The sequence below is a fragment of the Euphorbia lathyris genome, chromosome 3 (assembly GCF_963576675.1).
Source record: "Euphorbia lathyris chromosome 3, ddEupLath1.1, whole genome shotgun sequence".
NCBI lineage: Eukaryota > Viridiplantae > Streptophyta > Magnoliopsida > Malpighiales > Euphorbiaceae > Euphorbia > Euphorbia lathyris.
This window is the reverse complement of record NC_088912.1, coordinates 30,273,298-30,334,245: the sequence shown is the minus strand read 5'-3', so window position 1 is coordinate 30,334,245 and position 60,948 is coordinate 30,273,298. Positions and strand designations below refer to the sequence as shown.

At 31.5% G+C, this 60,948-nt stretch overlaps 1 protein-coding gene and 1 long non-coding RNA gene across 3 annotated transcripts; both read right to left on the bottom strand.

Annotated features, from left to right (window-relative positions):
• Positions 1–22,754: 22,754 nt before the first annotated feature.
• Positions 22,755–24,703, bottom strand: LOC136223728 (uncharacterized). Its single transcript, XR_010686082.1, has 2 exons — positions 24,598–24,703; positions 22,755–23,027 (listed from the first exon to the last, which is right to left on the bottom strand). It is a non-coding gene; the product is annotated as an uncharacterized lncRNA (long non-coding RNA).
• Positions 24,704–52,980: 28,277 nt separating this feature from the next.
• On the bottom strand, positions 52,981–56,377 carry LOC136224891 (transcription factor bHLH153-like). 2 transcript variants are annotated; one of them, XM_066013317.1, is made up of 6 exons: positions 55,888–56,377; positions 54,578–54,702; positions 54,279–54,344; positions 53,843–53,908; positions 53,471–53,518; positions 52,981–53,371 (listed from the first exon to the last, which is right to left on the bottom strand). In XM_066013317.1, the coding sequence occupies exons 2-6, from the start codon at positions 54,674–54,676 to the stop codon at positions 53,222–53,224; spliced, it is 429 nt and encodes a 142-aa protein (XP_065869389.1). In that variant the 5' UTR covers positions 54,677–54,702; positions 55,888–56,377; the 3' UTR covers positions 52,981–53,221. The 2 variants fall into 2 exon arrangements, with proteins under 2 accessions (XP_065869389.1, XP_065869390.1); XM_066013318.1 differs by lacking the exon at positions 55,888–56,377 and adding an exon at positions 54,970–55,792.
• Between the last annotated feature and the right edge of the window lie 4,571 nt (positions 56,378–60,948).

Sequence of the window (60,948 nt, the reverse complement as noted above, 5' to 3'; positions counted from 1 at the left end):
GATTCAAATTTTTCTTTTGTTGAGGTACGCAGTGTTTGTTATCAATTAGTTCCACTAAACTTTAGTTCCAACATCTAGTCATTTTTGTATTTATAAGGCCAGAAACACTTCACAAAAAATAGGGACATGAAAAGAGACGACTTAGTATATAAATACACACTTGAGCTTGTAATGTGTTGATTTTTTGCATTTTTCACTTATATTTTGACTTACATCACACTTGAACTTGTAAATTTAGACCTATTACACACATGCACATGTCGTACACTTGAACTTGATATACCATTCTCTGTATTTTACATTTATTTTCTTCTTCTAGTAAATCACATGCCAATGTTGTATTAATTACGAAGTTTTGTCTTTTCATCATTTCGACATTCATAGTCATTTATCGGAACCCAACCCCGCACTATAATTTTTGAGCAAACTTTCATTTTTACATGAATCATTTACTTGTCAATAAATATGTAAATTTAGCAAAAACGTTTTGAGATTTTGATATAAAATTCTTTAGCACTCTTGCAAAATTTCCTTTCTTTCCAAAAAAATGTAGAAACACTTTTATTATACCCTCTTTGGTTTAATTTAAGGTATATTATTGCTATTATTGTGTGAGCTCAATCAGAGTTCTATAATTCTTTTTTCCTACATTACACATGTTTTGTTAGTTTTAAATCGGCGTAGGAAGAAATTCATACTTGTTCCATTCAATTCAATGCATCTAGTAGCTAGGATCACATTTATGTAAATTGTTTTCATAAATAAACAAAACTTTCTAATTACAACTATACAAAACTTTAACTTTTATTCTAGGCTTGATACATTAGGCCCCCTAAACATAGCCATAAAAATCTAGTGGTCAAATGAACTTTATGAGTGTCTCATTAACCCCATGAATTAGCTCAAAACGTTTCATCAAACCACCTAGTCCACGTGGAAGAACAAGGAGAGGTTTAGACAAGGTAAAATGTATATCAATTTTACAGAAGTTCTGGGGGCAATTGATCATGTCAACCACTTCAAAATGTCAATATGACAATTAAAGAAAATTTAGGTGGTCAATATATCATTTTAAGCAAGTTCGGAGGGTTGGCGAGAGACTCTTAAAGTTAGAGGGGCCAATCTGTTTCTCTGGCCATGTTCAGAAGCCCTGTATTCATCATTTATTCTAATTAAGAGATTATATATATAATAAATTACATGATATCAAACCCTAATTACTTATTTTAAAATTTAAATTTGATCAAAAGTTATAAGAATAATTCATTATACTATTTGTAATAGTAATATCAAAATTATGCTACGTATAAAAAATAATACCTATAAAAAGAGAAAATTAAGATTGAGAATATTGGTCTTTGAAAGAAAAGATTGTGAACATTGGACATTGAGAACAAGAATATAAGTTTGCAAACTAACATATAAAATGATAATTTTCGAAAGAAATGAAACTACGTCATCTTCTATTACATCAAACTAATTACAAAAAGAATAATGTTATTTTTTTTTAGAGAAAAAGAATAATGTTATAATCATATCGAAATGTCATTGATTGTTTAATTTCAAATATTTCTATAAAATACAAAAGGAAAACATAAACTTTAAATTTTCTTCGAACATGATAATTAATACGAAATACGAGAAATAATGAATTTTAGTGTCAATATTAATTCAACATTATTTTAACAATAATGTAGGACTTGTAATTTTGTTCTACATCAGTTTCAATGTTCTCTGATTATTATTTTGGTGAGAAAAAGAATTAATGTTCTCAAAGTATTTGAGAGATAATTATAGATTTAAATTTTGGTTTTATTGAAGTGAAAGGTTTATATTGTCATTTAGTTGCACCTATCCTTTGTTCCAGCATATACCCATTAAAGTGAAAAAAACTATCACCTAAAATTTGGGGACATGGATTTTACAATAATGCTTTGTTGTACATTTTTTTTGTTATGTTAATCCCTCATCACAAATTGGATATTTTTTTAATGAAGAAAATAGTAATTGTGTTGTGTTTAAACCAGATATTAATTTCGTAACAGAAAATTTATTTTGCAAACGGTGTTCTACTTAATGTAGGTATTCAATTGTGTCTGTTGGAGATTAAATCCTAATTTAATGCAATATTAAAGTCATTATGAATTGTCTAATTAATGTTAGAATACATTTTATTGCAATTAATATGGTTGAATAGGAAATAAAAGTATGATGTTAATTTTATACTAATAAAATAAGGCATCGATGAAGCTAAATTCGAATATAAATAATACGGAGGAATCAGAGAAAAATCACATATTCATATTTTTGTTGTTTACGATAGAGAATGAAAATGATGAAGGGATTATGCATAGTAGTATTGATAGCAATGATGGTGGTGTGCGGAAATAGTAGTAAGATAATGGGACGTGGAATATCAATTGATAAATCTTTATGCTGCAATGATCATGAAGAAGTAGGATGCACACCAAGACAAGATCAAAAATGCATTGACCATTGCCCAGGTTGTAATAGAGGTGGCGGTTTTTGCAAGAAACCCAAGAATCAGAAACCTCGATGTCATTGTTATTGCTAAAGAACATCTTGTCACACCCGACCTTAGACGACCTCAATCGGCATCGAGCGTGAAATCGAAAGATTGTAATCAACACTTAGGAGTCTCCAATTTATCCCAATATCATAATATCATATTTTATTACAATTGAAATACCAAAGTTCTAACCATAATTCTAATAATAAGCAACAACTTCTGATTCTCGACTAATTGGTCGGTAACCTTCTCTCTATCTTGTACTTTCTCACCTAAAAACATTAAAACATTTAAAAACGTGAGACAAAAATCTCAGTAAGAAACTATCAGCTATAAAAATCAGTTTTTCTTAACATAACTACATATATACCTTTAGAAAGGGATTTAATCAAAACGTTATAAAATATACTCAAAAACTAAAGTTCATAATAGGATCAAGGTGTTAAACCAAAAACCAAAAATATATAATCTTGTATCGATTCTTGAGTTCAAAACCTTATAAAATATTATAATCAAATAAGCGTTTTATCAAACCAAATCGTAATCAATCAAACGTGATATCCTTATATCAAAATCAATCATAACGTAAAACATAATCCAAATGAACTTAAAACATTGTATCCATCCTCGAGTTTCTCCCCTTAAGTATCAATCCATAACCACATATATAATCGAGACGTCTCTTAACATTGCCTATCCCATATGGTCTTACCCGACACTTCTTTGCCATACCCAATAGGTCTTTCAAACTGTGTACACAGGCCATGTCCCTCACTGAACATGGTCTTCAAATATGGAACCACCGATCCGGATAGCTCTCGATGGATATAAAATCATAAAATCATAAAATCATAACGTGCCCAAATATCCTTTCACAATCAAATTCCAAACTATTTCATAACCAAAAATCATTTGGCTACAATTAGCCATTTTGTATCATAAAAATCATATTTGGACTTCAACCCAAAATAATAACCGTAATAGATTTCTCAATCCAAAACAATTCGTAAGAAATCATCAACTTCATTTTGTTCAATATAGATACATATTGAAACCAAAAACATATACGTATATCTGTAAATCAATCAAATCAAGCCTTAAATCAACATAATCAAGTAAAATCCGAAATTCACATAGAAGCATAATCATTAGCTTCATTTGAACCGTAATATCACAATAAAAAGCAAAATCGTGGAAAACCCCAAGTTTACAAAATACCCGTATAAACCCTGAAATATCAATTTCTGTAAATCCTTTGATTATATATATATATTTATATATTTATCAAACTCAAAATATAGTTGATAGTTACTTACCTTGGCTATTAATTGAAAACCACAAACCCGTTCAATTCGCCTCTAAACTCTGTCTAAGCCATTTCCCTCCAAACATTGTCGAAACTCAAAAACTCTTCGACTAGGACTTAGATCTATATATAAGGATGCTATGTTTCTAATTTCGAGTGATTCGAACGGTCGAATATCCGTAAATCAAAGAAACGCTGAAGAAACGGTTCAGAGAAAATTGATGAATCAGAAAATGAATATAAAAAAAAACAAAAAACATGGATAATTCTTGCGTCTTCGCCAGATATCCATTTATATATATAAAATCTGGTGAATATCCAGTTTGATCCTCTATCTTTATATAATCTTTCAAAAATTATCTTAAATGTTTAATTTACACTTAAAACCATCGAATTAACTCCAAACTTATCCTATAGCACCAAATAAAAATCACACACCTAATAATGATCATATATACTAATATCAAAATATAAATTCTAGAAATTTAGTCACGGACGTGACACATCTTTTGTATATCTAATAATTATCACAAAAATAAATAAAACTCTACTTTTATTTCTATGTAAATTCGATTCTCACACTCTTTCCTTGTTTTATTTTTACTATATTATTACGCTTAATGTGTGACTTCAATCTGAATTTCATAGTTATTTTATGCTATTAGGTACACCTAAAATTTTGTTAGTTTTTATTTAAATCGGCATAAGAAGTATTGCACACTTCTTCCATTATGTTTAGACGATTTACTAGGCTCACATGTGTAGATACTTTTCATGATTTTTTTTTTTAGTTACAGTTATTCCAAACTTTAAAAGTTTTATTATAATGATATAAAAATGTTAATATGATATCATATAAAACTGTAATTACTTAATTAAAAAATTTGAAGTGACAGAAGTTATACAATTAATTAATTCTATTATTTGTAATAGTCAGATTCATATTATGATATGAATAAAAGGTAATATATATGAAAATTTTGAAATTTAAAAGATTAGACATTGGGAATGATAATGAAATTTTCAAAAAGCAACATTTATAAGGATACAAAAAACGATGCAATAAACAAATTGGAATTGCAACGTTTCAAGTTCAAATGCATGTATGACGTACAAAACAATATCTATAAATATGGTATATTTCTTTTACTAAAAGGTGGGAAAGAGTTAGCATCAGACATCCCAACCAACTTAGCACCCCGAACATCAAACTCCAACAACCAACCCGAATAATATGAATAGAAAAAAGAGAGGAGAGTGATACAACGATAAAAGAAAAAAAAACTAAGAAAATCTAAAAATTTTCAAGCGAACAAAACTCATCATAGATGTAATTATTCCCGAAGTCTGGAGTCGAGTCCCATTAAAACCTGACGGAATGATTGAACTTGTTCTTTGTTAGGCTATCAGGCATGCGATTGCCGTCATAAAAAATACAAGAAATTACCGTGTGCATCGAAGCCAAATGATTAAGACAGCTAATCCAGCTTGGTCGAACCTCACCAGAAATAATTTTAACATGACACTTGAGAAGGTTGACGACATACATCGAGTCATATCGATCTAGAGAATGTGGAATCCTTTGACCCAAGCTAAATTAATAACATGAATTACTGTTTTGAGCTACTCCAATAAAGCGGAGGAGGAGTCAATATGAAAAAAGAGAATCCCCTGAGGGTAACCACGAGAAGTTCGGAAAATATACAATATCTACACCAGCAACACTCGATGAGTTAATAGTCCAGCCATCGATGTTATCTTTCATCCAACCAACCGAGGGAGGCTGCCAAAAAATAATAATAACCTAGTGAGCTCTATAAGGACGAGCATAAACCAATAAGGTCTATAAGGCTTCCACGGATGAAAACTCTGGAACCAAACATATTCATAACAACTTTCTGTAGAACACCAGCAAAATCACAACTAACTAAAACATGATTAAGAGTTTCAGTCTCCATTAAACAAAGAATGCAGGGAAAAGCCAAATTGTAACCACGCTTACAAAGCATGTCTATAATGCGGAGATACGCAAGGAAAACATGCCAATAAATCATTGAGCGAGAAGGAGGCATAACCGATTTTCGAAGGAAGAGAGCCCAAGGAAGATTTGGAAAACCACAGTATTTTAGTGAAACCTCATTAAACTCAGAGGTGTAATATGGTGAAACTATTCCAAATTTTGGTAATACTTTATAGTTAATATGCAATAAGAGAAATAATTAATATTGATGTCAATATAATTTCAATACTATTTTCAACAATAGTGTTAAGCATGTAAGTTTATTCTTCATCAAGGTTAATGTTCTCTATTTTTATTTGGCAAGAAAAAGAATAACGTTCTCGAAGTATTTCGTAACGAATTGTAGATTCAAATTTTTATTTTGCTGAGGTACGCAGTGTTTGCTATCATTTAGTTCCACTAAACTTTATTTCCAACATATAGTTATTTTTGTATTTGTAAGGCCAGAAACACTTCGAAAAAAATAAGGACATGAAAAGAGACGACTTAATATATAAATACTCACTTGAGCTTGTAGTGTGTTGATTTTTTGCATTTTTCACTTATATTTTGACTTACATCACACTTGAACTTGTAAATTTAGACCTATCACACACATGCACATATCACACACGTGAACTTGATATACCATTCTTTGTCTTTTACATTTATTTTGTTCTTCTAGTAAATCACATGCCAATGTTGTATTAATAACGAAGTTTTGTCATTTTCAAAATTATTCTACGTATAAAAAATAATATCTATAAAAGGAGAAAATTAGAATCGAGAATATTGGTGTTTCAAAGAAAAGATTGAGAACATTGGACATTGAGAACAAGAATATAAGTTTGAAAACTAACATATAAAATGATCATTTTTGTAAGAAATGAAACTATGTCATCTTCTATTACATCAAACTAATTACAAAAAGAATAATGTTTTAGAGAAAAAGAATAATGTTATAATCATATCAGAATGCCATTGATTGTTTAATTTCAAATATTTCTATAAAATACAAAAAAAAAAACATATATAAACTTGTAAATTTTCTTCGAACTTGATAATTAATACGAAATACGAGAAATAATGAATATTAGTGTCAATATTAATTCAACATTATTTTAACAATAATGTTAGACTTGTAATTTTGTTCTATATTCACTACAAGAAAATAACAGTTTATCTACGACATTTTACAGACAACACATTTGTCGTTGTTATTACCAACAACATACAAACACCTTACCTACAAAATAGTTCAACCAACCCTATAAATAAAGATAACCATAAAATAAAGACGACTTACCGACAACTTACCGAGGACAATAATTACAAACGACTTATGTCGTATGCAATTGTAACTACAATATGTATCCATGCAATGTCGTCGTAATTAGAGACAACATAACATATATAAACTTGTAAAGTTTATTCGAACTTGATAATTAATACGAAATACGAGAAATAATGAATATTAGTGTCAATATTAATTCAACATTATTTTAACGATAATGTTAGACTTGTAATTTTGTTCTACATTAGTGACAATGTTCTGTGATTATTATTTTAGTGAGAAAAAGAATTAATTTCTCAAAGTATTTGGGAGATAATTATAGATTTAAATTTTAATTTTATTGAAGTGAAAGGTTTATATTCTCATTTAGTTGCACTTATCCTTTGGTCCAACATATACTCATTAAAGTGCAAAAAACTATCACCTGAAATTTGGGGATATGGATTTTACAATAATGGTTTGTTGTACATTTTTTTTATTATGTTAATCCCTCATTACACATTGGATATTGTTTTTAATGAAGAAAATAGCAATTGTGTTGTGTTTAAACCATATATTAATTTAGTGACAGAAAATTTATTTTGATAACGGTGTTCTACTTAATGTAGGTATTCAATTGTGTCTGTTGGAGATTAAATCCTAATTTAATACAATATTAAAGTCATTATGAATTTTCTAATTAATACTGGAATACATTTTGTTGCAATTAATATGGTTGAATAGGAAATAAAAGTATGATGTTAATTTTATTATTGGGTTTAATTTAATATTTTTAAGTGTAAATTAAAAAAATTTGGGTAAATTTAATCAAAAATTATAAATAAAGGGGTTAAATTATAATAATAGAATTGAGTGGAATGAGTTATGATTTATTCCAACTCACATAAAACTCAAATAAAATTCATGACCTTATTATTATGTAATATTATGATAAAAAAATATAATAAAAAAATAAATAAATTTATATCAAACATGTAGTGGACGCATTTGTGCTACATGTCAATCTTTCATCAATCTAGATTACATGTGTTAATTTCTTAATTATATAAATGTGGCAAGTGGCATAATATTATAAAATTAAAAATATTTTGATAATTCTCTAATATATATATATATATAGGAGAGATCAGGTGTGACACATCTCTTATGGTATGACAAGTTTTATTATGTGATAAGGACCAATTTTATAATTAAACAAATTTATATATAAAAGAAAATAAAAAATTGTTTTATTTCTTTTCTTTAAAATGCATTTTTTCAACTTTTTCAATCTTCTTTTTCAAAAAATTTTATACTGTTGGACTCGTCTTAATTAGACGGTCATTTTAAGATCCCAGAAGCTCGGGTAAAAAAAATTTCGGTGAATGGAATCCGGCGATCTGTTTTTCTGTGAGAAAAAAATATCCAGAAAATTCTCAAAAAATTCCAGAAAATGTAAAACATTATTATGAGAAACTTTAATTCTTTACTCAAAATAAGATTCCTTACAGTTTAGTCCCAAATCAACGGAATCTGACGGTTAGATAGACGTTTTCCGATAAAAAATCCGAAAGTACCCAAAAAATTCTCAAACAATTCCAAAAAATGTAAAACATTATTTGGAGAAACTTTAATTCTTGAGTCGAAGTAGGATTTCTTACGGTCTAGTCCCAATAAAACTTTTTCCTTAATTTTATCTATTTTACATCCTTCAACAATTTATTGGGTCAAAACCGTAAGAAATCTAGCTTCAGCCCAAGAATTAAAGTTTCTTAGAATAATGTTTTACATTTTCTGAAATTTTTTGAGAATTTTCTGGGCACTTTGTTTTTCACCAGAAAACGCCCTCCCGGATTCTGTTCACCGGAATTTTTTTTACTTGAGCTTCAGGGATCTTTAAAATGACCGTCTAATTTAGACGAGTTTAATAGTATAAAATTTTGCGAAAAACGAGGTTAGAAATGTCGGGAAAATATATTTTAAAGAAAAGAAATAAAACATTTTTCTGTTGGAACAATATAAGTATTATGTTGGAACAAATGGTACACTGATTTGGAACAATATAAGTAGGACAAAAAATGTGTCCAAAAAATTATCAAAAAATTCCAAAACATTTAAAACATCATTTTAAGAAACTTTAATTCTTGGCTCAAAGCGAGATTCCTTACAGTTTTGACCCAACAAATTATTGAAGCATGTAAAATTAATAAAATTAAGGAAAAAGTTTTATTGGGACTAAACCGTAAGAAATCCCGCTTCGACCCAAGAATTAAAATTTCTTAGAATAATGTTTTACATTTTTTTGAATTTTTTGAGAATTTTATGGGCACTTTAATTCTCGCTAGAAAACGCCCACCCGGATTCCGTTCACCGGAATTTTTTTTACTTGAACTTCAGGGATCTTAAAATGACCGTCTAATTTAGACGAGTCTAATAGTATAAAATTTTTTGAAAAACGAGGTTAGAAATATCGGAAAAATGTACTTTAAAGAAATAAAACAATTTTCTGTTGGAACAATATAAGTATTATGTTGGAACAAATGGTACACTGATTTGGAACAATGTAAGTAGGACAAAAAAACGTATCCATAAAATTATCAAAAAATTCCAAAACATTTAAAACATCATTTTAAGAAACTTTAATTCTTGGCTCAAAGCGAGATTCCTTACAGTTTTGACCCAACAAATTATTGAAGCATGTAAAATTAATAAAATTAAGGAAAAAGTTTTATTGAGACTAAACCGTAAGAAATCAAACTTCGACTCAAGAATTAAAGTTTCTTAGAATAATGTTTTACATTTTTTGGATTGTTTTGAGAAATTTCTGGGCACTTTGTTTCTCGCCGGAAAACGTCCACCCGGATTCCGTTCACCAAAATTTTTTTTACTTGAGTTTCAGGGATCTTAAAATGACCGCCTAATTTAGACGAGTCTAATAGTATAAAAAATTTCGGAAAATGATGTTAGAGATGTCGGGAAAATATATTTTAAAAAAAAGAAATAAAACAATTTTCTCTATCCTCTCTTTCATTTTATTTATAAATTTGACACTTTGCCCTTTTTAATTATCATAAAAACTACGTAGTTTTGTTATGTCATACAATAAGCTCTTTGTCACACCCTAACCTATTGTCACACTGGATCTCATTCATATATATATATATAAACATATGTTGTGAAACTTGTGTAGATGAAAAACAAAAAAGGGGAATGATTACAAGGGGATACGTTAAAAGAGATTGTTGGGGAGAGAGAAGAGAAAAGAAAAGAAAAATGAGAAGACAGAGATGAATCAAATTTGAAAGAGAGTTGGTTTGTGAGGGATAAATAAAAAGAAGAGGGAGGATGTGATAACAAATAAAAAATGAAAATAAAAGCTACTTGTTCCATTATTATATTTGAAAGTGTACGGTTCAACGGTTCGATGTCATATATCGACAACATTTCAGTGACGAATTTTCGGCGATTGATGACGATATTCGGTAACTGTATTTTCGGTGATCGATGACGACATTCGATAACTGTATTCTAGATTCCAATTATTGTCAAAAATGTTTTAGGTATGGTTTTGTGTAAGTTTAGTTCCGGTAGTTTTGAATTTTAACAAGGTTAAAATTAGTAATTTATCAAGCCTATAAGTTACTAATAAAAATATGAAATTTAGACAATTGTCCTTTAGATTTATTGATGTGAAATTCGGTATTAAGACATTTTAGCTGCATAACGAGTTTAATCAGAATATAAAATTAGCACAACAGTTTGGAATATAAAATTACTACGGATAGACTCGTAGTAGTGTCACGTGTCACACCTGACCCAAAACGACATCGCATATGAACGGAAAATAGGGCAATGAACTTCTAACAGTCTCAAACCCAAACGTATTTCCTTCATAGTTAAAAATTTATTGGAACTATCTAAAGTTTTATTTATGAAGGAAATACGTTTGGGTTTGAGACTGTTAGAAGTTCATTGCCCTATTTTCCGTTCATACCCGATGCCGTTTTGGGTCGGGTGTGACATTTTGGTATCAGAGCTCTAGGTTAAATTCTTCGGACCTAGAATGTATTGTGATTTAGAAATATGAATATTTGAGGATAGAAATTCTGAGGGTTATATAGTTTGATAGTGAGTTAAAAAAAATCGTAATTAAAAACAAATTGTAACGATTAATGGTACTAAGTAAAAATATCGATATGAATTTCGGGGACGAAATTCTTTAAGGTGGAATTGTCACAACCGTGTCCAAAAGTGTCAATCTTTATATCCCGTATAGATTATAATATATAGAGTATTAATTAATTGGGTAGTATAAATATATTATTAGGTTTAGTTTAATATTTTTAAGTGTAAATTAAACGGTTTGGGTAAATTTTATAAGGAAAAAATAAACTAGAAGACCAAAATCAATATTTCCTATACACTAGTACTCTCCCTTGTATGTTACAATTAAATATCATTTTATTTTATTTTAAAAAAATATATAGAAATAAGAAAAATTCGTGGCATGTTAGTAAAATATTAGTAAGACACTTGTTGGAACACAAATTAAATTATACTCCCTCCGTTTCATATTACATGACTTTTTAGAGAATTGTATAGAAATTAAGGATATTGTAAAAAAGACATTGTTGCCCCTTATTTATTGATTCTAATATTTATTTATTTTATAATAAGTCTATTATTCTAATTAATTTTCGTAAAACCGCGCTTTATAGCAGAAAAAAAGATGACTTAACGTGTGCTGATCATACAAAGTGTCATGTAATATGAAACAAAAAAAATATCTCTAGAAAGTCATGTAATATGAAACGGAGATAGTATCATTTAAATAATTAAGTATAGATGTATATATATGTGTTGGACTAAATGGAGAACAAATCATTCATGTAATTTTATTTAAAGGCAACATGCATTAGGACACTTGTCCTATTACGTGTCCTTATAATAATCTATATAAAGTTCTATTTGTCTATTACATGTGGAGAAGATAGTAAATAAAAAAGACCATAAAAAAAAGGAAATAAAATGGGAGGGATACTTACAAAAAAAAAAAAAAAAAAGGGAATTTGGGCAAACTTATAATTAAGAAAACGTTTTACACTATAAAAACAAGAGAGGGAGAGAAATGAGTTCTATAAAGAAATGAAGGAAACTAGTTTTGCATATATAAAAAATATATGCAACTTCAACAGTGGTGACATCTTGGCGACATTTCGATGCCAGTGGTATCTCGGCTGTGGTATCTCGGCGACCATACCATCGATATTTCGATGTTCGTAACATCTTGGTGACGAGAAACGACATTTCGGTAACAAAATTTTATACTTAAATTGTTGTTAAAATATTATAGGTATGATTTTAAGTACGTTTAATTTCGATACGAACATAAATAGTCTAATAGAAACGTTTGATTTAAAATTTAATTTTATATAATGATTAAGTGACATTAATTTATCGAATTAAAATACCTTGAAAATAGAAGGACTAATACTGATATTTATCCAGTAGAGTCGGTATAAAGTCGAATATAAAATTAGTATAAGAAATTGAATTTAAAACTAGTTCAAATAAACTTATGAGAATATAACGAGCCTAACGGTGTTTTCGGTCTAAATTAATGTTATACGTAACTATTTCAATGACAGATAAAAATAAGTTTCGGTTTTAAATGATTTACGTGGTTTTGAATATATTTTATTAAATCGTTTAAGATATATTGTTTAAAATATTTATACTTTTGATTTTGATTATGTGAAGAATAATTATTTATTATCGTGGTATTTTGGATTTTTGGTCGAGAAAATGGATTTGATGATCTTATACGAATTGTTTTTGGATTGAGAAAGTTATTGCGGTTGTTATTATTTTGGATGATTTTCATGAGTTGTGATAGTTTGAAAGATAAATAAAATGTTTTGTCCATCTAGGATTGCCCGGGGTAGGGTTAGTAGTTGTAAGACCATACCTAAGGGCGGTATGGCCAAAGTGCACGGCTGGTAGTCCTAACGTTAGGCAAGGCGAGATATGAATGAGATATCTCGATTATTGATATGATTGATGTCATGATAAGCTACACGGGTGGAATTCGAGGATGGACACACAAGTATTACGTTTTGATAATGTTTGATGATTTGAATTATAATGTTTTACGTTTGTTTGATTACGAGTTGGTTTGTAAGCGATTTATTTGATTATGAGTTGGTTTGTTAAAGCGGTTTATTCGATTTGATTCGTTTTGATAAAACGTTGTTCGATTTGATTCGTTTTGATAAAACGTTGTTCGATTTGATTCGTTTTGATAAAGTGATTTATATATATTAAATTATATAGTAATAAAGTGAAATATACAATTAAGTTATTAGCGAATCAATCAACGTGTAAATAAGTTAAAATGAGTTCATAAGTTAAGAGAACTACCTAATTAAGAGAACTACCTAAAATAGGTAGAACTACGTGGCTTTGATTCCCGATTTAAAAGATTAAAAGACGTTCGGGATACGTAGGAAGCTTGATAGAATTATCAAGTCCAAGCCAAATAATTAAATAAACTTTAGGTAGTCCAAATAAATTTTTATGTAATAGAAAACAGGTTCGTGTTTCAGACTATTAGGCGTTCGTGTTATCCTATTTTCCTTTCATATCCGATGCCGTTTAGGGTCGGGTGTGATATCACGAGTCTAATTGAACCTTCGATCGTAGTTAACGCTATTAGTTTAGTTTACACATTACAATTCCGATAGTCCGATAAAAGTGTATGAAAATAGTCTAGTAAAAGTGTTTGATTAACATTTTAGAGACTTTAAATTGTCGAGTTAAATAAGTTATAAATTAGAAGGACTAATACCAATATTTGTTTAATAGAGTCTATATCAATTTGAATATAAAAGTTCAAATATAATTTGAATATAAAATTAGGGCAAATATATTCTTAGTAGTTTAACGTGGTTTAACGAGTCTAAGAGTATTCATAGTTCAAATTAATTATTCAGTTTAGAATTTTTGTTTCAGTGACCGGAATTAGTTCGATAAAAATATTTACTTTTAAACGATATAATATTTTGAGCTATTTAACTCTTGAAGTTGAATTAAATTATGAATCGGTTATTTTATACGAGTTTTTAATAATTTTATTTATATTAAAAGAATATTTAATTTTAAAGGATTTTGGTATTTTGTTTATAAACTATTTTGAATAATTGTGATTGTTTGCGAAATAGTTAATTTGAAAGCAAATGATTTGGTTTTGTAGTTATGGAATTATTTGGAAATTTGATTTTGGAAAGAGATTTGAGGACATCATGATCTTATGAGTTTTATATATCCATCTAGAGTAATCCGGACGGTTGGTTTTGATATTTGAAAACCATGTTCAGTGAGAAACGTGGTCTGTGTACACAGTGTAAAGACCTAGTCGGGTATTGGCAGCGAAGTGTGGGGTAAGACCAATACGGGATTAGGCAAGGTTAAAGAGACGTCTCGACTATATATGGTTTATGAGGTTTGTGGATTGATACATAAAGGGAGAAACTCTAGAATGGATATGAGGTTTTTGATATAAGGTTCTATGTTTCGATTATGAGTTGATTTTGATATAAGGTTCTACGTTTTCGATTATGAGTTGATTTTAATATAAGGATATAAGGTTTTATGTTTTCGGATATGAATTGATTATGACATAAGGATTTACGTTTGATTAATTACGAATTTGATTGACTACGAATTTGATTGATTACGAATTTGGTTTAATAAAGCGTTTATTTGATTACGGATTTGGTTTGATAAAACGTTTGATTGATTACGAATTGGTTTGATAAAACATTTGATTAGTTACGAGTTATTTTGATAAAATGCCGATATAACGATATCGATATTTATCTGTGATTTGATTTGATTGGATAACGTGATTTTAAGGTTTTTAAGTTTAAGTTTTATGTTGTCGAATCGATAAAGTATTCGCGTATATATAATAAATAAATTACTATGGTCTGAATAAGCGTTTTGGTCTATTTCGAAATTAAGTTAAGCTATTAGGAAATTAAATTAAGCTTTTAACGGGTTAATCGACGAGTTGAAATTGTAGATCAGGATATTAAATATATGGCGAATAGTAGTAGCGATAAAACGAAATTATATAGCTATAAATCGTACATTAGGATATTAAATATATGGTGAATAGTAGTAACGATAAAACAAAATTATATAGCTATAAAGTGAAGTCTATTGAATTCATCAATGTGTCAATAAGTTGAGAGAACTACCCAAAATAGGTAGAACTATGTGGCTTTGATTCCCAATTTCAAAGATTAAAAGATGTTCGGAATACGTAGGAAGCTCGATAGAATTATCGAGTCCAAGCCAAATAATAAATAAAATTTTAGGGAGTCCGAATAAATTTTTATATATTAGAATATAGGTTCGGGTTTCAGGCTGTCTGAAGTTCGTTATCTTATATTCCGTTCATACCCGATGCCGTTTAGGGTCAGGTCTGACACCAACCAACTTGGCACCATGAACAGCAATATCCAACAATCAACCCGAATAATATGAATAGAAAAAAGAGAGGAGGGTGATACAACGATAAAAGAAAAAAAACTAAGAAAATCTAAATTTTTTCAAGCGAACAAAACTCATCATAAATGTAATTATTCCCGAAGTCTGGAGTCGAGTCCCATTAAAACCTGGCGGAATGATTTTGTCACACCCGACCCAAACCGGCATCGGGTATGAATGGAAAATAGGATAACGAACGCCTATCGGTCTGAAACACGAATCTATTTTCTAATAGATAAAAATTTATTTAGACTACCTAAAGTTTTATTAATTATTTGGCTTGGATTCGATAATTCTATCAAGCTTCCTACGTATCCCGAACATCTTTTAATATTTAAACCGGGAATCAAAGCCACGTAGTTCTACCTATCTTAGGTAGTTCTCTTTAACTTATTTGCACTCTGATGAAATTAATAGACTTCATTTTATCGCTACTACTATTCATAATATATTTACTATCCCGATCTACGAATTCGACTCATCAATTTTTAACATGTTAAAAACTTAATTAATTTCCTAATAACGTAACTTAATTTCGGAATAGACCAAAGACGCTTATTCAGACCGTCTAAAATATATTTATTATTTATTTAATATACGCGAATACTTTATCGATTCGACAATATAAAACTTATATCGGCATTTTATCAAAACAACTCGTAACCAATCAAATGTTTTATCAAACCAATTTGTAATCAATCAAACGTTTTATCAAACCTTATATCCTTATATCCATCCTAGAGTTTCTCCCCACACATATCAATCCATAGCCACACATATCAATTCAATAACCACATAGTCGAGACGTCTCTTTAACCTTGCCTAATCCCGTATTGGTCTTACCCCACACTTCGCTGCCAATACCTGACTAGGTCTTTACACTGTGTACACAGACCATGTCCCTCACTGAACATGGTCTTCAAATATCAAAACCACCCGTTCGGATTACTCTAGATGGATATATATAAAATCATAAATCACAATATGCTCAAATCTCTTTTCACAGTCAGACTTCCAATTAATTCCATAACCGTAAAACCATTTGGCATCAATTGACTATTTTCGCAAAAATAATCACAATCATTAAAATCAAATAATCTTTTAATATAACTAAAATTGTTAAAAATTCGTATAAAATCATCGATTCATAATTTAATCGAACTCCAAGAATTAAATAGCTCAAAATATTGTATCGATAAAATTTAATATCGTTAAAAGTAAATATTCTTATCGGACTACTTTCGATCACCGAAACTTCTAAACCGAATTACTATTAGACTCGTTAACTACTAAGTGTATATTCGTCCTAATTTTATATTCAAATTATTGTACTACTTTTATATTCAAATTATTGTACCAATTTTTATATTCAAATTTTAACAAATATCGGTGTTAATCCTTTTAATTTATAACGTATTTTAACTCGACAATTTAAAGTCTCTAAAATCTTAATCAAACACTTTTACCAGACTACTTTCGTACACTTTTATCGGACTATCGGAATTGTAACGTGTAAACTTAACTGCTATCATTAACTACGACCGAAAGTTCAGTTAGACTCGTGACACTGCTACGAGTCTATTCGTACTAATTTTATATCCCTAACTCTTATGCTAATTTTATATTCCGATTATACATTTAAACTCGTTATGCGGCTAAAGGTCTTAATACTGAATTTCACATCGATAAATCTAAAGGACAATTGTCTAAAATTTGTATTTTATTTGTAATTCATAGACGTTAAATTATTATTCATAAATCTATTAAAATTTGACGAAACTACCGGAATCAAACTTACTCAAAATTATAACTGAAACATTTAAAAAGTAATTTGAGTCTAAAATAAAGTTACCGAAATGTCGTTGTAGGTTACCGAAAATTAATCGGTGTGATCCGTTAACAGCTACTAGTTCACGTCGTCTGAAATGCAATAATGTTGTTTTGTACCGTATTTCTTCACGATTTGATATATCGACATCTAAATACCCAATATCCATAACCTCAAAACAAGCTAATATTTATCATCATGAAAACACTTAAAATCATATTATATATATATATATAAATTGTTTAATAAGAAAAACATTTCTTTTTAAAATAAAACCTCCTTTTTTAATGGTTACAAAATAATTATGTAGAGAAATATAGGGATCTCCGAAACTTATGCCACATATGTGTTATAAATGAATAAAAGCATGCAATAGGACATTTGTCCTTTTTGTTATCACAATATGATTTATTTATTTATTTTTAAACTTGTATAAATGACACATGTATCTTTAATTGTTTATTGATGCAACACTTGTTAATCCACTACACAAATCTTATAAATTGTATTATTATTATTATTATAAATTAATATGAAAATTATCAAACAATTTCTTACATACGTATATGTATATCTAGGATTTGGTAAATTGAAAAATATTCATTTTGATCCTTACAGTTATAACTGTTTATAAAACTTACCCAAAACTTTTAATTTACACCTAAAAACATTAAATTGAACCCTATAATATATTTAAATTTATAAACAATTAACACTATCTATTTCGAAAAATAAAATTTTAAACACGGATGTTACAGATTTAACTTGTGCTTTGTTAGGCTATCAGGCATACGATTGTCGTTATAAAAAATACAAGAAATTACCATGTGCATCGAAGCCAAATGATTAAGACAGCTAATCCAGCTTGGTCGAACCTCACCAGAAATAATTTTAACATGACACTTGAGAAGGTTGACGACATACAACGAGTCATATCGATCTAGAGAATACGGAAACCTTTGACCCCAAGCTAAATTGATAACATGAATTGCTGTTTTGAGCTACTCCAATAAAACGAAGGAGGAGTCAGTATGAAAAGAGAGAATCCCCCGAGGGTAACCATGAGAAGTTCGGAAAATATACAACATCTACACCAGCAACACTCGATGAGTTAATAGTCCAGCCATCGATGTTATCTTTCATCCAACCAACCGAGGGAGGCTGCCAAAAAATAATAATAACCTAGTGAGCTCTATAAGGACGAACATAAACCAATAAAGTCTACAAGGCTGCCATGGATGAAAACTCTAGAACCAAACATATTCATAATAACTTTTCGTAGAGCACCAGCAAAATCACAACTAACTAAAATGTGATTAAGAGTTTCAGTCTCCTTTAAACAAAGAATGCAGGGAGAAGCCAAGTTATAACCAGACTTACAAAGCATGTCTGTGATGGGGAGATACTCAAGGAAAACATGCCAATGAGCAAGAAGGAGGCATAACCGATTTTCGAAGGAAGAGAGCCCAAGGAAGATTTGGAAAACCATGGTATTTTAGTGAAACCTCATTAAACTCAGATGTGTATTATGGTGAAACTATTCAAAATTTTGATAATATTGATAGTTAATATGTAATAAGAGAAATAATTAATATTGATGTCAATATAATTTCAATACTATTTTCAACAATAGTGTTAGGCATGTAAGTTTATTCTACATCAAGGTTAAGGTTCTCTATTTTTATTTGGCAAGAAAAAGAATAATGTTCTCGAAGTATTTCGTAACGAATTGTAGATTCAAATTTTTCTTTTGTTAAGGCACGCAGTGTTTGTTATCAATTAGTTCCACTAAATTTTGGTTCCAACATCTAGTCATTTTTATATTTGTAAGGCCAGAAACACTTCACAAAAAATAGGGACATAAAAAGAGACGACTTAATATATAAATACACACTTGAGCTTGTAGTGTGTTGTTTTTTGCATTTTTCACTTATATTTTGACTTACATCACACTTGAACTTATAAATTTAGACCTATTACACATATGCACATGTCGCACACTTGAACTTGATATACCATTCTTTGTCTTTTACATTTATTTTCATCTTCTAGTAAATCACATGCCAATGTCGTATTAATTACGAAGTTTTGTCTTTTCATCATTTCGACATTCATAGTCATTTTATTGGAACTCAACCCCGCACTACAATTTTTGAGCAAACTTTCATTTTTTACATGAATCATTTACTTGTCCATAAATATGTAAATTTAGCAAAAACGTTTTGAGATTTTGATATAAAATTCTTTAGCACTCTTGAAAATTCTTTAGCACTCTTGCAAAATTTTCTTTCTTTCCAAAAAAATGCAGAAACACTTTTATTACACCCTCTTTGGTTTAATTTCAGGCATATTATTGTTCTTATTGTTTGAGCTCAATCAGAGTTCTATAATTCTTTTCTCCTACATTACACAGGTTTTGTTAGTTTTAAATCGACGTAGGAAGAAATTCATACTTGTTCCATTTAATTCAATGCATCTAGTAGCTAGGATCACATTTATGTAAATTGTTTTCATAAATAAACAAAACTTTCTAATTACAACTATGCAAAACTTTAACTTTTATTCTAGGATTGAGGCCCCCTAAACATAGCCATAAAAATCTAGTGGTCAAATGAACTTTATGAGTATCTCGTTAACTCCATGAACTAGCTCAAAACATCTCATTAAACCACCTAGTCCACGTGGAAGAACAAGGAGAGGTTTAGACAAGGTAAAATGTATATCAATTTTACAGAAGTTCTGGGGGTAATTGATCATGTCAACCACTTCAAGATGTCAATATGACAATTAAAGAAAATTTAGGTGGTCAATATATTATTTTAAGCAAGTTCGGAGGGTTGGTGAGACACTCTTAAAGTTAGAGGGGCCAATCTGTTTCCCTGGCCATGTTCAGAAGCCCTGTATTCATCCTTTATTCTAATTAAGAGATTATATATATATATATAAATAAATTACATGATAACAATTTTAAAATTTAAATTTGATCAAAAGTTATAAGATTAATTCATTATACTATTTGTAATAGTAATATCAAAATTATGTTACATATAAAAAATAAAAAATAATACCTATAAAAGGAGAAAATTAAGATTGAGAATATAGGTGTTTGAAAGAAAAGATTGAGAACATTGGACATTGAGAACAAGAATATAAGTTTGCAAACTAACATATAAAATGATAATTTTCGAAAGAAATGAAACTACGTCATCTTCTATTACATCAAACTAATTACAAAAAGAATAATGTTATTTTTTTTAGAGAAAAAGAATAATGTTATAATCATATCGAAATGTCATTGATTGTTTAATTTTAAATATTTCTATAAAATACAAAAAGAAAACATAAACTTTAAATTTTCTTCGAACTTGATAATTAATACGAAATACGAGAAATAATAAATTTTAATGTCAATATTAATTCAACATTATTTTAACAATAATGTTAGACTTGTAATTTTGTTCTACATCAGTTTCAATGTTCTCTGATTATTATTTTGGTGAGAAAAAGAATTAATGTTCTCAAAGTATTTGGGAGATAATTATAAATTTAAATTTTGGTTTTATTGAAGTGAAAGGTTTATATTGTGATTTAGTTGCACCTATCCTTTGTTCCAGCATATACTCATTAAAGTGAAAAAAACTATCACCTAAAATTTGGGGACATGGATTTTACAATAATGCTTTGTTGTACATTTTTTTTTGTTATGTTAATCCCTCATTACACATTGGATATTGTTTTTAATGAAGAAAATAGTAATTATGTTGTGTTTAAACCAGATATTAATTTCGTGACAGAAAATTTATTTTACAAACGGTGTTCTACTTAATGTAGGTATTCAATTGTGTCTGTTGGATTAAATCCTAATTTAATGCAATATTAAAGTCATTATGAATTTTCTAATTAATATTGGAATACATTTTATTGCAATTAATATGGTTGAATAGGAAATAAAAGTATGATGTTAATTTTATACCAATAAAATAAGGCATCGATGAACCTAAATTCGAATATAAATAATACAGAGGAATTAGAGAAAAATCACATATTCATATTTTTGTTGTTTACGATAGAGAATGAAAATGATGAAGGGATTATGCATAGTAGTATTAATAGCAATGATGGTGGTGTGCGGAAATAATAGTAAGATAATGGGACGTGGAATATCAATTGATAAATCTCTATGCTGCAATGATCATGAAGAAGTAGGATGCACATCAGGATAAGATCAAAAATGCATTGACCATTGCCCAGGTTGTAATAGAGGTGGCGGTTTTTGCAAAAAAAACCCAAGAATCAGAAACCTCGATGCCATTGTTATTGCTAAATCACATCTTTTGTATATCTAATAATTATCACAAAATTAAATAAAACTCTACTTTTATTTCTATGTAAATTCGATTCTCACACTCTCTCCTTGTTTTATTTTTACTATATTATTACGCTTAATGTGTGACTTCAATCTGAATTTCATAGTTATTTTCTGCTATTAGGTACATCTAAAATTTTGTTAGTGTTTATTTAAATCGGCATAAGAAGAATTGCATACTTCTTCCATTATGTTTAATCGATTTACTAGGCTCACATTTGTAGATACTTTTCATGATTTGTTTTTAAGTTACAGTTATTCCAAATTTTAAAAGTTTTATTCTGATGATATAAAAAATGTTTATATGATATCTTATAAAACTGTAATTACTTAATTAAAAAATTTGAAGTGACAGAAGTTATACGATTAATTAATTTTATAATTTGTAATAGTCAGATTCATATTATGATATGAATAAAAGGTAATCTCACACCCGACCCGAAACAACATCGGATATGAACGGAAGACAAGATAACGAGCGTTATCCAGTCTAAAAGGCGAAACCGATTTCCTACGAATAAAAATTTATTTGGACTACCTAAAGTTTTATTAATTATTTGGCTTGGACTTGATAATTCTATCAAGCTTCCTACGTATCCCGACCATCTTTTAATCTTTAAACCGGGAATCAAAGCCACGTAGTTCTACCTATTTTAGGTAGTTCTCTTAACTTAGGTAGTTCTCTTAACTTATGAACTCATTTTAACTTATTGACACGTTGATTGATTCGCTAATAACTTAATTGTATATTTCACTTTATTATTATATAATTTAATATACATAAATCACTTTATCAAAACGAATCAAATTGAACAACGTTTTATCAAAACGAATCAAATCGAATAAACCGCTTTAACAAACCAACTCGTAATCAAATAAATTGCTTACAACCCAACTCGTAATCAAACAAACGTAAAACATTATAATTCAAATCATCAAGCATTATCAAAATGTAATACAACATTTGCGTGTGTGTCCATCCTCGAATTCCACCCGTGTAGTTTATCATAACATCAACCATATCAATAATCGAGATATCTCATTCATATCTCGCCTTGCCTAACGTTAGGACTACCAGCCGTGCACTCTGGCCATACTGCCCTTAGGTATGGTCTTACAACTTACAACTCCTACCCCGAGCAATCCTAGATGGACAAAACCATTTTGTCTTTCTTTCAAATATCAAAACATAAAAATCATATTTAGACTTTCAATACAAATCACATAAATAATAACAATAATCGAATCAGCTTTCTCAATCCAAAAATACTTCGTATAAAATTGTCAAATTCATTTTCTAATTTTCAAATATAGCAATCGTAAATTATTATTCTACAATCAAAATCACATATATATAAACAATATATTTCACGCAATTTAATAAAAAAATATTCAAAATAACTCAAAAATTATAAATAAATGATTTAAAACTAAATTTTAAACCAAATACTTTACGAGACTTATTTTTATCTGTCATTAGAAATAGTTACGTATAACCTTAAACCGGTATATCTATTTTAGATTGAATCTACCATTAGACTTGTTATATTGTCATACGTTTATTTGAACTAATTTTATATTCAAATTCTTGTACAAAGTTTATATTCGACTCTATACCGACTCTACTTGGAAAATATCAGTGTTAGTCCTTATAATTTCAATTTATTTTAACTCTAACGGTTAAAGTTTCTTAAAATATTTTACTGATCGAAATATTCTTATTGGATTATTTTCGATCACTGGGATATTAATTTTCAACCGAAGTAATTATTAGTAATTTTAACCGAAGTAATTATTTTGAACCGATTATACTTTTAAACTCGTTACATGGCTAAAAGTCTTCATACGGAATTTCACTTCGATGGACAAAACCATTTTGTCTTTCTTTCAAATATCAAAACATAAAAATCATATTTGGACTTTCAATACAAATCACATAAATAATAACAATAATCGAATCAGCTTTCTCAATCCAAAAATACTTCGTATAAAATTGTCAAATTCATTTTCTAATTTTCAAATATAGCAATCGTAAATTATTATTCTACAATCAAAATCACATATATATAAACAATATATTTCACGCAATTTAATAAAAAAATATTCAAAATAACTCAAAAATTATAAATAAATGATTTAAAACTAAATTTTAAACCAAATACTTTACGAGACTTATTTTTATCTGTCATTAGAAATAGTTACGTATAACCTTAAACCGATATATCTATTTTAGATTGAATCTACCATTAGACTTGTTATATTGTCATACGTTTATTTGAACTAATTTTATATTCAAATTCTTGTACAAAGTTTATATTCGACTCTATACCGACTCTACTTGGAAAATATCAGTGTTAGTCCTTATAATTTCAACTTATTTTAACTCTAACGGTTAAAGTTTCTTAAAATATTTTACTGATCGAAATATTCTTATTGGATTATTTTCGATCACTGGGATATTAATTTTCAACCGAAGTAATTATTAGTAATTTTAACCGAAGTAATTATTTTGAACCGATTATACTTTTAAACTCGTTACATGGCTAAAAGTCTTCATACGGAATTTCACTTCGATAAATCTAAAGGACAACTAGTCTAAAATTTATATTTTTATTAGTAATTGATAGACGCTAATTTATTAATCATAAATCTATTAAAATTTGACGAAACTATTGAAACTAGACTTACTCAAAATTATACCTATAACATATTAAAAATAATTTGAGTATAAAATTTCGTTACCGAAATATTGTCATCGGTCACCGAAAAGTCGGGATGATCCGTTGAGTGCTATTGACACATTACACCGATTATTGATCCTTCAAGTAAAAACTCTACTCTACTTTCACTCCCATTTCATTCCCAGAAAACAAATCAATAACTTATATATATATGTTCAACATACAAATATGATTTTCTTTTTTTTTATAATATGCATTTTCAAGCCACATGCCATGTATATGGCAAGATATCAATCCTTTTGTACATGTTGTAGGACACGTATTTAATTTTATTATTCTTTTTTTTTCTATTAAATGATATGAATGCCACGTTTTTGTTTCTCAATTTTTTTATTTTATTTATAAATATTAGATTATACTTTCATTTATTATTTATATTAAACTTACCCAAATGTTTTAATTTACACCTAAAAACATTAAATTAAACCTACTAATATATTTAAATTCGTAATTAATTAATACTCTAAAATCTATATCGAAAATTTTTAGACACGGTCGTAACAGGTAATATATATGAAAAATTTGAAATTTAAAAGATTAGACATTGGGAATAATAATAAAATTTTCAAAAAGCAACATTTATAAGGATACAAAAAACGATGCAATAAACAAATTTGAATTGCAACGTTTCAAGTCTAAACTTGATGTCAATATAATTTCAATACTATTTTCAACAATAGTGTTAAGCATGTAAGTTTATTCTACATCAAGGTTAATGTTCTCTATTTTTATTTGGCCAGAAAAAGAATAACGTTCTCGAAGTATTTCGTAACGAATTGTAGATTCAAATTTTTCTTTTGTTGAGGTACACAGTGTTTGTTATCAATTAGTTCAACTAAACTTTAGTTCCAACATCTAGTCATTTTTGTATTTGTAAGGCCAGAAACACTTCACAAAAAATAGGGACATGAAAAGAGACGACTTAATATATAAATACACACTTGAGCTTGTAGTGTGTTGATTTTTTGCATTTTTCACTTATATTTTGACTTACATCACACTTGAACTTGTAAATTTAGACCTATTACACACATGCACATATCATACACGTGAATTTGATATACCATTCTTTGTCTTTTACATTTATTTTGTTCTTCTAGTAAATCACATGCCAACTTAGCACCCTGAACAACAAACTCCAACAACCAACCCGAATAATATGAATAGAAAAAAGAGATGAGAGTGATACAATGATAAAAGAAAAAAAAACTAAGAAAATCTAAATTACTCAAGAGAACAAAACTCATCATAGATGTAATTATTACCGAAGTCTGGAGTCGAGTCCCATTAAAACCTGGCGGAATGATTTAACTTGTGCTTTGTTAGGCTATCAGGCATACAATTACCGTCATAAAAATATGAGAAATTACCGTGTGCATCGAAGCCAAATGATTAAGACAACTAATCCAGCTTGGTTGAACCTCACCAGAAATAATTTTAACATGACACTTGAGAAGGTTGATGACATACATCGGGTCATATCGATCTAGAGAATGTGGAAACCTTTGACCTAAGCTAAATTAATAACATGAATTATTGTTTTGAGCTACTCTAATAAAGCGAAAGAGGAGTTAATATGAAAAGAGAGAATCCCCCGAGGGTAACCACGAGAAGTTCTGAAAATATACAACACCAGCAACACTCGATGAATTAATAGTCCAGACATCGATGTTATCTTTCATCCAACCAACTGTTTGAGGCTGCCAAAAAATAATAATAACCCAGCGAGCTCTATAAGGACGAGCATAAACCAATAAGGTCTATAAGGCTGCCACGGATGAAAACTCTGGCACCAAACATATTCATAACAACTTTCCATAGAGCACCAGCATAAGCACAGCTAACTAAAACATGATTAAGAGTTTCAGTCTCCTTTAAACAAAGAATGCAGGGAGAAGCCAAGTATTAACCACACTTACAAAGCATATATGTAATGCGGAGATACGCAAGGAAAACATGCCAATAAATCATTGAGCGAGAAGGAGGCATAACCGATTTTTGCAGGAAGAGAGCCCAAAGAAGATTTGGAAAACCACAGTATTTTAGTGAAACCTCATTAAACTCAGAGGTGTATTATGGTGAAACTATTCAAAATTTTGATAATACTTGATAGTTAATATGCCATAAGAGAAATAATTAATATTGATGTCAATATAATTTCAATACTATTTTCAACAATAGTGTTAAGCATGTAAGTTTATTCTACATCAAGGTTAATATTCTCTTTTTTTATTTGGCTAGAAAAAGAATAACGTTCTCGAAGTATTTCGTAATGAATTGTAGATTCAAAATTTTCTTTTGTTGAGGTACGCAGTGTTCGCTATCATTTAGTTCCACTAAAATTTATTACCAACATATAGTCATTTTTGTATTTGTAAGGCCAGAAACACTTCGGAAAAAATAAGGACATGAAAAGAGACGATTTAATATATAAATACACACTTGAGCTTGTAGTGTGTTGATTTTTTGCATTTTTCACTTATATTTTGACTTACATCACACTTGAACTTGTAAATTTAGACCTATTACACACATGCACATATCACACACGTAAACTTGATATACCATTCTTTGTCTTTTACATTTATTTGGTTCTTCTAGTAAATCATATGCCAATGTCGTATTAATTACGAAGTTTTATTATTTTCAAAATTATTCTACGTATACAAAATAATATCTATAAAAGGAGAAAATTAGAATTTAGAATATTGGTCTTTCAAAGAAAAGATTGAGAACATTGGACATTGAGAACAAGAATATAAGTTTGAAAACTAACATATAAAATGATCATTTTCTTAAGAAATGAAACTATGTCATCTTCTATTACATCAAACTAATTACAAAAAGAATAATGTTATTTTTTTTAGAGAAAAAGAATAATGTTATAATCATATCGGAATATCATTGATTGTTTAATTTCAAATATTTATATAAAATACAAAAAAAAACATATATAAACTTGTAAATTTTCTTCGAACTTGATAATTAATACGAAATACGAGAAATAATGAATATTAGTGTCAATATTAATTCAACATTATTTTAACAATAATGCTAGACTTGTAATTTTGTTCTACATTAGTGACAATGTTCTCTGATTATTATTTTAGTAAGAAAAAGAATTAATTTCTCACAGTATTTGGGAGATAATTATAGATTTAAATTTTGGTTTTATTGAAGTGAAAGATTTATATTCTCATTTAGTTGCACTTATCCTTTGGTCCACCATATACTCATTAAAGTGCAAAAACCTATCACCTGAAATTTGGGGACATGGATTTTACAATAATGGTTTGTTGTACATTTTTTTGTTATGTTAATCCCTCATTGCACATTGGATATTGTTTTTAATGAAGAAAATAGTAATTGTGTTGTGTTTAAACTAGATATTAATTTCGTTATGTTAATCCCGCATTCCACTTAATGTAGATATTCAATTGTGTCTGTTGGAGATTAAATCCTAATTTAATGCAATATTAAAGTCATTATGAATTTTCTAATTAATACTGGAACACATTTTGTTGCAATTAATATGGTTGAATTGGAAATTAAAGTATGATGTTAATTTTATACCAATAAAATAAGGCATCGATATGAAGCTAAATTCGAATATAAATAATAGGGAGGAATTAGAGTAAAATCACATATTCATATTTTTGTTGTTTCCGGTAGAGAATGAAAATGATGAAGGGATTATGCATAGTAGTATTGATAGCAATGATGGTGGTGTGCGGAAATAGTAGTAAGATAATGGGACGTGGAATATCTATTGATAAATCTTTATGCTGCAATGATCATGAAGAAGTAGGATGCACACCAGGACAAGATCAAAAATGCATTGACATTGCCAAGGTTGTAATAGAGGTGGAGGTTTTTGCAAGAAACCCAAGAATCAAAAACCTCGATGTCATTGTTATTGCTAAATCACATCTTTTGTATATCTAATAATTATCACAAAATTAAATAAAACTCTACTTTTATTTCTATGTAAATTCGATTCTCACACTCTCTCCTTGTTTTAATTTTACTATATTATAACGCTTAATGTGTAACTTCAGTATGAATTTCATAGTTATTTTATGCTATTAGGTACACCTAAAATTTTGTTAGTTTTTATTTAAATCACCATAATAAGAATTGCACACTTCTTCCATTATGTTTAGTCGATTTACTAGGCTCACATATGTAAATACTTTTCATGAGTTTTTTTTAGTCACAGTTATTCCAAACTTTGAAAGTTTTATTATAATGATATAAAAATGTTAATATGGTATCATATAAAACTGTAATTACTTAATTAAAAAATTTGAATTGACATAAGTTATACGATTAATTAATTCTATTATTTGTAATAGTCAGATTCATACTATGATATAAATAAAAGGAAATATATATGAAAATTTTGAAATTTAAAAGATTAGACATTGAGAATAATAATGAAATTTTCAAAAAGCAACATTTATAAGGATTACAAAAAAGGATGCAATAAACAAATTGGAACTGCAACGTTTCAAGTTCAAATATATGTATGACCTTGTTGGGGACTAATTTAATTTTTATATTTTTAGCATAGGTTATAATTTTACTCTATAGTTTTTTTATTTAATTAAATTCATTTCGCAACAAAATAAAAATGTAATAAAAAATAGAAAATAATATCAAAATATGATTATAAAAAAGAAAAGAAAAGGAAATAACAAAAATGTCACGTCCGTGTCTAAAATTTCTAATTTTGATTTTTCGAAATAGATAGTCTTGATTAATTTAGGTATATTTTGGGTCTAATTTAATATAAATTAAAATTTTTGGGTATACTTTAAAAGATGTTATAAATTAGAAGGAGCAAAATCAATATTTTTCCAATTACGTAAAACATATACATCCAAATATAAGATTTGACAATTTTATTATTATTATTATTATTATTATTATTATTATTATTATTATTATTATTATTATATATAAATATATATATTGTCTAATTTATTGCATTACAAATTCTTAAATATATGTTTTTATATGAATAGTTTAATTTATTATAAAAAAATGGTTAAAGAAAAAGCATTAAATTCAATTAAATTATGCATGGAATAAAAGAGTAGGTGTCCTAACAATACAAAGAGTAAAAGAAACGTGTCAAAAGAAAGACTAATACATAAACATGTGGCTTTTGGAAAAAAAAAAATAATAATTCATAACACTATATATAAGGAGGAGGGACGATTTTGATCTCATACACAAATGTATGGATATAAGGTGGACAAATGAAGATTTTGGTATATTCAAAAGAAAAGGGTTTTGATTACAGGGTTTGATAACAAACGATCCGAATCCGACTTTAAGCAAAGTGTCTCGTGTGGACAGATTTGAATTTGTACGTTTACGAGGTAATATTATTCTATAGATGTTTCGGTCACATAAACGATTCTTTAGGGGTTCCGGTCACATAAGTAATTAACATTTAAATTTTTATATATTGAAAAATAACAATAATATAAAGAAACTAATAATAAAATTAGTACAGACAGACTCCTAGCAGTGTTACGAGTCTAACTGAACCTTCGGTCAGAATTAACGATATCAGTTTAGTATTACAGATTACAATTTCGGTGACGAACATAAATAGTCTAATAGAAACGTTCGGTTTAAAATGTAATTTTATATAATAAATAAGTGACGTCAATTTATTGAATTAAAATAAGTTATAAACTAGAAGGACTAATACCGATATTTACCAATTAGAGTTGGCATAGTAAAATATATAATTGAATATACAATTGGTACATGATTTTGAATATAAAGTTAGTACAAATAGAATTATGATAATATAACGAGTCTAACGCTATATTCGGTGTAAAATATCTATTACGGTAACAGATAAAAATAAGTTACAGTTTTAAATTATTTAAGTGGCTTTAAATATATTTTATTTTATTTTTTTAAAAGAAATATATTTTATTATATTGTTTAAAAATATAATGTTAAAGTAGTTATATACTTTTGATTTTGATTGTTTGAAGAATAATTATTTATTATCGTGGTATTTTGAAGGTTCGGTCGAGAAAATGAATTTGACGATCTTATACGAATTGTTTTTGCATTGAGAAAGTTGATTCGGTTGTTATTATTATTTTTATGATTTCAAATGTGATTTTTATGTTGCGATATTTTGAAAGATAGAAAAATAGTTTTGTCCATCTAGGATTGCCCGGGGTAGGAGTTGTAATTGTAAGACCATACCTAAGGGCGGTATGGCCGGAGTGCACGGTTGGTAGCCCTAACGTTAGGCAAGGCGAGATATGAATGAGATATCTCGATTATTGATATGATTGATGTTATGATAAGCTACACGGGTGGAATTCGAGGATGGACACACACGCAAATTTTGTATTACGTTTTGATAATGTTTGATGATTTGAATTATAATGTTTTACGTTTGTTTGATTACGAGTTGGTTTGTAAGCGATTTATTTGATTATGAGTTGGTTCGTTAAAGCGGTTTGTTCGATTTGATTTGGTTTGATAAAACGTTATTCGATTTGATTCGTTTTGATAAAGTGATTTATATATATTACATTATATAGTAATAAAGTGAAATATACAATTAAGTTATTAGCGAATCAATCAACGTGTCAATAAGTTAAAATGAGTTCATAAGTTAAGAGAACTACCTAATTAAGAGAACTACCTAAAATAGGTAGAACTACGTGGCTTTGATTCCCGATTTAAAAGATTAAAAGATGTTCGGGATACGTAGGAAGCTCGATATAATTATTGAGTCCAAGCCAAATAATTAATTAAACTTTAGGAAGTCCGAATAAACTTTTCTCTATGAGAAAATCGGTTCGCCTTTTGACTGTTAGAAGTTTGTTATCATGTTTTCCCTTCATACCCGATGCCGTTTAGGGTCGGGTGTGACAAAAAATCAGGGGCAAATTTGTACCATTTTTTCAGTAACCCGTCCAGCAACTTCGACAACGAAAATGGACCCCAAACAGCAAGATATCAGAAAATTATTTTTTTTTCAGAAAGTTCGGGATGTTAGCTTTCCAGAATGTAAAAAACGGAGCTAAAACGAAGCCGGAAGAATTTTTCAAAGAGAACCAGTGCCGAAAAACGGATTTGAATTTTCTATTACTTCAATGCTAGTTTCTAACAAAATGATAACATTTTTACAGTTTTAATGCGTTGGAGGCTAAAAATTTTTTGCCCAGCCCTAACAGGTTGGACTTTGAAAATTTACCGTCAACCGCAGAGTTAATTTCGAAATTTTTTTTTGACGTTTTGAATTTTTTTTACTGATATGAATAAAAGGTAATATATATGAAAATTTTGAAATTTAAAAGATTAGACATTGAGAATAATAATGAAATTTTCAAAAAGCAACATTTATAAGGATTACAAAAAACGATGCAATAAACAAATTGGAATTGCAACGTTTCAAGTTCAAATATATGTATGACCTACAAAAGAATATTTATAAATATGATATATTTCTTTTCTTAAAAGGTGGGAAAGAGGTAGAAGAGGTAGCATCAGACTGATAAGCATATTTGACTTTGTATTTAATTAGTTGTTATTATCAGATTGTCATATCTTATATGATTCACTTTAGAATATTTTCAAATGTAATCAGTTGTAACCATATCTCTGTACAACTATAAGTATAGGTTTTCACAATCAATACATTATCAATTGAGCAAATCGTTTCATGGTATCAGAGCCCTAGTGGTTTCAAAACTCTGCAATTCTTTCTCTCTCCTTTTTTTTCACGATTTGCTTATGGCCACCGCTACAAACACCAGTGAAGCTTCGTTCTCTTCTGTTTCAACCATAGTTCCTGGGTTTTCTTCCTCCATGAGCCATCCCTTCTCCTTAAAATTAACACCAACCAATTTTGTTCTTTGGCAAACACAACTTCTACCCATGCTAAAAGGCCATGATTTGGCCGATCATATTGATCCTAAAGCAGTTATCCCTGCCAAGAAATTAATCAATGGAACTGATAACCCAGCATTCAAACTGTGGGAACAGAAAGACCAACAAGTGGTTAGCACGATCATCTCGTCTCTTTCAATTGGTGTATTACCACAAGTCGTCGGAGCAAAAACGGCTTGCGCGGCATACCAAAAAATGGTAAAACCCTATTCTACTGGTTCTCGGTCCCAAATTAGGGATCTGAAATTTAGGTTACACAACCTGAAGTGAGAGAATGACAGTATCTCAGACTATCTTCAATCCGCTAAGCTAATTAGCGATCAATTAGCACCACTTCAACAACCAATTTTAGATGATGACCTTGTTGAAGCAGTGCTTGATGGACTCGGACCAGTTTATCGTCCTTTTGTTCGTGCCCTTCAAGCCTGATTGGCTTCTGTTTCTTATGATGATCTTGTTGGCTTGTTGCTCAGTGAAGAGCGCCAACTGTCAAGGGAAAATGTTACTATCAATTTTTCCCCTTCTGTGAATTTTGCGAGTCGCAATCTCAATCGAGGGAGAGGACGTGGCCGAGGTGGGTTTTCCGGCCAATCTTCTCCCCGTCCTGCATACACACAATCAGCCCCCTTGGATGTCAGTTCCTTGACGTGTCACAATTGCAAAGGCTACGGACATATATCTCGACAATGTCCTTCACCAAAACTAAACCGCAACACTAGAAACAACATCAGACCTTCTTCCAATTTTGCTGCTGCATCCAATCCATCTGCACATGACTGGCTTGTTGATTCGGGTGCGACTCATCACTTAACTGCGGATTTAGGGAACCTCCATGTTCACTCAGAGTATGACGGTCCAGAACAAGTTGTTGTAGGAAATGGTAAATCTATTCCCATCTCTCACATTGGAACTTCTAAATTTCCTATTGCTAATACTTCATTGAAATTTACTGATGTTCTTCGTGTCCCTCAAACTGTTCACAATCTTTTGTCTGTATCGTCTCTAACAAACTCCAATCCTATTTCCATTGAATTTTTTGCTAACTATTTTGTTTTGAAGGATTTGGAGACGAAAAAGGATATCCTTCGGGGCAAGCACAGTAATGGACTCTACAACTTGTCTCTTCCACCTCAAGTTCCTCACAAAGCTCAAGCATTTCATGTTTCTTTACCCTTATGGCATGCTAGACTAGGGCATGCAAATTTTTCGATTGTTAAACGCACTTTATCATTGAATAATCTTTCGTTCAATAATAATAATAAAATCTCAGCTTTGTGTGAATCTTGTTGTTTGAGTAAATCTCATCGTTTACCGTTTCCATAATCAAACTTTGTCGCTAATGGTCCATTAGATTTGGTATGTTCTGATGTTTGGGGCCCTGCCCCTGTTGCTTCTCTTGATAATTGTCGCTATTATGTATTGTTCTATGATCATTATAGCAAATTTTCATGGTTATACTTTGTCCGTTTCAAATCTGAAATTTATAGTGTCTTCATTAAATTCAGAACTTTGGTTGAGAAATTCATTAATCGTCCTATTAAAGCCTTTCAAAGTGATTGGGGGGTGAATATCAGGCTCTGACAGAATATTTAAGTTCCAATGGTATTGTCCAATGCGTCTCTTGTCCACATACACCTGAGCAAAACGGGTGTGCTGGGCGGAAACACAGACATGTAGTGGAAACAGGGTTATCTCTTTTACAACATTCTAACTTACCCCAGAAATTTTGGACCTACGCTTTTGAATGTGCTATTTATGTTATAAATCGATTACTTGTTCCTACATTAAACTATTGTACTACGTTTCAAAAATTATTTGATAGTAGTCCTAACTATAACATGCTCTGTGCCTTCGGGTGTTTATGTTATCCTTGGCTTCGTCCGTATAGTCCTACAAAATTGCATCCTCGGTCATGCAAATGTATTTTCTTGGGCTATAGCAAAATTCACAAGGGTTACCGATGCTATAACTAGTTAAATAACAAAATGTTTATCTCACGCCACGTACTTTTTGATGAACAGGTGTTTCCCTATCCAGAGTTAAATCATGAGTTACAATCCTCCACAACAAGTCAGTCACACACAAATCCGCTATCTGTCACTTTTCCTGCTGTTCGTGAGCCATTTACTGCTATCCCTCCTGGAGCACATTCTAACATCCCCCTACCTGTGCCTACATCACAACATCTACCCCAACCAAATGTCCCTGGCAACACTACAATCACAACCTCCATGCCTACTTTACAACCTCATCAATCAGCCCCCACATCACCTATACCCAACGTTACTCCCAACACCCAACAACCCGTCCTTCCCCTCTTAGTCAACCTTCCACAAATTCAGCCTCAATCCACACCGACCCAGCCCCAACCTTTAACTATGCAACCAGTCCCACCAGCCCCTAAACGCTCCAAATCCGTCCCTCCTCCAAGCAGAACAATTGTGACAAGGTCAAAAACTGGCCATTCACGACCAAAGGCCTATGTAGCTGTATCTGCACCGCTAGCTACACCAACATGCTACACCAAAGCAATGCTTGATCCAAAATGGCGAGAGGCAATGCGCCAAGAGTACAATACACTGATCGACAATGGTACATGGGAATTGGTACCGTCTCACTTTGCGAAAAACACAGTTGGTAGCAGATGGGTGTTTCGCATCAAATTAAATGCAAACGACACGGTTGATCGTTATAAGGCGCGCCTTGTAGCAAAAGGATATCATCAAAGACCGGGAATTGATTTTGAACAAACATTCAGTCCTGTAGTTAAACCTACAACAATTCGACTTGTGCTGAGCATGGCTGTCACTAATGGTTGGTTTCTTCATCAATTAGATGTCTCAAATGCTTTCCTACACGGAACGCTTGATGAGACAGTATATATGGAGCAGCCCCCTGGATTCGTCAATCCACTTTATCCCAATCATGTATGTAGGCTTCATAAAAGCCTATATGGTTTAAAACAGGCCCCAAGAATGTGGCACCATTGTCTGACTGATGCTTTAGTTGAATTGGATTTCAGGCTTCCAAAGCTGATTCATCCTTATATTTTTGTAACCTTAATGGCGTTCGTATATTTTGCTTGCTCTATGTTGACGATATACTGGTAACAAGAAGTGACAAAAAGGTTGTTGATCAATTGCTCAATCATCTCCAATCCAAATTTGCAATCCGAGATCTTGGAAGGCTGTCCTATTTTCTTGGTTTGGAGGCACACTGGAAATCACACAGCTTATTTCTCAATCAAAGAAAATATATATGTGACTTGCTAAAACGTGCTACCATGCATGAGTCTAAAGGAGTTTCCACTCCGGTATGTCCATCTCACAAGCTGTCCCACTCGGTTGGAGAACCGTTTAATGATCTAGGGCTATACTGAAGCATTGTAGGCGGTCTACAATATGCCACAATTACAAGACCAAACATCTCATTTGCTATCAACAAGGTAAGCCAGTATATGCACCAACCAAATGAAGACCATTGGAAAGCAGTAAAACGGATTTTGCGTTATCTGCACACAACTACAACCCATGGTTTGCGTTTTACTCCTTGCTCAAATTTTGATATTACGGGTTATACTGATGCAGATTGGGGTGGGGATATAGATGATCGAAAATCAACATCGGGTTATGCTGTTTTTGTTGGCTCTAATTTAGTGTCCTGGCGGTCCAGAAAACAAAGAACGGTTTCTCGTTCCTCCACCGAAGCCGAGTATCGCGCATTGGCAGCTCTAGCTTCATAAATTACATGGCTTCAAATATTAATGACAGAAATCGAAATTCAATCCACAAAAACACCAACAATTTGGTGTGATAACTTGGGAGCCACTTACTTGACAGCCAATCCAATCTTCCATGAACGATCGAAGCATCTTGAACTCGATTTCCACTATGTCCGTGACAAAGTTGCAAAGCATCAGCTTCGTGTATGTTATCTCTCTACCCTGGACCAGGTTGCTGACATTCTCACAAAGCCTTTGTCAAAGTCTCGGTTTCAACTTCTTCGTGACAAGTTATTGGTTCACCCACCATTAACTTGAGGGGGAGTGATAAGCATATTTGACTTTGTATTTAATTAGTTGTTATTATCAGATTGTCCATATCTTATTGGATTCACTTTAGAATATTTTCAAATGTAATCAGTTGTAACCATATCTCTGTACAACTATAAGTATAGGTTTTCACAATCAATACATTATCAATTGAGCAAATCGTTTCACAGACATCCCAACCAACTTGGCACCATGAACAGCAATCTCCAACAACCAACCCAAATAATATGGATAGAAAAAAGAGAGGAGAGTGATACAACGATAAAAGAAAAAAATCTAAGAAAATCTAAATTACTCAAGAGAACAAAACTCATCATAGATGTAATTATTGCCGAAGTCTGGAGTCGAGTCCCATTAAAACCTGGCGGAATGATTTAACTTGTGCTTTGTTAGGCTATCAGGCATACGATTACTGTCATAAAAATACGACAAATTACTGTGTGCATCGAAGCCAAATGATTAAGATATCTAATCCAGCTTTGTCGAACCTCACCAGAAATAATTTTAACATGACACTTGAGAAGGTTGACGACATACATCGAGTCATATCGATCTAGAGAATGTGGAAACCTTTGACCCAAGCTAAATTAATAACATGAATTACTGTTTTGAGCTACTCCAATAAAGCGAATGAGGAGTCAATATGAAAAGAGAGAATCCCCCAAGGGTAACCACGAGAAGTTTGGAAAATATACAACACCAACACCAGCAAGACACGATGAGTTAATAGTCCAGCCATCGATGTTATCTTTTATCCAACCAACCGAGGGAGGTTGCCAACAAATAATAATAACCGAGTGAGCTCTATAAGAACGAGCATAAACCAATAAGGTCTATAAAGCTGCCATGGATGAAAACTCTGGAACCAAACATATTCATAACAACTTTCCGTAGAGCACCAGCAAAATCACAGCTAACTAAGAATTTCAGTCTCCTTTAAACAAAGAATGCAAGGAGAAGCCAAGTTGTAACCACGCTTACAAAGCATGTCTGTGATGGGGAGATACTCAAGAAAACATGCCAATAAATCATTGAGCGAGAATGAGTCATAACTGATTTTCGAAGGAAGAGAGCCCATGGAAGATTTGGGAAACCACTATATTTTAGTGAAACCTCATTAAACTCAGAGGTGTATTTTGGTGAAACTATTTAAAATTTTGATAATACTTTATAGTTAATATGCAATAAGAGAAATAATTAATATTAATGTCAATATAATTTCAATACTATTTTCAACAATAGTGTTAGGCATGTAAGTTTATTCTACATCAAGGTTAATGTTCTCTATTTTTTATTTGGCCAGAAAAAGAATAATGTTCTCGAAGTATTTCATAATGAATTGTAGATTCAAATTTTTCTTTTGTTGAGGTACGCAGTGTTTGTTATCATTTAGTTCCACTAAATTTTAGTTCCAACATGTAGTCATTTTTGTATTTGTAAGGCTAGAAACACTTCACAAAAAATAGGGACATGAAAAGAGACGACTTAATATATAAATACACACTTGAGCTTGTAGTGTGTTGATTTTTTGCTTTTTTCACTTATATTTTGACTTACATCACACTTGAACTTGTAAATTTAGACCTATTACACACATGCACAAATCACACACATTACACACAAAGCATGTCATATTAATTACGAAGTTTTGTCATTTTCATCATTTCGACATTCACAGTCATTTTATTGGAACTCAACCCCGCACTATAATTTTCGAGCAAACTTTCATTTTTACATGAATCATTTACTTGTCCATAAATATATAAATTTAGCAAAAACGTTTTGAGATTTTGATATAAAATTCTTTAGCCCTCTTGCAAAATTTCCTCTCTTTCCAAAAAAATGCAGAAACAATTTTATTATACCCTCTTTTGTTTAATTTTAGGTATAGTATTATTGCTCTTATTGTTTGAGCTCAATCAGAGTTCTATAATTCCTTTCTCCTACATTACACATATAGTTTTGTTAGTTTTAAATCGGCGTAGGAAGAAATTCATACTTGTTCCATTCAATTCAATGCATCTAGTGGCTAGGATCACATTTATGTATGTTGTTTTCATAAATAAACAAAACTTTCTAATTACAACTATGCAAAACTTTAACTTTTATTCTAGGCTTGATACATTAGGCCCCCTAAACATAGCAATAAAAATCTAGTGGTCAAATGAACTTTATGAGTGTCTCGTTAACCCCATGAACTAGCTCAAAACGTCTCATTAAACTCCCTAATCCACGTGGAAGAACAAGGAGATGTTTAGACAAGGTAAAATGTATATCAATTTTACAGAAGTTCTGGGGGAATCAATCATGTCAACCACTTCAAGATGTCAATATGACAATTAAAGAAAAATTCGGTGGTCAATATATCATTTTAAGCAAGTTCGAAGGGTTGGTGAGACACTCTTAAAGTTAGAGGGGCCAATCTGTTTCTCTAACCATGTTCAGAAGCCCTGTATTCATCCTTTATTCTAATTAAGAAATTATATATATATAATAAATTACATGATATCAAACCCTAATTACTTATTTTAAAATTTAAATTTGATCAAAAGTTATAAGATCAATTCATTATACTATTTGTAATAGTAATATCAAAATTATGCTACGTATAAAAAATAATATCTATAAAAGGAGAAAATTAAGATTGAGAATATTGGTCTCAAAGAAAAGATTGAGAACATTGGACATTGAGAACAAGAATATAAGTTTGAAAACTAACATAAAATGATCATATCGGAAGAAATGAAACTACGTCATCTTTTATTACATCAAACTAATTACAAAAAGAATAATGTTATTTTTTTAGAGAAAAAGAATAATGTTATAATCATATCGGAATGTCATTGATTGTTTAATTTCAAATATTTCTATAAAATACAAAAACAAAACATATATAAACTTGTAAATTTTCTTCGAACTTGATAATTAATACGAAATACGAGAAATAATGAATATTAGTATCAATATTAATTCAACATTATTTTAACAATAATGTTAGACTTGTAATTTTGTTCTACATCAGTGACAATGTTCTCTGATTATTAGTTTGGTGAGAAAAAGAATTAATGTTCTGAAAGTATTTGGGAGATAATTATAGATTTAAATTTTGGTTTTATTGAAGTGAAATGTTTATATTGTCATTTAGTTGCACTTATCCTTTGTTCCAGCATATACTCATTAAAGTGCAAAAAACTATCACCTAAGATTTGGGGACATGGATTTTACAATAATGGTTTGTTGTACATTTTTTTGTTATGTTAATCCCTCATTATACATTGGATATTGTTTTTAATAAAGAACATAGTAATTATGTTGTGTTTTAATGAAGAAAATTTATTTTGCTAACTGTGTTCTACTTAATGTAGGTATTCAATTGTGTCTATTGGAGATTAAATCCTAATTTAATGCAATATTAAAGTCATTATGAATTTTCTAATTAATACTGGAATACATTTTGATGCAATTAATATGGTTTAATTAGAAATAAAAGTATGATGTTAATTTTATACCAATAAAATAAGGCATCGATGAAGCTAAATTCGAATATAAATAATAGGGAGAAATTAGAGAAAAATCACATATTCGTATTTTTGTTGTTTACGATAGAGAATGAAAATGATGAAGGGATTATGCATAGTAGTATTGATAGCAATGATGGTGGTGTGCGGAAATAGTAGTAAGATAATGGGACGTGGAATATCAATTGATAAATCGTTATGCTGCAATGATCATGAATAAGTAGGATGCACACCAGGACAAGATCAAAAATGCATTGACCATTGCCCGGGTTGTAATAGAGGTGGCGGTTTTTGCAAGAAACCCAAGAATCAGAAACCTCGATGTCATTGTTATTGCTAAAGCACATCTTTTGTATATCTAATAATTATCACAAAATTAAATAAAACTCTACTTTTATTTCTATGTAAATTCGATTCTCACACTCTTTCCTTGTTTTATTTTTACTATATTATTACGCTTAATGCGTGACTTCAATCTGAATTTCATAGTTATTTTATGCTATTAGGTACACCAAAAATTTTGTTAGTTTTTATTTAAATCGGCATAAGAAGAACTGCACACTTCTTTCATTATGTTTAGTGGATTTACTAGGCTCACATGTGTAGATACTTTTCATGAATTTTTTTTTAGTTACAGTTATTCCACACTTTAAAAGTTTTATTATAATGATAAAAAAAATGTTAATATGATATCATATAAAACTGTAATTACTTAATTAAAAAATTTGAATTGACATAAGTTATACGATTAATTAATTCTTTTATTTGTAATAGTCAGATTCATATTATGATATGAATAAAAGGTAATATATATGAAAAATTTGAAATTTAAAAGATTAGACATTGAGAATAATAATGAAATTTTCAAAAAGCAACATTTATAAGGATTACAAAAAATGATGCAATAAATAAATTGGAATTGCAACGTTTCAAGTTATGACCTACAAAAGAATATTTATAAATATGATATATTTCTTTTCTTAAAAGGTGGGAAAGAGGTAGAAGAGGTAGCATCGGACATTCCAACCAACTTGGCACCACGAACAGCAATCTCCACCAACCAACCCGAATAATATGAATAGAAAAAAGAGAGGAGAGTGATAAAACGATAAAAGAAAAAAAACTAAGAAAATCTAAATTACTCAAGAGAACAAAACTCATCATAGATGTAATTATTGTCGAAGTCTGGAGTCGAGTCCCATTAAAACCTGGCGGAATGATTTAACTTGTGCTTTGTTAGACTATCAGGCATACGATGCTGCCATAAAAATACGAGAAATTATCGTGTGCATCGAAACCAAATGATTAAGACAGCAAATCCAGCTTGGTCGAACCTCACCAGAAACAATTTTAACATGACACTTGAGAAGGTTGACGACATACATCGAGTCATATCGATCTAGAGAATGTGGAAACCTTTGACCCAAGCTAAATTAATAACATGAATTACAGTTTTGAGCTACTCCAATAAAGCGAATGAGGAGTCAATATGAAAAGAGAGAATCCCCCGAGGGTAACCACGAGAAGTTCGAAAAATATACAACATCTACACCAGCAACACTCGATGAGTTAATAGTCCATCCATCGATGTTATCTTTCATCCAACCAACCGAGGGAGGCTGCCAAAAAATAATAATAACCTAGTGAGCTCTATAAGGATGAGCATAAACCAATAAGGTCTATAAGGCTGCCATGGATGAAAACTCTGGAACCAAATATATTCATAACAACTTTCCATAGAGCACCAGCAAATTCACAGCTAACTAAAATATGATTAAGAGTTTTAGTCTCCCGTAAACAAAGAATGCAGGGAGAAGCCAAGTTGTAACCACGCTTACAAAGCATGTTTGTGATGGGGAGATACTCAGGGAAAAAAGAATAATGTTCTCGAAGTATTTCATAACGAATTGTAGATTCAAAATTTTCTTTTGTTGAGGTACGCAGTGTATGTTCTCATTTAGTTCCACTAAACTTTAGTTCCAGCATATAGTCATTTTTGTATTTGTAAGGCCATAAATACTTCGATCCACCATGGATTATCTAGATAACTTCCTTGGTATAGGGGTTCTCTTTAATCCAAAGGCCCCTTTTCATAATTCGCAATCGCGTATCCCGCAACCACAGATTGCGTCGATTTCACAGGATCTTTTGAGAAAGCCTAATTGGGAGGTGCAGAGCAGGTCATTTACGAAGGTCCTTGCCAGGACCGATCTTGTAATTTTAGAGGCCTAGGGGCAAGTTACCAAATGGGACCCTAATAAACGATCCAATAAAAATATTGCATATGAAAAAACATTTTATATTGCTTTAAGTACCCAATTTCTCAAATTTAATAAATTATGAAATAGTTCTAATAGATTTTATGCTCTTCAGGACACAAAGCATGATAACATAAAAATGAAAAACTAAATCTGAAAATCATCTCACTTAACGGGCTTTAGGGGCTAAGTTCTTGAAATTTGAAGATTTTGATGCGTTTCTCCCAAATTGCCTCTGACGACCAAGTAAATCAGAATCTGATAGAGTTTTTCAAAGACAAAAAAATGTTATTAGCAATTGGAGGTTTCACAATAAAGTGATTAGAGAACAAAATTGATTATATAACTAATGAATTGAATATGAACCGAAGATGAAAGATAATATTATGGTTCAATATTCTTTGGGATTGGAGTGTGATTAAAGAAGGGGAAGATAAATTAGAAATTTTGTTATGATTGACGAGTGAGAGAGATACTTATGGAAAGACTTTGAGATAAATTAGGGAACTGATGTTCAATATTATTATCAGAAAATTTGGAAAGAAATTGAGATAAATTAGAAAATTTGGTAATTGATGCCCATGTTTTTAATCAAGTATATTTTTTTTTTAATTTAATCTAATGCCAACATTTTTAATTTGGAAAGAATCTGATAACAATGTTTTTAATCAAAATACATTTTTTTAATTTAATCAAGTATAGTTTAAAACCCTTAGTACTATACATTATTATAATTGGGCCCTCTCTTGTCCCTGGGCCCTAGGCAGACGCCCCTCCTCAGAGACGGGCCTGGTCCTTGCTGGGAATCTGGATCTAACCCCTTGCTTGTCTGCTGTGATTTCTGATATTGGCGGTCTTCGGTTCGAATTTCTCAATCTGCCTATGATAGGCGTGTGGTCCTTTGCTCATCATCTCTGATTGGCAGGTTAATCTTAAACAAAAGAGATGCCTCATGGAAGGTTCTTTCTCTTAAGGAAACTTTAACAAAGGTTTGGGGTTTGAAGGATTCTTGGTGACTGATATCTATTGGGAGAGGCATTTTTCATGTGGTTTTGGGATCCCAGGAGATCAAGAATAAGTTGCTAGTGCGGGGCATTATCAATACTAAGCCACGTACTTTCCGTTTGCAACCCTGGGTTCCGGACTTTGACCCCTATGTTGAGAAGTCTACAAATGCTCAGGTTTAGATTAGATTATATTCTCTTCTATGGGAGTATTGTGATCCTCAAATTCTTTCGGATATTTCAAAGGGTATTGGAGGGCTTATACGATTTGATAATACCACTCTTGAAGGTGAGTTTGGTCATTATGCTAGAATGTTAATTGATGTGGATTTGATGAATGAGTTTCCTGTTAAAATGGGTATTGAGAGATTACCAAGCTTCTATAAAGTTTGTTCAAACATTGGCCACATGGCTTATGACTACAGGAAAAATAAAAAAACCATTGGAAAAGGTTCTAGAGGCTCCGGTTATTGAAAGAAAACGTGCAATGGTTTCACAAGAGAGGAAGTTTGTGAAAAAAGCCTAATGCAATTCAGACCGAGTTGCCTGTTAAGCATGCCACTTCACGAATTGTTTCTGAGCTTAGGCCTCCTGCTGATGCTGGTTGCGTGGTGGAGATTGTTCTACCTGGCAACCTGCAGCTTGGGAAGGAGGATGAATACAGTTGTGATGAAACTGATAGGCCAGATTCACCTGGAATGGACAATATTCTCACTAGATATGAGGGAGCTGATTCAGCATCTGAATCATCATCTCGTACTAAATCCTGGGCTGATATGGCGAAGGAGGATGACAATAGCTGGAACACAGTTAGCACTAAGAAAGTAAGGCGGAGGGAAAAAATTATGACAACAACAGAGAATTTGCCAGCTTGAAACAAACGAGCCAGTAAACCTCCGGTCTGTTTTAAATGATCTTTCTTTACTGGAATTTTAGGGGTATTCTTAATAGGGATACTCAGGGTTACTTGCATCATTTGTGTTCTCTTCATAAACCAGATTTTCTTTGTTTAGCTTAGCCTATGGTGGAGTTCAGTTCTGTTAATGAGGCCTTCTGGAAAAGGCTTGGTTTGTCTTTAATTGCTATGAACAATAAGAAGCTTCCAACTCTATGGGTTTTTGCAAAGATTAATTCTTCCATGCTTACCAATATTTGTTTCAGACATGAACAGTTTGTTATTCTGAGTTTGTTTAATTTAAATACTTTTGTCTGCTTTGTTTATGGGAGCGTTTGGGCAAATAGACGTATCACTATGTTTGATGATATTTTGGCTCATCAAAATAGGTTAAATGGGCATTGGGTGCTTCTTGGAGATTTTAATTCTGTCCTTGGATCTCATGAGAAATCGGGACGGGCTCCTACTTTGCGTCCTTGTAGGGAGTTTCATCATTTTATTGATTCTGGTTCTTTTGTTGATGGTCCTACTCATGGGGCCTTCTTTACTTGGTCTAATGGCAGGTCTGGCTCTGCGCGGGTTAAATGTCGTCTGGATAGAGTTTTATTATCTGCTTTATTCTTGGACTTCTGGGAATCAGTTTGCAGTTTGGCTTTGCCGCGACATCACTCTGACCATTGCCCTTTGATGTTTAGCTGCTCCAAGGGGAATCACCCTATCTCTAGATTTAGATTTCTGTCTATGTGGATTCTGCATCCGGGGATCAAGGAGGTGATTGCTGATTTTTGGAATGGAATGCATCCTAACTTACCTCCTATGCAAGCTTTATGTGATAAACTCAGGCGACTTAGGTCGGTGCTCCGTCACTAGAATAAAGTGGTTTTTGGTAACATTGATATATGTCTCACTAATGCTGAGACGGATCTGGCCCATGTGCATGTGGAAATCTCTTAGAATGGGTTTACTCCTGAACTACATCATGAGGAGATGAATGCTCATGCACACTTGGATAATATTTTGCATAGAAAGGAGGCTTTTTTGCGTGACAGGAGCAGAGTTAGATGGCTTAAGGAGGGAGATTGAAATACCAGCTTCTTCCATCGTATGGCATCTATTCGAGCTGCTGCCTCTGGGATTTCGGTGCTTCAAATTGAGGATGAGTCGGTCTTTAATATGAATCAAATTGGGACACATATTGCTGAATTTTATTCAAGTGTTTTTAAAAATGATGAGGTCTTGCCGCAGAATTATGATCTAGTTTATGAGGTTGTTCCATATCTAGTCTCTAACTTGGATAATGATTTGCTTACTCGTTGCCCGGATATGAATGAAGTTCGTATGACAGTCTTTGCAATGGATAATAGTAGTTCTCCTGGACCTGATGGGTTTTCTGGGGTCTTTTTTCAGTCTTTCTGGGATATTGTTGGTGCTGATGTGTTTGATGTTGTCAAAAGCTTCTTTATGAGTGGTATGATACATCCTGGCCTATGCTCCAGTATTATGGTCCTTATCCCGAAGGTGGAGGGTGCGATATCTCTTGATCAGTATAGGCCTATTGCAATAAGCAACTTTAGTTATAAAATAATTGCAAAAATTTTGGCTGATAGACTCGCTTCTATTGGATCTCACATTGTTTCTCAGAATCAATTTGGATTTATTCCTAAACGAAGTATTCACCAATGCATTTCGCTTGCTTCTGAAGGCACTAATATGCTTCGTAAAAAGTGTTTTGGAGGGAACTTAGCCTTGAAGGTTGACATCAGGAAAGCTTTTGACACTTTAAATTGGAATTTTTTACTTGCCGTGATGAACGCTTTTAGTTTCTCTATTCAATTCAGAGACTGGACTCTGAATGTTTTATCTGTATCTCGGATTTCAATTTTGAACAATGGAGCCATTAGTGGATATTTCAGATGTTCAAGAGGGGTTCGATAAGGCGATCCTCTATCTCCTATATTGTTTGGTATTGCCGAGTACTTTCTTAGTCGTTGGTTGCTTCACCTCGTGGACACTAGGCGACTTGCTCCAATGCAATATACTTCTGCAAAGGTGTTTCCAACTCATTTATTTTATGCTGATGACATTCTTCTCTCCTGTAGGGCCTCTTCGGGTAATCTAGCTGTTATTAAGGGTGTACTTGAGCTGTATGGATCTATCTCGGGTCAGTGTGTTAGTTGGAACATATCTGAACTATTTCTGGGCTCCTTTGTTTCTTCTAGACGTGGCAATCATCTTGCTGATATTATTGGTATTCATCAAGGGTCTGTTCCATTCCGCTATCTTGGAGTGCCTTTGTTTTTTGGTTTACCAAAGACACGACATCTGACTAGTTTGATGGACATGGTGCTTGCTCACTTTGCTAAATGGAAAGGGCATTGTTTGTCTATGGCTGGGAGAGTGGCTCTGGTCAATTCTATAATTACTGGTAGCTTCATTCACTCTTTTATCATTTATAAGTGGCCCTCTGTGCTGCTTACATGTATGACTAGGCATATGAGGAATTTTATTTGGTCTGGGTCCATTAATTGCAAGAAGCTTGTCACTGTCCCTTGTAAATTTATTGTCAAAACTTCAAGGATGGAGGTCTTGGAATCAAGAATCTGTCTATTCTAAACAAGGCGCTGAATGGAAAGATGGCTTGGGGTCTTTTTCAGGAAAAGTCTCTCTGTTTTAACTTACTTACAACTCGTTTTCTCAATAAAGCGGGACAATCACAACATTATATCATGAATTCTTCTATTTGGGGCTTGATAAAATCCATTTATTCTGAAGTTGAGCATCACTGTTTTTGGTGGATTGGTCAGCACTCTAAACTTAATTTTTGGAATGGGGCTTGGATGTGTCCTTCGCTGGCTGCACAGGTTGGCCTATCTGCTAGTCAATAGCGTCGTTGTTTTGATTTGGTGGAGGATTATTTGGATGGTAATAATTGGCATAATCTGCCCATGTTACCTGTGGATGTGGAGAATAGATTGTAGAATATTAGGCGGGGTAGGGACGATGTTGATATATGTGTTTGGAAGCCTGCTGCGAGTGGGGTTCTAACTGTTAAACTCATGTACGCTTGGCTTAGATCTCCTCCTACTCAACAGCCTTGGAGTCATTTTTTAAGGTGTCAGAGTGTTCCTCCTGCACACTCACTTATTGGATGGCGGGCTTATCTTGGGTATTTTCCAACACATGATCAGCTTCAGTTGTGCGGCTGTCAAGCTGTTTCTCATTGCAGTTTGTGCTCGTTAGATACTGAAACGTTGGACCACCTTTTTGTCTCCTGTCGGTTTCCCAAATTTATTTGGCATGATGTTAGCTCATTGTTTGGAAGACGAATTAACACAGACTCGACTCTTATGAATCTGGTTGATCATGTTGTTATTCAACATTTCAGTACTCAAATCGCTGATTTGTGGGTGGCAGCAATTATTAATACGATTTGGGATCTATGGCTTGCTCGTAATAGGTCCATTTTTTAGGATGAGAGGCTTGATACTTCCTTCACGTTGAGACGGATTTGGGGAGCTGTTCGTGAATCTGCTCACACTGGACGGGGCTCCGTTTGGAATTCGCTAGTTGAACTTCAAATCTTAGGTGAGCTCGGGATTGAAAAGCGTCTTGCTAAAGCTCCACACATTACTCCGACTTTTTGGCAACCATCTCCGAGGGATTGGATTAAGATCAATACTGATGCATTTGTCACGGGTGCTCCTGGTCCTACGGGTTGCGGAGGTATTTATCGCTCGCATACTGGCCTGTGCCTTTCCGGTTGAAAGTTCCTTTGCTTATCTTGCTGAACTATCTGCTGCTGTTTACGCCATTGACATAGCTATCAGCAAAGGTTGGCAGAAAATTTGGCTTGAAAGCGACTCAATGTATGTTGTGCAGATGTTCAAATCTAAATCTTGTTCGGCTCCTTGGTTGCTTAGACAAAAATGGTTCAATTGTTTAAATCAGATCGATTCTGTGGCTTTTGTGGTGTCTCATATTTTTCGTGAAGGAAATCATGTTGCGGACTCGCTTGCAAATTATGGGCGGGCGGCAACAACATCGACTTGGTGGGATGATGTCCCGGATTTTTGTGGATCGGTCTTTTTTCATGATCGTGTAGGACGTTGCGTTTATCGCTTTTCCTAATTCTTTGACTTCATTTTATTCTTTATTCTTTTTGGATTATGACATTTATTTACTCTTTTAATAAATTTGGTTCGGGGCGTTTTTGGATCTGTGGTGGGGGTGCCAGCATAGCTGGGATGTTCGTCGCTTACCCTTCCTCGCTAACCAATCTTCAATAATAAAAAAAGGCCAGAAACACTTCGCAAAAAATAGGGACATGAAAAGAGACGACTTAACATATAAATACACACCTGAGCTTGTAGTGTGTTGATTTTTTGCTTTTTTCACTTATATTTTGACTTACATCACACTTGAACTTGTAAATTTAGACCTATTACACACATGCACATATCGCACACTTGAACTTGATATACCATTCTTTGTCTTTTACATTTATTTTCTTCTTCTAGTAAATCACATGCCAATGTTGTATTAATTACGAAGTTTGTCATTTTCATCATTTCAACATTCACAGTCATTTTATTGGAACTCAACCCCGCACTTCAATTTTCGAGCAAACATTCATTTTTATATGAATCATTTACTTGTCTATAAATCAGTAAATTTAGCAAAAACGTTTTGAGATTTTGATATAAAATTCTTTAGCACTCTTGCAAAATTTCCTTTCTTTCCAAAACAAGGCAGCAACACTTTTATTATACCCTCTTTTGTTTTATTTCAGGTATATTATTGCTCTTATTGTTTGAGTTCAATAAGAGTTCTATAATTCTTTTCTCCTACATTACACATGTAATTTTGTTAGTTTTAAATCAGTGTAGGAAGAAATTCATACTTCTTCCATTCAATTCAATCCATCTAGTAGCTAGGATCACATTTTTGTATATTGTTTTCATAAATAAACAAAACTTTCTAATTACAACTATGCAAAACTTTAACTTTTATTCTAGGCTTGATACATTAAGGCCCCCTAAACATAGCCATAAAATATAGTGCCCAAATGAACTTTATGAGTGTCTCGTTAACCCCATGAACTAGCTCATAATGTCTCATTAAACCCCCTAGTCCACGTGGAATAACAAGGAGAGGTTTAGACAAGGTAAAACATATATCAATTTTATAGAAGTTCTGGGAGTAATCCATCATGTTAACCACTTCAAAATGTCAATATGATAATTAAAGAAAGTTTAGGTGGTCAATAGGTCATTTTAAGCAAGTTCGGAGGGTTAATGAGACACTCTAAGTTAGAGGGGCCAATCTGTTTATCTAGCCATGTTCAGAAGCCATGTATTCATCATTTATTCTAATTAAGAGATTATATATATAATAAATTACATCATATCAAATCCTAATTACTTATTTTAAAATTTAAATTTGATCAAAAGTTATAAGATTAATTCATTATACTATTTGTAATGGTAACATCAAAATTTTGCTACGCGTAAAAAATAATATTTATAAAAGGAGATAATTAAGATTGAGTATATTTTGCTTTCAAAAAAAAGATTGAGAATATTCGACATTGAGAATAAGAACATAAGTTTAAAAACTAACATATAAAATGATCATTTTTTAAAGAAATGAAACTACGTCATCTTCTATTACATCAAACGAATTATAACAAGAATGATGTTTTTTTAGAGAAAAAGAATAATTTTATAATCATATTGGAATGTCATTGATTGTTTAATTTCAAATATTTTTATGACTTACAAAAAAACATATATAAACTTGTAAATTTTCTTGGTACTTGATAATTAATACGAAATACGAGAAATAATGAATATTAGTGTAAATATTAATTCAACATTATTTTAACAATAATGTTAGACGTGTAATTTTGTTCTACATCAGTGACAATGTTCTCCGATTATTATTTTGGTGAAAAAAAAGCATTAATGTTCTCAAAGTATTTGAGAGATAATTATATATTTAAATTTTGGTTTTATTAAATTGAAAGGTTTATATTGTCATTTAGTTATACTTATCGTTTGTTCCATCATATACTCATTAAAGTGCAAAAAAACTATAAGCTAAAATTTGGGGACATGAATTTTGGAATAATGGTTTGCTGTACGTTTTTTGGTTATGTTAATCCCTCATCACACATTAGATATTGTTTTTAATGAAGAAAAGAGTAATGATGTTGTGTTTAAACCAGATATTAATTTGGTGACAAAATTTATTTTGGTAACAGTGTTCTACTTAATGTTGGTATTCAATTGTGTCTTTTAGACATTAAATCCTAATTTAATACAATATTAAAGTCATTATAAATATTCTAATTAATACTGGAATACATTTTGTTGGAATTAATATGGTTGAATTTGAAATAAAAGTATGATGTTAATTTTATACCAATAAAATAAGGCATCAATGAAGCTAAATTTGAATATAAATAATAGGGCAGGAATTAGAGACAAATCACATATTCATCTTTTTGTTGTTTACGATAGAAAATGAAAATGATGAAGGGATTATGCATAGTAGTATTGATAGCAATGATGGTGGTGTGTGGAAATAGTAGTAAGATAATGGGACGTGGAATATCAATTGATAAATCTTTATGCTGCAATGATCATGAAGAAGTAGGATGCACACCAGGACAAGATCAAAAATGCATTGACCATTGCCAAGGTTGTAATAGAGGTGGAGGTTTTTGCAAGAAACCCAAGAATCAGAAACATCGATGTCATTGTTATTGCTAAATCACATCTTTTGTATATCTAATAATTATCACAAAATTAAATAAAACTCTACTTTTATTTCTATGTAAATTCGATTTTCCTTGTTTTATTTTTACTATATTATTACGTTTAATGTGTGACTTCAATCTGAATTTCATAGTTATTTTATGCTATTAGGTACACCTAAAATTTTGTTAGTTTTTATTTAATTGAGATTCAGTATCCCTCAAACTTACTAGGTCCGTGTTTGACAGGATTGGTGTGATTATGTTGTAACATGGTGATCTTTGACTAGGTCAATATTGACCTCTCGAATCAAAATTGTGAGATTGGATCGTTTGTTTGACTGACTCTCTCTGATGATTCCACGTATGCTCAAATTCCGAGTGAAAGCTCAGAAATTACAAATATTAGGTGGACATGTTTATATTTGTCTGATATCGATAATGCATCTAAAACATGTGAAGATTTATAACCGAGTCTCAATTAACTTAAAAATTCCACTTATTTATGTCATTAATTTAGAGGTCACTAATGAAAAATGAACCTTTCAACATTTATGCAGTATTTAATTAGAGAATCTATTGTTATTGGAACAAAACAAAACAAAAATTGTAAAAAAACAAAGTAAATATGATGATTTTTTATTTTTTTAACAATTTAACTAGTATCTTAAAGTATTCAATTTAAGTAGGTGGAAGCTTCAATCATGTAATAAAATCAGTTTAGAGCTTCAACCATTTCGAGGCCCCCAAAATGCTGACATTGGTCTGGCAATGGCTGCTCTGCCCACAATTGCCCTTTTCTGTTCATATGGAAAATTTTCATATTAGTTACATCTGTCAGCCTCAACTACTTCTCTAACAAGGATAATGTTCAATGATTGTATTTAGTTTTCCTATATATTCTTGGATAAAATAAAATAAAATATAGAGATAAGTTCAAATAAAACTCGTATATGGTTGACGTTTTGATGATCTAGTATCTGTAATATTTTTTGGAGCAAAAATAATCATGTTGTTGCTTCTGTTAGTAATTTCGGTCATTTTTTAATTGACTTTATCAAATTTAGCCATTAACAACATATTTTAAGCAATTTTGATTCTTTAAAGTTTTTTATTTTTAGGTCACTTAGTTGTTGCTTGTTAAGCAGAAAAAAAAATTACTATTTATGATTTTGAAAAATAAAAAATATGGTTTCATAGTAAATACGATACTGAACAACTTACATGGTAATTTTTGCTCCACAAAATACACATGTAACATGTTTTAATTATCATTAAAATGTGAAACCACATTGATTTTGTTTTAACCTATCCGTGTAATATAATATTTATTTCATCCCTACTCTAAATTTACATTTTTAACCATTTAAAAAAAAAAAGTTTAAAGGATGGTTCATTAGCAACTGAAAACTTGTTTAATTGATCAATGATTAACCCTCCGATGGAGTAAGATTTAAACAAATTAAAACATACATGATCGAGAAAAGATTTGAACAAATTAAATAATGTATCAATTTAACCAAATTCAAAGGACAGTAAATCACTTCAAGTAAATTTAAGGAGACTTTAAATAAATTTAAGAAATCAATATATTTAACTTTTTTCGCATGCATAACATAGTTTTAGAGAAACTACAAAATTTTATTTGGAAGTGTCTTCAAAGTGTAAAAGATAGAATTTCATATGCAAATGAGCAGATTTAGCATTCACATGCAAAACAATATAATATTAAATCTAACATAGGTTTATTGGATGATGTAAGTTCAAGTCTTACTAAATAGCCATACAATAGAAGTTAGAAGGTTGTTAGAATATAAAATTACACGTAAAAAAAACTCATATTCCCTTAATAAAGTTTAAGACTATTAAACATTAAACTTAAAATTACATAGTTTTGAATGTGAAAATTAAATCTACTCTTCCGGGTTTAATTTGATGTCTTATTATATGTTGAAATAAAAGATGAGAATAAAATATAAATTCATTAAATCCTTTGTTAGGATCATTATACAAATATACATTTTTGCCTAATTAGAATGACACATTTACCCCTACTAATAAATATCCCCATTACTCCCAAAGATCAGAACAAAGCAATGCCTTTCATTAGCCTGTTTTCAGCTGCTGAATAATTCAGCTGCAAACAACATTTGCTTCTTCCTGACCAAAAATTTTGCATCACCATAAATCTGTGTCAATAAAAATTAGTCAAATATGGACTTTTCAAATTTGGGAGAAGAGGAGGTCTTGATAGGAGCCCAGAGATCTGCCCCGTTGCTTCGAGCAACTCCGACCGTGCAATTTATCGGAACAAGACATAACCCTCTTTTTCTCAGACTGCATTGCTCATAATCCTGCACAATCAGTTGAAACACCCTCAACACCAGAACAATTGTATGATAGAAATTTTCGTTATGCACGTAAACAACTACTTCGATCCAGCTCATATTTACCTGCATCTGAGCTGCAGGTGAACCCTGGAGGTACGGAGCACTCAACACCTGAAACACGCAACAAAAACCGAATGCTGAGAGGTGAGAGTCCGGTATGGATTGATCAGGTTGTGCATTACATAAGAGTCAAGACCATACTCAAGGCGAAGACCAACAGGAGAAGCGGAATTTATTTTTCAAGATGATTAAGTCTTAAAACAAGAGTGAATCCATACAATACCTACCTCTATCCGTAAAGACGAGGTTTTGAAACAGAATTAACAATCCAAGAATATGATATTGCTAAAACATAAACTTATTAGCCGAACCATCTGAGTGCCTACTGAATTTGTAATGGTAAACAAGTAGATCAAACAGGAGAAGAGGCCAAACCTTAACTTGTTCGTGAAGAAATTGAATGTATTCCATCGCCTCTAGGAGGACTGACGCAGTATCCGTCTGTACAGAACAGAACAGAACAGAACAAGGCTATCAAATGGATGCATGAAAGTAAGGCATTGAAATTCTGAAATCAAAGTCCAACAGGTGAAAATTTGACATATTCGAGTGATTACCGCAATGTATCGTTTACATAAAAAAATGGTTTCACATATAAAAGGGCAGTCCGGTGCACTACACGTCCACGTTAAGCGAGGGTCTGGGGAAGGGTCCCACCACAAGGGTGTATAGGGGACAAGCCTTCCCCTGCCAGATTTTTTTTTGGCAAGGAGCCGCTCCTAAGACTCGAACCCGTGACCTCTCGGTCACACAACGACTTTAACGTTGCGCCAAGGCTCGCCCTCTAAGAACAAGAATTGCCTATCCATACCTTCCCATATGGTGAAACAAGCTGCTGGAGAGCTACAATTTTTTCGCCGAGCTTCTCTTTCCTCTCCTATCCATCGAAAACATAAGAAAAAGTGAGCAGAATTACATTTCACATCATAAATAAAACATCACTCGGCCAAAAATATCGCATCAGATTCATCGTAAGCTACAGAAGAAATGGATATAAAACTTGACTTCATAGGACAAAAGGCATGTACGAAACCTCATTTGAACCAAGACTGCTTATAAACAGGAAACTAGCCCTATCGAATAAGGCGAAAAGGGGTTGCCGGGAAACACCTTTGTGGATATAGAAAGGTTAGCTTTATGTCGTTTCGTTGCGAGATTAGTGAGACTGCTTTGTTCAATAGAGCAAGGACTTCTTTTGTTTTCCATCATCTTTTATCCTTTATGCTTTATTCTCCCTGCATAAATTGCAATAAGATTAACATTCACAATCAGAAAAAATTGCTGAAACAATCTTGTACACAAGGGCTTCAAATTGCTGAAACAAGATTCAAACTTTAAACATTTTGATCGAAAAGGCTATTATATTCTATCAAAAGGCCTCGCAATTTAAAAGCCGAAATTCGTAGGTGAACATTCCAATTCACATCTCTAACAATCATAATAACAAGATAATTGATCATAATAGCAAAGATCTCAGCCAATAGCTCAGGTAACTCATCAACCTTCATCTTCAAAGCCGCAGTGTCGGATAACATGATTTTATGGAGACAACTCGACTGACACGACACAATGGACACATATAGATAACATAAACACGGTTTTAAAACCCGGATTGCCACCTGTGCATAAGATTGGAATGGCTAAGCATCCAGACAGATAGCAGAAAAGTTAAACAATGGGGATTGATTTTGATTAAAGGAAACATCCAAGCCAAGGTAGATCACAAAATAAGGAGCTACTAATCAGCTAAATTCCTGACTCATCACACCATAAATTAATAATTAAAAAAACGTACACGACACTGCTTGAAAACATCATATTCTAATTGATGTTTAAACCTTAAACAAATCAACATACACTGTTTCAGTCAGAGATTTAACCCCAAATTCATAAAATACAGCTGCATACTTAAAACAATCATAAATTAAACTAATTGTATGGTTAGATACGGACATAAGTTCCATAATTCAAATAAACAAACAAGCACATTGTCAAAAATCAAATAAAAAATGCATGGAACCATTTAAATAACTCTTAATTTCCATTATTCAAGTTTGAAGAACACAAACTGCAAATCAAACATAATTAAATAAACATAGTATTAAAATGATCATGTCACTGTCATTGAGAACAAACTCAAATTTAATATAAGATTCCTTGTGGGCCCAAATTGGAAATTTTTATTATCATGCGTGAACGGAAAATTGATGCATTTATAAATATGCTGATATGATATGATCTCTACTCTACCCCATCTTCTTTTATTTAATTTTACACCAAACATCATCTTAAATTGATATGAAACCAACTGAAACTACTATATTCTCCAAACCATACATGCATCTAAAATAAAACCCACATCTAAGAACATAATAACGAAATCCCAAAACAGAAAAAGATTCAACCTTTAGAAAACTCACCAAGAAATCAGAGGCTGGCATTGAACAGAGGGGCTGAAAAAACTTGATTTTGAGAGAAACCCAGCTCCAAAATTGGGTTAAATTGAAGTTTTTGTGAAGAAAGAAAAGAAGCCCCAAAAGCCTATCTAGCTTTGTTTGTTTGTTAGTATACTCTACGGAAGAAAAAGGCAGAAACTTTATGCAAAAAAAAATTGTCTGTTCTGTTCTTGCGTCTTGAAAGTTGAGAACTTTGACGTTCAGTAAGTGAACTCTTGTTAGAGCTTATTAAAGCAAAAGAGAATCAATTCAATCCACAACTTCAATTAACAGAAATAGGGGAAGAGAGGTTGTGAGAGGGAGAGAACAGTATAGGAGTACAATGAAACGACAGCGTAATGAGAGGTGAAGCAAGGAAAGGGAGAAGTGTGAATTGAAAAAGACTTGAGAGAAGAGAGAGGGGGAGCTCAGAGGGCATTTGGCAGTTGATTATATAATGCTGTTTTGGAAAACAAAATTTTTAAAAAAAGAAATACTATTATTATGAAAACAACATTCTTAAATTAAATATAATTGTAATAATAGTACATTATTAAGATATTGTTCTTAATGACAGCTAATATACAACCATGCAAGAGAGAGAGAGAGAGAGAGAGAGTTAACTCAATGTGAAGTCATTGGTATAAACCATGGTTTAAAATCACCATTTTAATACTCTTGTGTTTGTGCCTATTATTTCTTAGTCCTTTCCACACTTTAAGCTCTAATTTAGTAAAGCTACTAGTGGTTTTTAGTTTAAATAACTATTCTTTTATTGTAATTAACTACATTTTAGAGTAAATATATTGTTAAAAAAGGAAATCAAACAATTTCATTGGCTAATTATTGGGTTCAGTGGTTAAGGATCTTAAATAGCTTAGGTTAGAGATTTAAAACTCGAGTTTTTATATTGGTAAAAAAGTCTAAAAATAATTTTGACGAGCCTCGAAGAGAATAATAGGATATATGATAATAATAAAAAAAAAATAGACATTTTATCTTTAAGGCAAAATGACTTCTTCTTTGATTGTAAATATATCCAAAATCATTGTTTTGACTACAGTAAAACCTCTATATAGAAATACACTTGGACCAGTCTATTTGTATAACAATTGGGAAGTTATTACTAAATATAGTTTGGTAATAAGGGTTATTACCAAGTTGAGACTGGGTTTTTTTTTATAACAAAATAGAGGTTATTCCTAAATAGAGTATTCCTATAAAGAGATTTTACTATATATATATTTATTCAATTTGTCATATTTTGTCTTGGGATTATAAAACTAACCATATTGGGTCCAATTTGGATGCAGACCTAACACATTATCTATCTCTCAGTCAAAAGATGATCAGCTCAGTTTTTGAGATCTATGTCCATCGATCTGTCAGCCACGTTAAATTATTTCAGTGAGATAAAGTGAAAGACCAATAAATTTAAACATTTGTGTTACAATTTCGCTGGTTCAAAGAGATATGTAACTAGAAAAGTTAAGATGATGAGCTCAGCCTTTAGGATCTATGCTCATTGATCTGTCAACCACGTTAGATTATCTCAGAAAGATAAACTAGAAGACCAATAAATTTAAACATTTGTCTTACAATTTCGCTGGCTCAAAGAGATATGTAACTAAAAAAGTTAAACGTTTTCATAAAATGAGCAAATCAATAAATACAAAAGTCAAACGTTTTCCATAAAACACTGCATAAATCACGACAATAAAATAGCAAATCAATAAATATAAAAGTAAAATGTTTGTCATAATTAAGGAAATAATATCATAACACCCCTTTCTCCCCCCCCCAAAAAAAAAAAAAAAAAAATTGGAGCATGTAAGTCTAAAATGTCAACTTATGAAAAAGAAAATCAAATTGTTTAATGCAAGAAGATTTGATAAATGTTAGCTAATTGGTCCATTATCAGTACATAGGATGGAGCAATAAGACCTTCTTGGATTGCATCTCGCACGAAATGATAGTCAACTTCAATGTGTTTTGTGTGTTCATGAAAAACCGAATTATGTGCTATATGCAAAGCGACTAATATCACAAAATAAAGGCTTAATACCCTCTCAGTCCCCTCAAGTTGGCTCAATACTACAACTGACCCCGTACTTACATTTTTAACAAGTAACCCCTCCAACTTGCTTATTTCGAACAAATAACCCCTCATTAGTTATTAAAAAATCGTTAGAAAAGAAATCAAACAATTTCATTTATTAATTATTGATTTAGGTGGTTAAGGATCTTAAGATTTAAAACTCGAGTTTTTATACAGGTAAAAAAGCCTAAAAATAATTTTGACGAGCCTCGAATAGAATAATATGATAAGTTATAATAGAAAATATACATTTTATCTTAAATCATCTTTAAAGCAAAAGGACTCCTTTCCTTCTTAATATATCCAAAATCATTGTTTTTACTATATGTTTTTTCAATTTGTCATATTTTGTTTTGAGATTATAAAAGCAATCATATTGGATTCAATTTGGATGCGGACCTAACACGTTATCTATCTCTCAATCAAGAGATGATGAGTTCAGCCTTTGGGATTTATGTCCACCGATTTATCAGTCATGCTTTAGATTATATCAGAGAGATACACTGAAAGGCCAATAAATTTAGATGTTTGTTTTACAATTTCATTGGTTCAAATAGATATATAACTACAAAAATTAAATGTTTCCCATAAAATGAGCAAACCAATATTTTGTATTGGGATCATAAAATCAATCATATTGGGTCCAATTTGGATGTGGACCTAACACGTTATCTATATTCCAATCAAAAGATGGTGAGTTCGGCCTTTGGGATCTATGTCCATCGATATGTCAGTCACGTTTTAGATTATCCCAGAAAGATAAACTAAAAAACCAATAAATTTAAGCATTGGTCTTATAATTTCGCTGGCTCAAAGAGATATATAACTAGAAAAGTAAAACGTTTCCATAAAATGAGCAAACCAATAAATACAAAAGTCAAATGTTTTCTATAAAATACTGCATAAATCACGACAATAAAATAGCAAATCAATTAATACAAAGGTAAAATGTTTGTCATATTTAAGGAAATAATACCACAACACTCTTCCCCCCTCCCCCTCCAAACAAAAATTAAAAAATCGGAGCATGTAAGTCTAAAATGCCAACTTGTCAAAAAGAACATCAAATTGTTTCTTGCAAGAAGATTTGGTAAATGTTCGCTAATTGGTCCATTATCGGTACATAGGATGGAGCAATAAGACCTTCTTGGATAGCATCTCGCACGAAATGATAGTCAACGTCAATGTGTTTCGTGTATTCATGAAAAATCGAATTATGTGCTATATGCAAAGTAGACTAATATCACAAACAGAAGGATCACTTTGTGATAATGGAAAAAAAAGACACTTCGATCATTTTAGTTCACAAGTAATCGAAGCCATAATTTTTTAACTATTTTAATTTAGAGGAATAATTATATTTTAACAGTCTTACTCATGTTAAACGAAATTTGAATTATTTATATGTCCGACCTGTCTAATAAATGTTTAATATGTTAAAAAAATAATTGATCAATGCTTAGTACATCCATTTAAAAGTTCTGGTGCTCAATATGTTAAAAATAATTGAGCAATGATATAATGTAGGGAAAATTACAAAACTGAGTCAAATGGGAGGCTCATTTATATATTTAACCCATTTACTAATCTTACTACATATCTAGACTGATTTTGTGTGACTTTCCCATAATACCCCTAACCTTCCCACTTCCACCACTCCTTGGTTATGCGAATCGCGGCTCCCCCTATCTCATTGGTTATGCGAAAAGTTGTTCCTGCATTAATGATTTCAAGACTTTTGATCTTCCTTTCTTCCTTTAAATTGCACGAAATCCGCACCATTTAGTCAAAATCACAATGAATTTCTCTTTTTCATCTCTTCATCTCTTGATTCTGCAACTTCCCAACCCTAGAAAATGAAGCCATGGTTTTTCATCTTCTTGTTCGTTGCTTGGTTTCTTTCTTCTTGTTACCATCAAAGAAATGGTTTTTCTACGTTATTTCCTTCGTTCTTCCCATGTTATCATATTGTTATTGTCGCTTTTCGGGGTGAAAGGGACGAAAAATGTAAGTATCTGGTTTTTTTTTTTGCGTTTTTTCATGAATTCACTTCACAATCGATGGTTTCACGAAGCTTTGCGAAGAGAACGAGCCTGGAAAGTGACGATCTACTTCGTTAATCGTTGATTTCACGAAGATATGCGAAGAGAAAGCGTCTGAAACGTATGGATTTACCTCGCGAATCTATTAGTTCACGAAGTCTGCGAATAGATCCTCACGTTTCAGACCTCGCAGACTTCGCGAAAGCATCGATATGCGACGTAGATAGTCACGTTTCTGACCTCGCAGACTTCGCGAAAGCATCGATATGCGAAGTAAAACCCTGCACATTTGTATTCGCATGCTTCGCTAATCTTCATTTCGCGAACCCAAAATCGTCTTTTTCCCTGCCTAACACGATTAATTTTTTCTGTAGATGGTTGAATACGTAATATCCCTTTCTGGAAGGCGGCGTACTGGGCTGCAGGGGAGATGATTTTCCTTCTTGTATAGTGATGAACTTCCCCAAGACTGACACATTCACTCCTAAAGTGGTTGGTTATAAGAGGTTTTGTCAATCTTGGGGTGCACCATGGGACACATCCATCCCATGGTGCCAATCTTCAAAGTGGACCTAACTTAATCCGGTACCAATCTTGAATCGGATGAGTAATCTTGGTGTGCACCGTGGGACACGTCCATCCCAAAAAGTCTGGAAGTCCAGACCTTTTGGGATGGATGTGTCTCACGGTGCCCACCAAGATTACTCATCCGTTTCAAGATTGGTACCAGATTAGTTAAGTTCACTTTGAAATGATTCGTTAGGAGAGTTCATTGTGGCAATCATGTTGTAAATTTTGATAATGTTATGATTTGAATGTTGTTATTGTGGCAATCTTCTTGTAAATTTTGATAATGTTATGATTTTAATGTTAGAATCCGTTGTTGTTTGCCATTTTTTGTTATAT

What these genes read in the sequence shown, in the direction of transcription:
- LOC136224891 (XM_066013317.1), bottom strand. Translation starts at nt 54,676, where the DNA reads ATGATGGAAAACAAAAGAAGTCCTTGCTCTATTGAACAAAGCAGTCTC. An exon ending in TTGTTTCACCATATGGGAAG is followed by an intron (nt 53,909 to 54,278) that starts GTATGGATAGGC and finishes TGTTCTGTACAG; the next exon opens with ACGGATACTGCGTCAGTCCT. An exon ending in CACCTGCAGCTCAGATGCAG is followed by an intron (nt 53,372 to 53,470) that starts GTAAATATGAGC and finishes CTGATTGTGCAG; the next exon opens with GATTATGAGCAATGCAGTCT.